The 72089-nt window shown below is 33.4% G+C and overlaps 2 protein-coding genes, 1 long non-coding RNA gene and 1 pseudogene across 4 annotated transcripts; 2 read left to right on the forward strand and 2 right to left on the reverse strand.

The window, feature by feature from the left end:
* Nucleotides 1–18997: 18997 nt before the first annotated feature.
* Nucleotides 18998–22558, forward strand: LOC115966410 (annotated as a pseudogene).
* A 10330-nt stretch (nt 22559–32888) lies between these two features.
* On the reverse strand, nt 32889–42249 carry LOC115966411 (copper-transporting ATPase RAN1-like). The gene is made up of 5 exons (XM_031085649.1): nt 42127–42249; nt 40000–40263; nt 39375–39572; nt 39014–39271; nt 32889–33350 (listed from the first exon to the last, which is right to left on the reverse strand). Exons 1-5 carry the CDS (start codon nt 42247–42249, stop codon nt 32889–32891), a joined length of 1305 nt encoding a protein of 434 aa, XP_030941509.1.
* A 733-nt stretch (nt 42250–42982) lies between these two features.
* Nucleotides 42983–47053, reverse strand: LOC115967462. 2 transcript variants are annotated; one of them, XR_004086460.1, is made up of 3 exons: nt 46766–47053; nt 46570–46646; nt 42983–43406 (listed from the first exon to the last, which is right to left on the reverse strand). It is a non-coding gene; the product is annotated as an uncharacterized LOC115967462 (long non-coding RNA). The 2 variants fall into 2 exon arrangements; XR_004086461.1 differs by having other exon boundaries at nt 46884–47052.
* Nucleotides 47054–56533: 9480 nt separating this feature from the next.
* LOC115966412 (zinc finger MYM-type protein 1-like) lies at nt 56534–58925 on the forward strand. Its single transcript, XM_031085650.1, has 2 exons — nt 56534–57621; nt 57670–58925. Exons 1-2 carry the CDS (start codon nt 56607–56609, stop codon nt 58923–58925), a joined length of 2271 nt encoding a protein of 756 aa, XP_030941510.1. The 5' UTR covers nt 56534–56606.
* The last annotated feature ends 13164 nt before the right edge of the window (nt 58926–72089 follow it).

Here is a 72089-nt window from a genome sequence, read left to right on the forward strand (position 1 = left end):
GTAGTAAGCCCATGGGAATAATAAGAGATAAAGAGGAAGTAAATGGGCCGGGGAAGCTCGGGAAATGAATTAGTAAACTCAATGAGTTAGCTTAAAGGCCAATAAGCTTGAAAAGTAAAAAGAGGTAAGGATGTGGCCGAGGAAGCCTAAAGGATCTAGTAAAAAGCCCATGGGAGTAAAAGAGGTAAAGAGGAAGTAAACAAGGTGAGGAAGTCTGAGGGATGAAATAATGAAATGGGCTGGCACAGCAGGATTGTTGGCCAACAAAGTCCAAAAGAGGTAAAGATGTGAAAAGTGGGCCTAGGAAGCCCTAAGCAAAGGATTGACAAAGAAATGGGTTGGCACGGTAAGAACATCAATCCACTAGTTCACGGTGTAACACGAAGTAAAAGGAAGGGTAAAGCTATAGCAGGCACGATAAAGTGATATGGCAGAACCAATAGCCAAAAGGCCCATTGACATAGATGGACTCGGTTGGAAGATGAGGGCCTTTGCCCAAGTAAGGCCCAGTCAAAAGAAGGGATAAAAGGCAGGGAATATGAGCCTAAAAGCCCAAGCATCCTTCATGCCACAAGAGATAAACATCAACTAGAATGTACAGCAGAATCAAACAAACATGGAGATAGCAGAAATGGCGTGAAGACTAAAAAGAAACAAATTCAGACGAAATGGAGCATGCACAAAGGGCTAAGGCACCACCTACTTGTACCCAGCTAATACATGGGAGGTGGGCCACAAGTCAAGGTATTCAGAGGGTGTGGTCTAGCAATGGGGAGAAAGAAGGAGTCTATTTTGGGGTTTCCGCTCAAACTTCTTTGGGGAGGAAATGTCTTGCTGGGATGGCATCTCACCCAAAATAAGTAATTATGGGCTGAGACCACTTGATGCATAACATGGAGGTAGGTGATGGAGAGGTTTAATCCTTATCCAAATGAGAGTAACGAAACATAGAGAGATGTAAGAAACAAGACAAGCAATTTTTTTTCTAGGAATGGGGAGTGGTGCAACCAACACATTTAGAGTTATGGTAGTGGCTGAGCAACCGGAAGGCTAGTGAGCAGTCTTGGAAGGCCACCCATAAGGAGCCAAAAGCAGCCAGGGATCAAATCATCAACATGTGGCCTTACCATAAACATAACCCTTGATGGACATGAACCTGTCTGACCTGGAGTCGCCAAGATAACACTAATTGTTCCTAGGGGTGGTCTTGAGGAAGCATCTTTTAGTAGGCTGATCTGTCTTGATTTCCCTGCCTAGTGGAATGCTACAAGAACTAATTCAGTTTTCCAACTTTGACTAATTGCCCAAGGTGATCACGCAGGGTCCAACAATCTTTTGTAGTATGTCCTCGCTCCTGGTGGTATTAGCAATAAAGATTTTGGTTTCGCTTCATGGGATCTCCTCCCATATTATTAGGCCATTTAAAGTATGGTTCATTCTTTATTTTCCTTACGATTTGATGTACAAGCTCCCTGAATACAGTGTTTACCACCTGGGTAGCAGCGTGCCCAACATGCCCAACAAAATCCCTTCTAGGCCTATTATTATTGTATCTTTCTGACCTGAAATCTCTTCGGTCCAGGGGAACTACCTTTACTTTCCCCTTTCCTTGCTGCTGATCTTCCTCTACTCTTTTATATTCATTACTTCGGTCCACCAATTGCTGCATACTTAAGGCGGGCTTCCTAGTCAAAGACTTCTCTCATAGTCATAGACAATAAAGAGTCCAGAGGGCAAGGAACCCTACTACAAGTGACAAATCTAGCTCCAAATGCCCTATAAGCTCTTGAAAGGAGTTGATTGACCCTTCCCCCAAACCGTCAAACCACCTTATCGCGACTGGCCCCAAGCTAGATGGGAATACCTTACACAACAAGGCCTCATTCCTCGAATGTACGGCCATTCTATGGTTAAAATGACTGACATGTTCCACAGGGCCTGTTCTACCATTATATATGTTAAACGTAGGTTGTGTGAAACGTCGAGGAAGATTTGCTCTATCAATCCTCCTGGTAAATGGAGACTTTGAGATTTGGCGCAAAGCCCTGTTCATAGTGTCATTCTCCAAGCCTTTATAGGTCGGGCTTTTGCTTCTTTGCTTATGACGGCACTCTTCCTTGTAGGAGTAAGACTCACTGGGTGGAGATCTTGACCGAGGTCTGTAACTTTCATCATTGTCAGACAAAGCCTCTATGCTTGATGATGACCTTATTCTTTGTTTTCGACGCAACTTCCTACATAAATGATCTATTTCTTTCTACATGTTCTTGGTTTCCTCCCCATGAGACACATGACTCCCACGTCTAGAGTGACTCCTACTGGTATGGGTTGTATGAACACTAATCTCATGATCTCTCCTACGCTCAAGATTCACAAAATGATCTTGACATTGCGACCCCAATGACTCATCTAAATTCACCATAATTAAATGAACTCAAGTATGTTCAATATTCCCATAGACGGTGCCAATTGTAAGGACAAAAAGGAACCTACAGCCCTAGAACGACCAGACAGTGGCCCAATGAGCCCACCACAATGAACTTGTTAGAGAATGGGTAGGATATTGACTACATAATGAGCTAAAGTTAATCACAATGAGAAGAAATGCCAAGTAAATGACTAGGAACACTCAATTATGAAGAAAAAAGGGATCCTCAGTCCAACCCGAGGAAGATCTTTTATATATATATGGTTTTGTTTTCTCTCTTTCACAAATCTCTCTCTCTTTTCTCTCTTTCTTTGGATCCCCCTTCATAAGGATCTTCATTTTCCTTTTATATTTACACATAGATTATCTTCATCCTACACTTAGAGGGTTGAGATTTCATTTTAGGACTTCCGTCCCATCTAGAACTTACAGGTTAGCTTCTGCCTTGCAATCTGAGCTGTGCCACCATTGTTCATGGTCATTTCCTCATTAATGCGGCCAGAGGAGCAGTTGTCTTGCATTTAATGCGAAGGGGATAGCTTCCACTCCCTTCTCCTTTCACCCTCCTTGTAACTCGTGCCAAGTCTACTTTATTCCCTCTATGATATTTTAACTTTATGTGCCTTTTATGGTTACTACTCGTTCCCCAGATCAACGAGTGCTCATCTTGTGGCTATCTAGTGCTCGTCCTCGAGGTCTGAAGGGCATTCTCGAAAATCATCTTAGCAATCCACTTAGATGAGATTAGGGATCCTCGTCCACATATGTATGAAGGCTAAAATTCATCTATAGAATAAGCTAATTGAAGGGATATTGATGACAAGGAGTGATGTAATTTAACAAAATCCAGTAAAGGCCTCTCCTTAATTCACAGAGGTTGATATTCATATAATACCCACAATACATAATGAGTCTTCAACTGACTAAATCAAAGAGAGAGACTGACAGAGATACATCAGATGTGCAATTAATAAAAATTGCATAATTTGAAAAACTAACAAAAATTTTGGGGAAACAAAACAAACATTGCTAATTTAGAGATTTCACAATTTGCATGATTTAGAGTTTTGTTATTTTGTTCCTTACCTTCCACCATATCAAAAGAGATGCTGATCTTTTTGAGAAGCCCTCTACCACTAAGTAAAGCCATGCCATGGGATGCCAAAAGAGATTAACCCATCACAAAACTCGCAAGATATAAGTAGATAGAGAGGCGAATAGAGAGAACATGAGATAAAAGAGTCTATTTTTTCCTTTTTTCTTAAACTTTTATATGAGCTTCACCAGTAACTAATACTTATTCCATTAAAATTAGATAAACGGTCAAGATTTACAAAATTCAAACCAACTATGTGAGATTTAGGTGGGTATCGTACTCGCTAAAAAAAAAAAAAGTGAGTACCGTAGAATGACCCATGTTGTTAATATGCATACCAAGTTTAGTGCCAACAGAAGGCTATTCACTATTCTATCTAAAAACCCATCTTCTATACATAATTTTAAGTATAAAAACTTGAAATTTAATATTTGACCAATAACATAGATATTGGTCTCGTATAATCTTGAATTTGGAAATCATTTAGAATATAAGATAAACATCTAATCTAACTGTGAATTTGTTAAAAATTCACATTCAATTAATAAATATTGAATGCGGATTTGAGTGAACCCATGAGAGAGATGTAAATGGGTTTGGATGCAGGAAATCTGTGTAGCATTCGAAAGCTGAGGTTATTCTCTTCTTTTTTGTTTTTGTTTTTGCTAACTTTACAGATGCCATCCAGATAATAAATAATAGCAAAGATGAAATTAATTAAAAAGAAGAGAGATCGTTTCGTACTGTTTTGGTCTGGGTCTTTTTTTTTTTTTTTTTAGTTGCCAAAAACTATTTCAATCAAAGAAAAGAAAAAGTAAATCTTAATTGTTTTAATTTTTTTGTTTTTTTTTTTTTGTTATATTTTCTAATATTTAAATGCTTATGTGGTATTATTTAATATTTATTAGAAAATTTTAATATTATTTTATTAGTCATGTTAGTTTTTTTTTTTTTTTTTAACGTGTGCCACGCCACATAATGGTGAGGACTAAATTGATTGCATGTTGAAAATAACAAGAATCAAATTAACCATTATTAAAATGTAAAAATCAAATTAACTATGATTCCAAAATTTAAAGACTGAAATGGTTTGTGGGAAGAGAAATAATAATGGATAGGGAATCAAGAAAATCCCAAGTTGTAGTTTGATAGATATGATTGGAATTGTTCTTTATTTTGTAGTTAGGGACCAATCACATCCTAAATAAAGAAATCTATTCGAAGATAGATATGAATTTATGATAAGAGATTTGAAATTTGCATCTGATTTTAAAGAGCAAAGGAGCATCAATACCCATGTAGCTGCCATTTGTGAGTTGAGTCTCTATCTAAAACCACCATCACGCTTAACTGAGGATCATGCCTTTGCTGCCACTGTTGAGATAGACCAAACCCACCCCTTTTGGAAAAACCCCAGCTTGAACTAAGCACTAAACCATCACCACAAACCCAACTGGTTTAGTACTTATAGTTCCTTAATCTCATCATAAACCCAACTTATTTTATGGTGATGAGGGAGCAGTTGTGGAAGAGCCAAAGAGGTGAGGTTAGAGAGAGAAAAAAGAGAATTTGGGAAAATAAATAATAAAGTAAAGACAAAGTTTAGCTACAAAATTGGTTATAGCCTAATGCTACAACCTTACTTCATAAAATAAACATTACTATATATTTTGAAAATCTAACCGTTGAATTGTATGTTATTTACGCTCTTAATACCCATGTCAAGTTTTGTGTCAGTCAGGCATTATTTCCTATATGATCTATAAGCTTATATTTTATGTATAATTTTAAACTACAAAAACTTGTAATTTAAATAATTTATTGATAACATAGCTATTGATCTTTAATTTTCTAGAAATTTTGCAAGCATAGAGGATATAAGAAGAAGATGTAATCCTATGGTAGATTTGTCAAAATTCACCTCCAATAAAAAGATATTGAGTAAGGTTGTAGCGTTAGGTTACAACCAATTTTGTAGCTTAACTTTGTCCATAAAGTAATATACATTGGGAAAAGTTAACGGATGTCTTAAAGGCATTGATTTGGGAACTATTAATAGAAAATAAATTTTGGGAAAATGATAAAGCAATTAATTTTTTTGACAGTTTTTTATATTTTCCATGCATGAAAGTGTTGTCAAAACTTTCTTAAAATAATTTGTCAACTGTTACTCTAAGGGCACCCATTAACATGACATTAAAAAAAAAAAAAAAATGAAATTTTATATTTTCCATGCATGAAAGTGTTATCAAAACTTTCCTAAAATAATTTGTCAACTGTTACTCTAAGGGCACCCGTTAATATGACATTAAAAAAAAAAAAAAATCAAAGCGATATACATTGACTATGAAGGTTGTTTTGTCATTACTTTCTAGAATATTAAAAGCATTAGTTTAGGAACTATTATTAAAATAAATTTTGGGAAAATGACAAAGTAATTAATTTTTGTAACAGTTTTTTATATTTTTCATGAAAGTAGTGTCAAAACTTTCTTAAAATAATTTGTTAACTGTTACTTTAAGGACACCCGTTAATATGACTTTTTATTTTTAGAATCAAAGTGATATACATTGACTGTGAAGGCAATTGTTTTATTAATTTCTAGAATATTAACAACATGATAAGTAATCTATTTCTTACTATGATCTTATAAAAATTAATGGCTAAAATGGATTAGTAAGCTAGAATATTAACAACATTATAAGTAAGCTCGATAGTTCAGGCTTTTTATCTTTTCTTAATTAAAGAATTGGATTAGTTCTCAATTAAATGATTGCTTATTTTTTTTAAAAATAAAATAATTGAACTCAACTGTTTTTTTTTTTTTTTTTTTTTGAAGGTTGCTCTAGAATGAGCATGGGTTAATTAATTAACCTCCAATGGATAGTGAAGATAAATGGCCATGTATCTCAATTAAACACACTAATGATATAGATATCTAAAGAACATGTGGTTCGCGGGAAAAACAGAAGGAAGTTTTTAAAATCCACATTGCACGTTGCCCATGTAAACATGCATCTTTTCAAATTCAAACTAAAAAAGCTAAACTGATGCCAAATGCCTTTTACTATCTTAATGTCTCAATTGAATTAGGGCTTGTTTATGATTTTCATTTAAGTTTGACTATTCTAGTTCATTTTTGTATTATTTTAATTTTTTTATTTGTGTCTCATTAAAAAAAGAAATTGACAAAAGAATCCATTATTGACAAATGAATCACATAAATGTTTAAAAACTTATTTATAGAATTTGCCAAAGGCCTTATAGTTGAATTGACACCTTCTCATATACAAAGTGCTTAGGAGTTTAGAGGGGAAATGATTCGAGTTACGGGGTTAGCAACATGTTGTAATTATTTCTAAAAAAAAAAAAAAACTTATTTATAGAATTTAAACCGAACTGGTTGTTATTAATTAGAAATTAAATTCTACCAAGAGTTATTATTAAACAACATACTTATACTATCCGATTATTTACTTAACATCAAGTTAAACATAATCCCAAATTGATCTAATAAGTATTAATTACGGTTATGTTTTTTTTTTTTTTTGAGAAAGAATTACAGTTATGTTAATTAGTCCTGTATTTAGTATAAATCTATCTACATTTTCTAATTTATAAAAAAATAAAAAAAGAAGTTGATACATTTGATAATTGCATGGTACAAACAAAAGACTTTACAAGAAGTTTTTATAAAATAAAAATCCTAATCTTTATATGATAATTAGTGAAAATTCTATGTATAATATCATATTAGAATGTTGAGAATTTTTTTAAAATACAAACTGATAATTTATTTAAGAAGTAATATGCGCTAAATCAAAGTACAAAGATTCCAAAGCTGGAGGAGGAGAGTCCTCAATCTAAATAACATCATCAGAGATATGCCTAGCAAACCTAGCTAAAGAGTGAGCTACAGAATTACACTCCCTATGAATAAAAGAGATAGAAAAACATAAAAGACCAGCCAAGGAGGAATGAATGTTCAAGGAAATATGGCTCAAGAGAAAGTTCCAAAATCAGTGATGTTATGCATAACAGTGGCGCTATCTCCTACGATAACTAACTCTCTAAAACCCAAGCCAAGGGCAAACTCAACCGCATGACAACACGCCAAAACCTCAGCTTCTTCAGAACCAGAAGCCGGGGCACTTCTAGCAGAGGAAGCAGCCATCACTTCGCCCTTATCATTCCTGATAATAACACCAAAACCTGTTGCAGAAGGGTTTGTGAACATCGCAACATTAAAATGCAACTTATTACTAGGATCAGGAGGAGGCTGCCACTAAGATGAAGCACGTGGACATGGAGAAACTCCCAACCGAAGCTAAGAGTTTTTGAAATCTACTAGAACCTCTTGGGCTCGCTTGTTCATAAAGGTTGGGTCTTGGATCCTCCCACCATACACAACAACATTCCATTGATGCCAAATAAACGAAACCTACACAAAGAAAAATTCCAGCTCCTCCAAACTTAGCTGAGTCATCAAATACACCAAAAATCCCAGCATATCAACATGGCCAGTCCCACATTTTTGGATAGCGAAGAGACTACTAGCCCATACATCTTCAGCTACCCCACAATTCCACAAAGCATGCAGAACGGAATCATGGTTTCGCTCGCAAAGCTCACACAAGGAAACATCAAGAATTTTCTGACGCTGCAAATTATCTTTAGGGGGCAAAATATTATGGCAAGCTCTCCAACCAAAGATCTTGACTTTATTCGGACTTGAGAATTTTCTTTTGAAATAATTTCTTATATATATTGCCGTGTATAGTAAACAATTGTTTTAAAAGACAAACTGTTAATGAAAAGTTGATATGAACTATATACTTAACCATTTATTAAGAAACTACTAATAAAAAAAATTAATAATATAAAGAATTTTTTTTTTTTTTTGAGAGAGAGTTTTAACTTATAATGTTCGCTTCTGATGGTATCCGTTTCTGATGATAGCTCTTTTATTATTAGACCAAAACATTAATTGGTTTTTTGTGTAGGCAAAAATTAAACTCTAGATCTTTTATTCAATAATTAGAGACTCTACTAGTTAAATTAACTAGAACCCACATATAATAAAGAATTATATTAGATGAATAATTCAAAAAGGTAATCAAGTTAGGCTTTTTAATGATTCTAAAAAAAAAAAAAAAGAAGGAGAATGAGCTAAAAACAAAAAAAAATCATATGTAACCATGTACACAAAAATGTATAGATAACATAGTTAATATATAAATGTGTGTATAAAATTTTGCTACACGTATAATCGCCACCATGACAACCAAAATAAAAATAAAAAATCATTCTCACGGATTACATACACAAAAAGAAGCCCATGTGAATTAAACAATGTGTTTTTATATTAGTGATTTCTTTTAATTCTTGATTAAAACCAGCATCAATAGTACCAGATAAAATAAAATGACAATGTACTTAGACATGCAAATCTAAATAATTAGACACCAAAACAAAGTGGTTTTTGTATGAAGATGTTTAGAGATAGAGTTCAAGGTTAATTCGCCTGAATGGTACGTACATCCAATACCAAAACGAAGAAGAAAATTATCAATAGTAATTAAACATCCGGTTTTGTTTTGAGCAAAGCCATTGATAAGTGCGTCAAGAATTCTACCACAAAGCATCGTAATATGCCACTTTTATATTTATATAGAAAAAATAATAATGATACAAGAAAAAATAGAAAAGGGTTGCAATACTTCTAGGATGCTACCTAAAGTTGAAGAACATAGCCAAAAGAGTTAATTGAATGTGAATAATGCCCACGAGGGACGTAAAACAGGCCTCACTAGTTGCTAGCTGCTTAGCCTTTCTCAAATTATATACTGCATATTAAAAGAAACAGCAAGCCCTAAATATGATACTATTTTAACTTCTGTAGATAAAGCAGTTCGGCTGGCGTAAAAGAGGCAATTGATTCAAATGGATAATGCTAGGGTTTTTTTTTTTTTTTTTTTTTGGGTGTGGATTATAACCGATAATGCTAGTTTATCAATTATCAACAACAAATACATCTTTATTCAATACCAAAGTATCACATAAACATATTAATAGATTACTATCCACTAATATTAAAAATGAGAGTTTAATCATGGAGAAAAAAAAAAAAAAAAAATCCCATAATAAAGCAGGAGAGAACAAGTTTTTTTTTTTTTTTTGGGTAGAATAGAGAGAAAGAGTTGATAAGAACAAATAAGTTGTTTTTATCTAAAATATTTTTGCAATTTGGTGCAACCCACTTGATGCACCCACAACTTTTAAGCCCAATTTTTATTATATAGTATATGATATTATATGAGGGGATGTGGCCAATTGATGCCCCTTTATGTGTTAAAAGCTCTATTAATTGTGTGAACTTTGTCCATGCCAAATCAGCATGGGTAACTTTTTAATAAATTACAACTTATTCATGTTTCTAGAAGCAATTATTTGCTTTTTTTTTTTTTTTTTTTTTTTTTTTTTTTTTTTTTTTTTTTTTTTTTATAGAAATAAAAGAGGTTATTGATGTTCATTTTTTTTACCTGTATCTCATCATGCTCCTGGCAATTTTGGTGGTTGGCGAACTCATAAATTGCTCAGAAAAATATACAAACCATAACAGGGATAAATGAACAATTTTGACAATAAAAAGGAAAAAAAAAAAAGAAGCCTTCGAGTAGATTCGGACTTTGAAGGAACAATATTATTTGTACAAAACTAACAAATGAAACAGAAGATAAGAAAACTGGTTGAGCTCAAATTGAAGTACGCCTTAAGAAGGGCGCGTATGCACTCTGCTATTGGTGTATGCACTTGAGACTCAAGGCAAGTTTCCAAAAAACAACCAAAACAAGAACCCTAACGGCATGAAAAGTGTATGCTAGGATGTCGACGCATACGTGTTTTATCCCGTGTGATATGCATGAAATATATACCATAAAGTACTCTCATATTTGCATTTTTAGCCTCAATTTTACTATTTCGTGACTGATTATAAGTTGTGTTTGTTTTATAGGTTATAAATGATTTACATGCTAATGACAATTAGTGGAAGAAAAAATGTGAAGCAAAGAGAATCAAAGAAAATTAAAGAAAGAAGAATAAAAGGAAGGGAAAGAGGTTCAGGCCTACTGATTCAAAAGCCAACATGAAAAGAAGAAGGCCCTGGAGACACGTGAAGCAGCAAAGAAAAGAAAAAGAGAAATAATTGATAGGAAGCTTATTCTCGTGGAAGAGATACGTGGGCTTAGGTTTTAAATGAACATTTGTTAATTGTTGGTGGGCCTCTCTATTACTTATTGAAACACAAACACTCTTGGGCTAGTCTTTGGTTTTGGCTGGACAGAACTTGAAGCGTAGTGTGTGGCTTACAATCCTAGTTTCACTTGTGTTAGGGAATTTCATAGAGCCAGGCGGCTTCTCTCTTTGAAGTGCGTGTGCCTTTGTGTGATATAAATATGAGCAAACAGAAAAGTAAGGTGGACAGCTAGGGCTAGAGCACATTACATAGAATAGGAGCAAGATGTGGCTTCCTCTGTGGCTTTTCTCTAGCATTGTGACTTCTCTCTTTCACTCTAGTTTTATTTTATTTGTCTAGTTTAATGTTTAGTATTTTACTTTTGTGTTTTATTTCAATTACTATGTGTAACTAAATTTTCAATTAAGGTTGAGGATTAAATTTTGTTAAGGATTATTAGTAATATTTATATGATTTGATTTTTTTTTCCATAGCAATTGTTCTTTAATGATTTAAATTGTTCTTAATTCATTACAATTAACTAAGATAGGAATCTTAATACGATTCCAATCATGTTTTTTTTTTTTTTTTTTTTTTTTTTCATGATTTTGGATTTATCTTACTTAATTGAATGCTTGATCTATTATTACTTAATTTTAAAAATTGATATCTCTTGTGATTTGTTTGACTAAGGATACAATTGATAATTTGATTTTATACCTTGGAAGCGAAGAAAAGCATGATTTAGATATTTAAATGAAGATTTTAATGATAATATTTTCCATGATGGCAAAATTGATTTCTAGATTATCATGTACTGGTTTGGAAAAATTAATGATCATAAATATATGCTAATATGAATTAGCAAGAAGATTTCCAAAACCTTAATACCTTTCTCTTGATTGTTTATATATTTTTATTGCTTGACATCACATATTTGCTTTGTTTAATTATTTGGTTAGCTTTATTTAATTTCAGAACAACCAAGTTTTACTAAACTAGATTAGGATTAATTTGGTTAAGGTTTAATTAATTTTCCTACATTCATTCAAATCCTTGTGGGTTCAACCTCGTTCTTGTCAAACTATACTTTAGTACGGTTTGTACACTTACGAGTACTTTAAAATTTCACAACATTGTGCATACACATCTCGAGGCAAATTAGGGTTCTTACATGTTCTTAACAAAAACAGTAGAAATGAACAAAATTAAAGACAAAGTAAAAATGTATACATGAAAAACAACATATTAAGGCTTAAAAACAACAAAAACATAATAGAAACAAGGATTGAGGAGGAAAATGTGGGTCATAGAAAAGATACACATCCCCTCCTCATAGCACTTATAATGATATAGTTTTAACTGGCTCCTCAAGTGAAATTTGATAAGCCAAGAATATACTGACCCCTTGTGATGAATTAATTGATTAATTAGCCAAGTTTATTAGTTAATTAAATTAAAATGCAAGATGCGTGGTAGCATAAACAAATCACCAGTTAAATTAAGTATGCAGAGAAAAATAAATTGACACGGTGATTTGTTTACGAATAGGGAAAACCTACACGGCAAAAACCCCATAGGTGATTTTAAGGTCACCACTCCCGAGAATCTACTATTATTAAAACAAACAATTACAAGTAAAGGAATCCCAGTACCTTATACCAACTTACAACTGAACCCTTATTCCAATACCCAATTGGACTTGTTCTATAGTGACAATCTTTCCTTTCAATGCACGGCTCCCAATACGTGACTAACCAATTGCGCGGATCTTAGTACACGACTTAATCACCACCCTGAGAAGAATATTGGCTGTAAAGTTCTTTAGTTCATCACATGATGAAGATCAAGAAGCTCCTTGGTCACAAAACCCTACAGGGTACAAACACAACAGTTCCTTCAAACACAACAGTTCCTTTAATAAATTGACACGGTGATTTGTTTACGAATAGGGAAAACCTACACGGCAAAAACCCCATAGGTGATTTTAAGGTCACCACTCCCGAGAATCTACTATTATTAAAACAAACAATTACAAGTAAAGGAATCCCAGTACCTTATACCAACTTACAACTGAACCCTTATTCCAATACCCAATTGGACTTGTTCTATAGTGACAATCTTTCCTTTCAATGCACGGCTCCCAATACGTGACTAACCAATTGCGTGGATCCTAGTACACGACTTAATCACCATCCTGAGAAGAATATTGGCTGTAAAGTTCTTTAGTTCATCACATGATGAAGATCAAGAAGCTCTTTGGTCACAAAACCCTACAGGGTACAAACACAACAGTTCCTTCAAGAGAAAGATGAACTAGGACATATGTTTTCGGTTCACAATATGCTTGTGAAAAACTTTTGCATTGAGTTGCATCATTTATGACGGCCTTTAAAATAATCCTTATATATGTTTAGGGTTGTGAGAAAAGAAAGCCTAAACACATATTCACGGATTGGATGAAAACAGCTCTTAAAAACTAAGTTTCATAAACCTCGAAAGATAGGGTATCTATCGATCTAGCTATCGAGCTTCGAGCTTCACGACTTTTTAAACCTCTATAAATGCCAGCTGTCGAGCTTTAAAGCCCTGCACTTTCTCACTTGATTCTTGGATAGACTTGCATGACTTTAACGCTTGAACTTGAAACTTTGTTTCTTGAAGCATTAAACACATCCTAGATCTACCCAATTACAAGTAAAGTGTGTTTTGTCAAAGGATTAGTTAATTACATAAAATGTTGACATATGTTCCTAACATTGAATCACATATGTCCTAACAAAATCGACTAACACAATTATGTGTGTGGGAGAATGAGTTGAGTAACTTGATTAGGGTTTGATAAAAGGCCCTAAGTAGTATGATTGCAAGCTTGAATCAAACTAGAATTCGAATTTGGGTGAGAAAGAGATTACCTTCAAATCAACAAGGATCTAAAGATCAATCTAATGCTCATTGCTCAACCCCTTTGCCCTTCTTGCCTTATTACTCTAGGTTTAGGTATTATTTGGGAGTTTTGGCAGAGTTTTGGTAGGTCTTAATTTTCTGACCCCTTGGATGTTGGAAATGTAGTATTTATAGGGGAAATGAGTAGTTAGGGTTTGATGACAAGTTTAGGTAGCCAATTGATCAGGCAGGTTGCCCTAGAATCTCATTAAAATGGAAATGAAGTGATTTTAGGCTTTCTATCCAAAGAGTGCATATGTCATAGATTGGGTGTGTACGCATTAAATACCCAAGATACGCACTCTTTGTAAGCGTGGGCCAAATTAGGTCAAAATTGCCTTTTGGGCTTTAGGCTTCCTACATATTTTTGTAATTGGTCTTGAACTTGGACTGTATTGGGCCATATTTAGGCCTATCATCTTCATTGGATTCCACACACGGAGCTGATCAATTTGGTAGCAATTTGATTTCTCATAATTACGACTAGGGGGTGTGGATCTATGTTGGAATGAAATGGAGTGTCTACTCTTCGTGACTAAGAAAGTTTAAGAAAATTTGAGAAAATTGTTATAAGTTTTTTTTTTTCTAAATCTTTAAAATGGAAAAAGTTTTTTGTTTTTTAATTTTTTCAATTTAAATTAAAATTGAGAATTTTTTTTTTGTTTTTTATTTTTTTATTAATTTATTTGCTGATGTGGTAATTTTTAAATTCCAAATAATTTTTAAAAATATTATTTTAATAATCACGTTAGCATTTACTATGCAAATAATGTACTCCGTCTGCCACATAGACAATTTTTGTTACTGAGATTACTGTAAGGACTAAAATGGTAACGATTTTCAATTTTCATGGACTAAGTTTGGTGTGTCTAAGGCTGCGTTTGGTAACATGTAAAATATTTTCCAAGTGTAAAACTTTTTCAGGTGAAAATATTTTTGGGAAAAGAAAATATTTTCAAGTTTTTGGCTGTTTTATGAAAATTGTTTTAGAAAATGTTTTCAGGTGTTTGGCTGCACTCTAAAAATGCTTTTTTTACTAGTTTCTCACATTTTCTCAGCTTCCAAACAAATTTTATAATAGAAAATTTTAGTATATACAGTTAACAAAACAAAAATCCATTAGCACCATTCATTCACAAGCTGAACTTGGTCAAATTGAGAGAGAGGGAGGAAGAAAGAGTGAGAGATTGAGGGAAAGAGAGATAGATCAGGAAAGAAATGGAGATTAGGTCAACAAGATTGGTCTTTAGTGGCGGTGACAATCTTCTGTGGTGGCAATGAGATCGGTCTTGGGTGGATCAAGTATTGTAGAGGGTGGGTTTGAGAGAAGTGTTTCACCGGCGTGAGGGATAGTTTTGCCTTGGTGGATCAGGTACATGCAAAGCTCAAAATGGGCGGAGGTGAGGTTGAGTGAGAGAAGAGAAGAAAAGGGAGAAAACTCACCGACGCGGAGGGAAAAATGACAGTACTGCTCGTCGGAGTGTGGGTGGACCTCGGACCAGCTTCGACATGTGGGGTGGAGCTTTGTCTCCCTCTTGTTGGTGCGTGGGGTGGAGCTGAAGAGCTTGGCGAGTTGGACCGTGTGGAGTGAAGAATTTCAGAAATGCTTTGAAGGTAAAATAACTCCTGCAATTGTTTTATGGGTCTGAGGGTTTTATTTTACGGTCAACGCAAATGTTTTCCATTTGACCAAATTTTCCATGCGCAACCAAACACATAGGAGGGTGTAAAATATTTTCCCAAATCCATTTTTAGCTAAAACAAACGTAGCCTAAAAAGTGGGGACCAAACCAGAAATTCACCCAAAATGTAAGGACCAAAAGTGCATATATTTTGGCCAAAACATTAAAAAAAAAAAAGAAAAGAAAAAAAAAACTAAGGAAAAAATTGATGGAGTTTTTAAAGGAACTTATAGTGAATATTTATTATAATGATGGAATTTATTGTTGACACATGGCAAAGAAATGGACATGTACAAATAATTGTCTACCTCATAACATTATCTTTACATTTTTTTTTAAAGAGTTTCAGCCTATAGCGTCCACTCCTGATAATAGCTCTTTATCATCAAATTAAGACACTAATTAGTTTCTGGTGTAGACGGGAATTGAACCCTAGACACAATCATTAGAGATTTTACCAGTTGAGCTAATTGGAACCCACTTATCTTTCCATATTATACCAAATAAATGAAGTTATAAATATTATATATGACATTGTTTTATGTATTGTTATAAGGACAGGTGTTACTATTGTGTACATCTTCTAGTTTGAGGATCCAAAAACTTAATTCAAGAAATGGAAAGATTAGAAGTTGTAAAGAGGCTCAATTAATCTCTAATAATCTGGTTCTTTTTATTATAAAAAAAATGATCTCTAATAATCTGGTTCTTTTTATGATAAAAAAAATGATAATTTAATTAACATTATTGATATTGTTTTTAAGGAAAGAACATAATTTATGTAAAGACTATTACCTATAAAATATAATACAAAAAATTAGAAAGATATATAGTTAGATAAAATTTGACATAATGATGACAACAAATGTGAATTAAAGTGACTTGAGGCAATTAACAATTTTTTTTTTTTTAGCTACAAAATTTTTAATATAGAAGACACATGACGGCCATTATGACACTATATATTTATATATATATTTATATATATATATATATATATTGTGTAATTAGTGGTTTAATAACCATTCTCTCATTTTAAAATTTTTTTATTTTTCATTTAATTACTAATAACCATTCCCTCATTTTATAGTTCATAGTTATGGTTATTAGTATCTCAATCTAGATCCTAACATCTTACATACCTAAAACATTATGGATCTCACTAAGATCTCTATTAAAGTGAAATCCGTGTGGAATCCTTATCCAGATCTTAGGATCTTATAGGATCCCAAATCCCATAATGATACTAAAGATCTGATGTTATAAAGGAAAAATCAAAAAAATATTTTCTTATTTTGGGCCTCTAAATGGGGCTCAAAGACCCTAAAATGATATAAAAAATTTAAAAAAAAATGTAATAAACCAATTAGCCTAGTGGCTTTAGCCCAAATTGATTAAAATAATAATAATAAAACCCTAAGGCTAACGTCAATCATCACTTTAACCTAATAAATAAAATCATAGAAGACAGAAGAGAAGAGAAGAGAAGAGAAGAGAGTGGCCTACTAGAGAGTAGAAGGTGAGGGTGAGAAGCTAAAAATCTGACGATGACGCCACTATAAGAGAAAACATTGACAACGAAAGAATTTCTTTATATTTTTAAATTCCGCTAACAATGACAAAAATGTTATTTATAATGATCAACCGTACTTTGAGAAATTCATCCAAGATAACCAAAACTTTGGTCTTAAAGAATGAGTGTGTTTGTGTGTTATTTGAAACATTGTTATTTGGTTTGTGTTGTTTATGTGATATATTAGGCATTGAGATTGTTATTTGCTTTAAATTGTTTATGTGAAACATTATGTATACTTTGATTTGTTTAACTTATAACTTGGTATTTGTGAGTTGTAACTTTTGAACTTTGAACTTTGCTTATGTGTTTGTAATTTAACACTTTGCCTTTTATTAGTAGTTTCACTAATTAAGTAATTTGTGTCAAAAATTACTTTTTTCAATTTTTTTTAAAAAAAAAAATATATATATATATATATAGAATTATAATTATGGATATTTTTTGTATATTTTTTAATTGAAAAGTAGGATCTTACAATTCTCGTGCTGATCCTACGATTCGATCCTTGAACCCTCTTATCAATTTATGTAAGATCTCGATCTTGATAACCTTGGTCTCGAGTGTGTGTATATGTATTTAGAGAATTATTTAAGCATCATATTTAATTGTCCTAATTCAAAATATGTTAATAATATTATAATTAAGGCCCGTAACCAAAAATAGTGGTTTAATTATGGCATTTTTTCCCCAGTTCCTTCACCTCGAACATTTCAATTATTTATTTATTTATTAAGTTTTATAATTGTTAGATGTTTTCACACATTCATTGTTATAGATTTTCACAAAATGCAAAACATGACTTTTAGGTTACTAAAAAAATAAAAAAAATAAAAACTAAGGGAAAATCCTAAACGGCAAGTTGTTACAGGTTTTTAATATGAATCCATCACTAAAATTACTTTCTTGCCCACTAGTAACTGCCTGTAACAATTTGTCATTTAAGATTTGTTGTGAAAATATTGTGGACGTAGCATTTACCAAAAATTAATTCAAGAAAATTGAAAGATTGAAAGTTGTAAAGAGGCTCAATTGACAATCTGGTTCTTTTTTCTTCTAAAAAAAATGATAATTTAATATGATTGATGTAATTCTCTTTAAAAAAAAAATGATTGATGTAATGACCATTACTTAAAAAAATATAATTAAAAAAAATAAAAAGATATATATTTAGAGAAAATTTGACGTAATCATGAATTAAAGTCACTTAAAAGCCATTAACTTAATTTTTTTTTTTTGAGAAAGTAAAAATATATTTTTTTAACTACAAAATATTTAATATAGAAGACACATGGCCGTATATTATAAAGATACTACATATTTTTATAAGTTTTATTTTTTATTTTTTGTTTGTTTGTTTAATTAGTGGTTTAGTAACCATTCTCTCCTTTTGGATGTTTTTTATTTTTCCTTTAATTATTGGGTAGCCAAGGGACATATATGACATTTATGGGTCATATGCATAGTAATCAATATCCAGATTTGGATCTTAAGATCCCACATACCTAAAACGTCTTGGATCTCACAAGGATCTCTACTAAAGTGAAATCCATGTGGGATCCCATTTAATACAACCCGATTAACTTATATAACAAATAAATATTCATTTTATTTTAGATTTGTCAAATACCTTTTATATCTAACCTAGATTTGTATGTGTGAGAGAGGAAAAGACTCAAAACATTGAACCAAATGAAATAAAAAGTTAATATTTAATTTGTTCTTATCTCCAATGTGGCACTTGAGAATATTTCAATTCTCTTTGTAAATAGATAGATAGATTATAAATAGATAGACTATAAATAGATGATTATAAATAGATAGATAGATAGAGAGAATGTGTAACAGCTTAAAGACAAACAATTGAACATTTTTAAGTATTGCAAAGGGGACAACCAAAGCTAGCAATATCATTGCACAGCGCAAACTAGCAACCTGCTTCAAGTATTAGTTAGTTATGGCGTCGCCTTGTGTCAGGGGGAGGAGGTGGTCAAAGGTTGTAAAGATGACCTTGTACTTGTGCTTTCTCATACCAATGGTAGCAAATGGAATTGGAAACACTAACACCATCTTCGGTCAGAAACAAAAATTGGATATTCAACGGCAGTTGAAGTGCCTCAACAAGCCTGCTCTTAAATCCATCAAGGTTATTAATTACTTCATATAACATTGTTTTTTATGCTCCATTTGTTTCAAAGTAAAATATTTTTTGGAAATTATTTTACACATTTTACCATGTTTGTTTGGATGTAAAATTCGGTCAACTGTAAAATATTTTATAGTCAAACTGTAAAAAAAAAAACCCCTCCCAAGCATAAAATGTTTTACTCCTAAATAAAGTATAAAACATTTTACGCTTCTCTTTCACACAGCTCCCCCCCCCCCCCCTCTCTACTTTCTATCTCTCTCTGATGAGTAAAACAACCCCTCATCCCTCTCACTCTCAAGTTCTCTCTTCCCACAAACCAAAGCCACCATGCCACTCATCACTCTCAGGTTCATCGACACCACTCATCTCCAACACCACTCATTGCTGACTCAACCTCAACCATCGTCAGCTCCAACCTCCGATTATCAGTTCAACCTTCTTCTATTTTTTTTTTTTTCCCTAATCCAATCATTCAATTCACTATCCTCAATCACCACCTCCACTTCTATTTTATCGATTTGGGTTTTTGGTTGGTTTGTGGGTTATGGTGGGTGGTAGGTAGCTAGGTTTTATGGTTGCAATGGGTGGCTGAGATTTGGGGTGGGTTCTGCATGGCTTTGCACCATGAGTTCTCTTAGATCTTAATTGCTCTTCCTCTTTTTTTTTTTTTTTTTTTAATTGCTGGTAATTTGTTGTGTGTGATTTACGGTTGATAAATTTGATTTTTATATTATTGAATTTGAGAATTGTGTTTAACTTGTTGAGAAGTTTGAGTTAGGGTATGAGAATTTATGGTTTGATTCATGTTGGGTTTTGATTAAAATTTGAGAATTGAGTTTGAGTTGTTCAGAATTTTGAGTTTGGGTATAAGAATTTCTAGTTTGATTCAGGGTTGATTTTTTATTGAAATTTGAGAATTTGAGTTTTTTTGTTGAGAATTTTTGAATTTGACATACGTGTTAAGGGTTAAAAAAAACATGCATCTAACAATTAGATTTTTAAAATATGTAGCAATATTAATTTTTTTAAAGGAAGTTGTTGCCTTAAGCTACAACCAATTTAATTTGTAGCCAAACTTTGTCCTTTTATATATTCCCACCTTCTTTTTCTCTTCTTTTTAGCTCTCTCTCTCTCTCTCTCTCTCTCTTTGTGTGATGAGAAAATGTATATGATACAGAGCCCAGATGGAGATATAATCGACTGCGTACATATCAAAAATCAACCAGTTTTTGATCATCCTTTTTTCAAGAATCATACAATTCAGGTGACTAGTTTAATTAAGCAATTGATCATTTGGAACCGCTAATAATTTGATCCCTATTTTATGTATGTATGGGGTTGGGTTTGCCCACATATGCCTTAGATGAGACCAAGTTTTCACCCAGAAGGGCTTTCATTCGATGATGTCTCTTCAAAGTCCGAGTCCCAAATTACTCAGCTATGGCACTTGAATGGAAGGTGTCCTGAAGAAACTATTCCCATCAGAAGAACTAAAGAAGAAGATTTATTAAGGGCAAGCTCTGTAGCAAATTATGGATGGAACAAATACCCTCAGTTTGATACCACGGACACCAATAAAACTGCTTTCAGTGAGGTACAACTTAATAGGTTTGAACTCAATGATATCTACTACTACTACTACTAAGGACACTCAAGAAGTCGACACTCACAACCTTCATGTTTTTTTGGTTGAGTTTCTAGAATGCAATAGTTTTTGTGACAGGAGATAAGTATTATGGAACTAAGGCAACCATAAACGCTTGGAAACCCCAGATCCAGGAACAAGATGAGTTCAGCACGTCTCAACTCTGGATCCTAGGTGGTAACGCAACTACAGATATGAATAGCATTGTTGCTGGCTGGATGGTATATTTATTATTTAAATTCATCATCACTTTTTTTCTTTTAGGCCCTTGCAAAACATTGAATTACTAATAATTTTCATTTTTACAAAAATTACTTGTGTGTAATAACAGGTCAGCTATAAATTATATGGAGATTACAACTCTTGACTCTTCTATTCTTCCTATACTAATGTACGTGTTTTAATTTTTTACTTCCCCACCATTATTGTTTCTTTTTACTGGTTTTCAAAAAATAGTCTTTTATTCATTCCTGCAGAAAGATATAAATCAAACTGGGGGCTGCAACAGTATATTGTGCTCACCTGGCTTTGTTCAAATCAACAAGGAAATTGCGCTGGGTGGAAGCCTCAACCCTATTTCCGTCTATGCTGGTTCCCAATATGAACTCCACTTCCTTATCTGGAAGGTAGTAAAAAATTTCAATTTAATTACTTTATCAAATACTTCTAATTTTTGGATACATATATATATATATATATATATGATCATATCATATGTACTTTTTCTATTAAAAAAAATCATAGCAACAAATGTTACAGATATGGCTCAAGGCCCAAGCCCTATTATATTCTTCTGGTTTTATTTGTAACAGTTTATGTTTGAAATTCTTATTTCTCGGTTTATTTATTATTACATACAACTTCTTAAATTTAAAGTTTCAAGTTTTTCTATACTCAATTAATTTTAATCTGACTTATTTTTTAAGACCGCAAATTTAAGGCTAGTTGTTCTGCACAAAAAAAGATTCTTTTTTTTTTTTTTCCTCTCTTTCAATAGAAATATATATCAAACCAAAAATATAATGCTTTACCGATAGGTTTTTATTCTCTCGCATATACTTGGTTTTTATTCTCTCACTTATACTTTTTTCACATTTTTTTCACATTTATTTTTATGCTTTAAATATAGATATCTTTTTTTTTTTTTTTTTTTTTTAAATATGTATATTGTCGCATCAATTACTAGGTTTTTATTCTCTCGCATATACTTGGTTTTTATTCTCTCACTTATACTTTTTTCATTCATTTTTTTCACATTTATTTTTATGTTTTAAATATAGATATCTTTTTTTTTTTTTTTTTAAATATGTATATTGTCGCATCAATTACTGGCATTTGTATGCACATAAATAAGTGAAAGAATATTTAACATTCATACCTTCATTTATCATTCAAAATATTACAAAGTGATTTGCATGGCATGTACAACGAGGTAGGACATCAAAGGAAGGGGAGACTGGTGGTTGCAAATTGGGAATAAGTATCTAATGGGATATTGGCCTGCCTCCCGATTTGTATCCCTATCTGAAAGCGCTTCACAGATCCAATGGGGAGGATTGGTACTAAACCAACAAAAAAATGGGCAGCACACCTCCACACAAATGGGCAGCGGTCATTTCCCTGAAGAAGGGTTCAGCAAGGCTAGTTACTTCACAAATCTACAAATTATTGATGGTTCAAACATTCTCAGGTTTCCCAAAAAAAGTTACATTGTCGCTGACAAACCAAATTGCTATAATGTCACAAATTTTATAAACAACTTTTATTATGGTGGTCCTGGTAGAAACCCTAATTGTCCATGATCATTTAGATTATTGCTTCAAATTTAAGGAGAAAAAATGATAAATAAGAAGAGGACACTTATTTTTCTTATTCCCTTCATGTCACACCCAATGTACCAATAAGTCATATGTAATATGAAACTCTTTGATTCAATAAATGAAAATAAAAATTTATTATGTGGAGTAGTAAAATTTTGAAATTTTGAAATTTAATATAGTGGAAGTTAATTGGTCTTAATTCTTATCAGAAGAGATTTAATTGTTTCAATTTTTTAATTCACCATCCGATTATGTTGCAATTATTTATTGCCCCTTTTTGGCTTTAAAAATCTTGATTTATTTATTTAATTTTTTTTTTTTTTTGGATTTTTATCATTGTTTTGACTCATTAATTGGGGCTAGACAAAATGTGGTATCGACTGTCATAGAAAATAGTACAACATAAATAAGCATTAAAAAAAAATATGTATAATAATCATTCAAGTAAAAATCATTTAAAAAAAAAAAAAACTCATAAATAGTAAATTCCTAAGCAAAGGTATTACTATTATTCTTAAATCAAAAGTTAATTTAGTAATGCAAACAAGTTTAGTAATATTCAATATATTGAGAGAGAGGTGATATAGAAGTTTAGAAACTATAAATCATGTAAATCTAATATAAATTTTATAATACTTCATATTAGCTCACAAGAAGCTTGCTTGGTTCGTCGATCATGGTATCAGCCTTAGTAACCTGATCAAACCAAAAGAATGCTAAAGTGCATAAGAAGTCAAGCCATTTTTAATTTAAAGAACATTTGTTTATTAGTTTTAGCCACCTCCCAATACAGGTAGGACCCGTTTGAAACCTTTTTAACGAATGCACAAGAGCAACAGCACTATAAAAACTAGATATCTAAAACACCCAAAATCATTGCTATAGACTCGTATGGAATATAATGTATAATGGCCATAAACAAATTTTTATTCCAATTTGTCCATGAATATATTATGTTTTCATTATATATATATATATATATATATATATAGAGAGAGAGAGAGAGAGAGAGAAGAGAGAGAGAGAGGAGAGGAGAGAGAGAGAGGATATTTTTCTTACAAAAAATTTGAAGGTGGGGGGGGGGGCAGTTAATATTATTATGTTATACTACCAAATAACGTTTTAAAACTGAATAACACATTTTATTCATTTTTAACATATAAGTCATTGCCACTTTCTCTAATCATTTTAACCATTTCAACAATTAAACTGATTGAACCATAAGCATGTTAAAGAGCATGAGAAGTCGAGCCATTTTTAAATTAAAGAATATTTGTTTTTTATTTTTAGCTACTTCCCAATATATGTAAGACCCGTTTGAAACCTCTATAATGAATGCACAAGAGAATTCGCACTACAAAAACCAAACCTATAGTGACGATATCTAGAACACCCAAAATCATTGCTATAGACCCATATGGACTATAATGGCCCTTAAAAAAGCCAAAAATAAATTTTTATTCCAATTTGTCCATGAATATAAATATAAATATATATATATATATATATATATATAAATATATATATATATATATATATATTATGTTTTCATTCTAAAAAAAATAGATATATGTGTGTGGGGTTAGTGGTTTAGGATTTTATCTTACAAAAAATGGGGGGAAAGGTTATTAATATTATTACATTATACCACTAAATAATGTTTACACATTTTATTCATTTTTAACATATAAGCCAAATTTTATATCATATACTATACTAGTCTCATCATACAAGCTTTGCGCGAGTGATGAAGCTTTTTTTTTTTTGGTCTAGTGTCATTATTTTTCTTTTTTTCAATTTTGAATTTTTTTTGAAGATATGGGTCTAGTATCCTATTTATTTTTTTTCTTTTTCTTTTTCTTTTTTTGGTCTATTGTCATAATTTTCCATTGATCTCAATTTTAGAAATTTTTAAATTTTGGATAAGTTTTTTTTTTTTGGTTTTTGAAAGCATGGATTAGTCAGAGAGTGTCTTATTTTATAGGTTTTTTAAGTAGAGTTGGAGATATATTTTTACCTGGTTGTCCCCAAGTTTTTTCCTTGTTAAATGTAGAGTCTAGGAGTATTTTTGAACCATATAAAAGTCTAGTCCAAAGAGAGGAATCCTCCTAGAGATAGTATAGATAATAAAAGTTGGGTTTAGAAGTTGTAGCTGCAACAAGTGGTTGCACCAAATTGCAGAAATATTTTTAGTCTCTTTATAGTAATATATATATATATATATATATATATATTTGTTCTTATCTTCTTCTCCTATAATTTCTAAGTTGATAAAAATCTTAATTTGTTTACAATCCAAATTCCTCATCTAATTCTTTTATTATTAATTTATTTTTACTTAATTTATATTACTACACAGTCATAAGTAAAAAAAAAAAAAAAAAAAAAAAAAAAAAAAAAAACAAACAGCAACGTTATTGGTTCGTATTCCATAAAAAAATGAAAGATAGCAAGTTATTTGTTCAAAAATGTTTTTGGATAAAGTAAAAAATTGTTTTTAGATAAAGTAAAAAAAAAAAATTGTAAATAATGTAATAAACATTTGAGTTTAAAGTAAACACCTTCTCTTCCTTCTCATAAAGATAAAAAGTATCAACTTCTATATCAATGTTTCCTTTTTTTCCATAAAAAAATGTTTTCTTTTTTCTTTTTATTCATACGACTTTTTTTTGTTCCACTTTTTTATGGAATTTATGAGATAGCAACAAGCACAATGATTAGAAATCTTAATTCCAATAGGATTTAAATTCTATATCAAATAAAACTCGACCTCTATATATATATATATATATATATATCCTTTTTGGAGTGAAGTTTACTCTAATATATGAATGCCTAAATCTCATGACAACACAAGTATGCATTCTTTCTTCATTATTATTTTTTCATTTTGTTTAAGCTATTTTTCTTTAACTTCAAAAAAAATTAATAAAAACTTCTCACATACATTCTTAAATTCAAAGTAATTTGCTAATTTTTAACTACTATGTGCTAACTTCTAACTACCAAAACCCACAATTGAAACACCACCGCGCACCCTTGGTGCGTTGGTCATTCAACAAGTATAAGTGTTTATGAGGTGTGGTGGGCAAGGTTCGAGATTCAAGTTCCAGTAGGGAGTTTTACACATGTGATAGTTATTCAACAAGTATAAGTGTTTGTGAGATGTGGCGGACAAGGGTCGAGATTCAAGTTTCCAAGAGGAAGTTTCACATATATATACACTTAGATTAGGCTAGAGTAGAATTTCTATCTTGTATTAAAAAATAAAAATAAAAAAACCACAATTGAAATACTAATTCGTATGAGATACCACTTCCAAAGACTAATACATTTGCTATTAGAGGTAAGACTTAGCCTAATAGGGGTAAGACAACACTCCCTTTTTTTCTGTAATAAATTTTGAATTCAAATTTTTTGTCATGCATATAAACACACTTGTAGCATGATTTTTACTTTCAATTATATATTAATAATTCATTTAGCTTTTTTTTTAAAACAAAATTATTAGTTCTATGAGTTTATACTCAAAACCCATGCAATGCATGGGACTTAAACTTGAAGTGTGTGTGTGTATCCTCTTTTGTTTTTAATTTTTTTGGTTGGGTGAAACTCACTCAAGTTTCAATGTCTCTCCCATGCTTTCAAGAACAAAAATTAAATTCTCATGTGTGTCTCTTTACTTTAAATTTTAAAATGTTTAGTAATTTAGATTATTCATAATTATTGAATTGAGGTTTCCACCTAATCATGATTTCAATTATTATTTTGGGTAGTTTTTTATTATTAAATTCAAGATTTTTACATTTAAATATACATGATTAATTGAGTCTTAAAGTTGAACGTATTATTCAAAATCCTTTTATCATTAAAGTTTGTTTGTTTTTTTCTTTTAGAATCCTTTTATCTTTAAAGTTCAATGTATTATTCAAAATCATTTTATATACGCATTTTGTGATATCTTAGTCTAACACAATATGCATTCATTATATAACTTAAAAGTAAAATATTTTTATTATTTAATTTTAAGCAAATTAATAAAAAAATTATTTGCATATGAATTTTGACTAAGCCATGCATCGCATGGGCATAATGCTAGTCTATTTAATATATTTAGTTTCAACAACAAACTCGTGTTTTTCATATAATTTTAAAACATAAACTTGAAATTTAAATATTTTATACAACACATATGAGATAATTATAGATATCTAATTATCCTAGAGTTTTTATTTATTTGTTTATTTTTCATTTCATTTTATTTCCTCACTTTTCTTTTCCCAAACTTTTCTTAAGCAAGTAGTGTGAAAGAACAAATATGCAGATTGAAAGTTCAAAAACGTGTACAAAGACACCTTTGAACGTTTAGACCCCCAAATTACAACTTAATCAATTCAAGCAATATGTCAAACAACTAGTGTGCGGAAACTTAACATATGCTATCATACGAAATTGATTAAATACTATCTAAGCCATAACAGATTAAAATCCACAGCAGATAAATAAAAGGCAAAGATAGAGAGGAAGGAAGATGCAAACACAAAGACAACACGCGATGTGTTATCGAAGAGGAAACCGAAGCCCTCGGCGAAAAACCTCTCCGCCGCCCTCCAAGCGGTAATCAATCCACTAGAAAATATAGTTGGGATACAAGGACAGCAATAGACTCTCCAAGCCTAATCTACCCAGTGCACCTAAGCCCTCCAAGCTTCTTGCTCCAACGAGGTTGCGCCAAACCTTTTTCTTTTCTAGCTTTCCGGATTCCGCTACTAGACCGTAGTATCAACCAATGTAGATTGGCTCCTTCTTAACTGCTTCCCAGAAATCCAAACAGCAGTCTCACAATGATGATGATGGTGAGAACCTGGTTTGTTATAATGCCTCTCAAGGATTTAACAATGGAGAGGAAGAGAGTTGAGGAATTTGAAGAGTCTCTAAGGTATATATTGTGTGTGAATCAATCTAGTTTTTCTTTAGGGTTTCTCTCTCAAAATTCTCTCTGGAAGCTCTCTTTCAATCGTGGGTAATAGGGGTATTTATACTGGAGTGGAGAGGAATGTGAAACGTCAGGTTTTTACAAAACAGGGGTGGCTCGCGGCTTGACCTCGCGGCTTGACTAAGTCGCGAGATCCAGTCGCGAGATAACCGTATGGCCAGTTGTCCTGTAGTGCTCCAGCTAGCATGACTGTTCATCTTCCAGCATGCTTGGCACGTGTGTGCTTCTGGCGGCTTGCAGCCGCGAGACACCCGCGAGTCCCAGCCGCGACTCTCTGTTTTCTTGCACACTCTTGAGCAAACTTCACTCTATCTCACTCTCTACCCTTACATCAATCCTACCTAAATACAGGGTTACTAAATGCTGAATTACAAGCAAATTTGGCACGGAATAAAGCCAATTAGATGGTTGAATAAATTCAACCTTACACGGAATAAAGCCAATTATAGATATCTAATTATCCTAGAGTTTTTATTTATTTGTTTATTTTTCATTTCATTTTATTTCCTCACTTTTCTTTTCCCAAACTTTTCTTGAGCAAGTAGCGTGAAAGAACAAATATGCAGATAATGCCCAATAGGTACTAGGCTACTAGCTGCTGGTATTGAGTCAATGATGGACAACTGTAAACAAGGATAAATGATTAAAATAAAGAAAATTTAGATAATCTTTCAAAGTGATTCGGATTAAGGAAATTATGACCAACTACTCATTTGTTTTTGAGATATTTGACCAAGTGTTTGCTTCGAGCTGAAAATTCTTTGATTATTTAGCGGAGAAGCTGCGTTGATTTGAACATTTTTGCCACAATCTTCATGCTACCTCACGTTTGAGAAAGTAAAACAATTGTTTCTTTCTTTCTCTAGAAGTACATCTTTTTTTGAGGAAAACAATTGTTTGTTTCTCTAGAAGTACATGAAAATTGAAATTCTAACTAAAAACGCCAAGGGTAAAATATTTGTATACCACAGGAAACTTGGGGAACAATATGATATTGAATCTCCAAAAACAAAAAACAATATGATATTTTTCACATAAAGAACAATATGAAATTGGATGCAGGATCTAGAAATTAACCATAGAACAATAAAGTGAAAATAAACAATTTTTAAATAAAAAAAAATGTTGTCTTTACTATTTATAATAGCTCGGGTTCGATTAAGGAAAAAGTTTTTTTTTTTTTTTTGGTATTTTTATTTAACAAATAAGTCAATAGGTTTACTTAATACATTTTGGAGCATAAGGCAATAAATTTTTATGAATTATTTAATATTTAAATATTATTATAAAATAATCTATTCAACTTATTATTTAAAAACCATTCTTCTTGGTTTTTAAGAGAAAATTGCTAATATATTTTTGTATTTAGGTTTATTAATATCTCTTTTACAAGTTGTTAGGAAATTTGATTGCCAATAATTATTTTTATTTGACACAATCATAACCATTTTTTTCTTTTGTGAAATAATTTAGAGTTTTAATTTTGTTGAATATCTATTAGCTCAATATTTTTGAACCTTCTTAAAGATGAGAAAAGAATGCAAAACCCACATATATTTTATTCTTTTGAAAAAAAAAATTATCATTCTACAATTTTTGCATTTTTTAAAAACAATTTTGAGATATTTTGTTTCTTTAATGGGGCCTTAAAACCTTCTTTAACAAATTGGGACAAGTGGGGGCCTAAGTTACCTAGGCCTTGAAGCGGTAGTGTGAGTTAAGTCCAAGCCTAAGTTTTGACTCAACTATTAATTGAGTCAAATTCAAATATATTAATGTGAAAACTCAACTTTTTAAGAGAACTTTATTTAATGTATTGTATTTTACATAAATAGGTTCAATTTTCCAAAACCACCCTCTCTAATTTAAATTTGGGAAATGCTAATAGATGCCCTTAGAGTAATGGTTAACAATCCATTTAAAGAAAGTTTTTATGGGAAAAGAAAAAAAAAGTAATTAATGTTTTGACAACTTTTTCTATTTCCCATAAAAGTTTTGTCAAAACTTTTCTAAAATAGAAATACTAACGAGTGCCCTAAGGGCACTTGTTAATAATCCATTTAAAAAAAGTTTTTATGAGAAATGAAAAAAAAATAATTAATATTTTGACAGTTTTTTTTATTTCCTAAAAAAGTTGTATCAAAACTTTCTTAAAATAGATTATTAACAAGTGCCCTATGGGCACTCGTTAGCATGACCCTTTCTAAAATGGATTGTTAACCATTGCCTTAAAGGCAGCCATTAGCATGACCCTTTAAATTTTATTGAAAGATGGATGTTGAATTTTTAATAAAGTAAATGGTATGTTAAGAAAGTTATATTGACTTTTCAAAGAGGGCTTTATTTTGGGACATCTCAAAATAAAATAGAGGCCTAACATTCTATAATAATAATAATAAAAAAGAATAAATAAAAGTCTAACAATTTAGGTGGGAGAGAATATGTATATATGTATAAAAGTATACTTATATTACATGGACTTTATACTGGGTTTTATAAGTTTGTAAATAAATTAATAAAATGTCAAATTAGTGTTTATAATTTATTGAGAATATAAATAGTCAATTTTATAGTAAAAATTATATATAATTTGTAACAACACAAGAATTTTTTATTATTTTTTATTTTTTGAAGCTATAACAAATACAAGGTTGGTTAATCTAATTTTTACATATTCATAAGTGAAAATCGTATTATCTAATTCATTTAAATAATATGATTTCAACTATAATTTTGTTATTGATTATTAGCATAGATTTGTAAATGGCTAAAAATTTTAGTCATGATATTTGTTATATATAAGAGAAAAAAAATAAGTTAATTAAGTAGTTCATTAACATGCTCGAGCTTCTGTAGTTTAAACTAAGTAAGGAAGCCACACTGGTCTCCTCCTATTTATCATTTTTAATTTATCAAAAAGACATGCATTTGTTCACCAAAAAATGAATAAAGCTTAACATATAATCTTTTAGTGATGGGCTTGAACTCTACTTATATTTCAAGTAAAATAAATAAAATTATGAGCTTTTAATACTAGGTTTGGCTTGGCTTTAGCTTGTTTACATGCAAACAGTAGTTTGTAAAACTTCCCACTTAAAATAAAATAAAATTATAAAAATTTAAATAAAAAAAAAGTGAGAGAATTTATTAATTAAGAAGGTCGAATCAACTGTGGTTTTTCCGTACATGCCTTAAATTTTTTTTTTTTTTAATTCATAAAAGAGATTAAAATGTTAAGCTTGCATACTAGTGAAACGAGAATGAAAACTTGGCTTTGGCTAGGAGAGCCAATTAACTTTTAAAGTTGATTCATTCAACAATATAGACTTTAAATTGGTCAAGCCAACCTTGCTATTAATAGCTCCATTGGGTTCTGGATTATCTTAAGGTCAGTCTCTTCTTGGTTTGACTCCGTTACACGAGAAAAGAGAAACTTTCAGTTTGACCTATTTAAAGAGAGATTATTTAAAGAGAGATTTGCTGCAAGTGGAAGGACAGTGGTTTCAAAAAGCTTTTTGTTGATTTCCTGATTATAAAATATTTTTAGGTAAAAATATTATGATTGCAAAGAAAATATTTTCAAGTGTTTAGTTATATTCTTAAAAATGCATTGAAAAACATTTTCAAGTGTTTGGCTAGTATGGAAAGAAATTCATCTTAACACAAAATTTAAACTTTCAAGAGGTTGCCGAGGGTGGTTTGTGATTGCCGAGGTGATGGTTGCAATAGTTTAGGAGAGAGAGAGAGAGAGAGAGAGGTTTCTGGTGCCAATGGTCGCAGTAGAGGCGTCAATAATTGTAGTGGTGGCACTGGTGGTCATGACTAATTTATGGTAGTGATGGGTGGGATAGGTAGGAGGTGAAAAAGAGAGGAATTGGGATATTTTTCAAACTTGTTTTTACAGAGAAAAATTAATAATAATAATAATAATAAAAAATTAAAAAAAATAAGTAAAATTTCTTATTAATTTACGTCTTAAAGGGAGTTATATGACGGTCAACTTGAAAAAAATTTCAAATTGACCATTATTTTCAGTCAAACCAAACACCCAAAAATAGAGAAAATATTTTCAGCCAAAACACAAAGCCTTAACACAAACAAAGAATTAAAAGGGGTCTTCACCATTTCTGTAAGGTTGACTGTTATTTTTAGTCGGACCAAACACCCGAAAATGGAGAAAAAATTTTCAGTCAAAACAAACAGAGCCTTAAAGAATAAACACAAACAGAAAATTAAAAGTATCCCATGAAAAGGTTTAGAAGTTTCCTTATTTTGCCTCAAATGAAAATACAACTCTTTTTATTTTTCAAATGAAAAAAAACAACTCTTTAATTGTGCATATAGCTGCTGTGCGCGCAAAAAATAAGACTATTGGGCTGGGCCTCACTTGGGCTCACAAATTATTTATAAAGTGGGTTTGGATTTCCTACGATGGGTTGTTCTCGGCACAGAGACTCACTGAAACAATCTCTCTGTCTCTGGGTTACTCACCTCACTCTATTCTCTCTTCCTTTTTCCACTTTTTCCATCCCAAAAAACCCCCCTTCCTCCTTTAGCTTCTCATATGTATAGCCAAGTGTTAGTGGAGTTATTATAATTGCTTTCAAAGTTAGTGCATTAGGAGGTCTAATATCATTAATCGTAAGTGGGTGTTTAGGTGGGAGTAGGGTGTGGTGAGAGTGGCCTTGGAACTGGTTCCCACTCCAGTAGATACATTCGGCAATGATACTCCCTAAGGCATTGCCGGGCATACAAGGGATGGTGGATACCATAGTAACGTACAGTTGCATATATTGAGACCCACAATTTAGAGAACTTTCCCACAATTTATATATGGTACACAAACAAACAAACATTCTCTTAAATAATTATTTCACACATTAGATATATACATTCAACCTCTCACAACATATGGACTCCACATTGTGTGGGACACATGCTGTAAGAGGGAGAGTCCATATATCCCATACATAAAATACCTTCTCTTTCCTCATGTAAATTCACATGAAATGCAAGTGTGCCTAGTGCACACAAACACTGAAACATGTATGCACAACCCCACAATGAGAGAGAGAGAGAGCATAATCATTTTCATTGAATAAAAATATAATAACAAAGTGGGAAAAAAGTAGAAATTAAAAAAGAAAAGGCATTAAGGACATTATTATACTAGGGGATTTATATTGAATGGGGTGCCAAACTTACACCCTCGGTGTAAGAAAAACAGAAATATACAAAATTGGGATATCAAACTCTAATGGAACCCCCATCTTATCTCAATTCAAAGCCGTAGCCTAAAATTTTTCAGTTCTCTTTCTACTCTACAGTTATTTCTGGTATGGTTGTAAGTCTACGATTTTTGTATCTCCTAAGAAGCAAAGAAGAGCATACTACACTTACAGATGAGAGAGCCATACATGCACCAGCTGCCCATGGTGGTAACATGATCATCCCTAGAGAAGGATATAAAACCCCAGCAGCTATGGGGATTGCAACCACATTGTAGGCCATGGCAAACACATAATTCAATCGTATACGTGTAAAGGTCTTCCTTGAGAGATCAATGGCTGTGATTACATCTTCCAAGTTATTTCTCATCAATACACAATCAGCAGCTTCTATTGCAATATCTGTCCCAGCGCCAATTGCCATACCATCATCAGAAGCAGCTAGCGCGGGGGAGTCGTTGATTCCATCACCCACCATTGCAACTACGCTTAGGACAACATCAGCTTTTCCCGCCGGCATTATCTCTGCCATTACATCTTGGATGCCAACCTGCCCAGCATCATCATTTATTTTTCAGAACTCACAGAATATAGAGTTTTAGATGAAAACCTCAAAGTTTGGTTACGACATTATTGATATTATAGGGGTAAGATATCAAGATTGCAGCTCACATCAGAAAGACAGAAAAGAGATAAAGCAGAAGAAGAAAGCAACGAAGAAATAAGTTTTCTGTCTAAACGACATTAGTGTAGTGTTGATGTTGTAGTTTTGTATTTCCTATATGTAAAACTACCTGTAGCTTTCATTGTATTTAAGTTGGAGGAACCTCACACGTGGAATAACAGACTCCTACACGTGCAGTAACTGATTTTTGGTTGTAACAGATTTGGGATATTTCTCCAGGTCTCTGTTTTAGTATTTAGACGCAGAGCTTGTACAGATTCATTATTCAATTGAGATCATAATTTTCATTCTCTCTCTCTCTCGCATATTATCTTCTCCTTCATAGTTTCTGTATTTTCTTATATGGTATCAGAGCTTGAGCCTTTATCAATGGCGTCAAACACAGAAACTACCTCATCTACTTCTTCACATCGCGAGCTTTCTCCAATGGAAGATCCTCACAGTCCATTCTTTTTGCATCATGGTGAATCTCCTGGTGCGATCCTCGTTGCTCCACACCTGACTGAGGATAATTACCCAACCTGGTCTAGAGCAATGATAATGGCTTTGGATGCTAAGAGCAAACTTGGCTTTGTTGATGGTTCCATCACTGTTGCAATGGCGATTACACCGCTTGAGAAGCAAGCTTGGTCGAAATGCAACTCAATGATCTCATCTTGGATCTTAAATTCTGTTTCACCTCACATCAAAGCTAGTGTTATTTACAGAGACATAGCTCGTGCAGTGTGGAATGCACTCAAGATCCGTTTTCAACAAGCAAATGGACCAAGAATCTCTCAGCTCCAGAAGCAGATTTCCAGTATAATGCAAGGAGATTCTATAGTGACAACATTTTTCACTGATCTTCAAGCTACTTGGGATCAACTGTTGAATCTCAGGCCCCTGCCAAGCTGTTCATGTGGCAAATGCACTTGTGGAGTAAATGATAAGATTACACAGCTTTATCATCAAGACTCAATAATGCAATTTCTCAATGGATTGAGTGATTATTATTCACAAGTCAAGACTCAAATCCTTATGATGGAGCCTGTTCCATCAATAGATAAGGCCTTTTCATTGGTAATCCAGGAAGAAAGGCAAAGGTTTTCAACCTTTAATGGTACTCCTTCTATTGAATCAACTGCACTTGCTGTTAAGAACCAAGTCTTCAATCAAGGTTCTTCTTCAAACAACAGCAATGGTAGAAATTTCAAGGGCAATGCTAGCAAAGGAAGACCTGTATGCAGCCACTGTGGAAAGCTTGGACACATTATGGAAAAGTGTTACAAACTTGTTGGATTTCCTCCAGGTTACAAGCAGAATGGACGGATGGCCAAGGCTAATCAGGTTATGGTAGATGATATCCAAGGTCAATCTGAATTTGTGCAGCAGAACAATCCCTTCCCTTTCACTTCAGAGCAATATCAACAGTTGCTATCTCTACTGAATTCTCATGCATCCACTTCTAGTAATTCCAATGATGCTATAGCCACAGCCAATTCTGCCATTTCAGGTAATCCTTGTGACTCTTTTCATGATTTTGTCTGCCTGAGTATGCAACATTCCATTTTTGCCAATAATCTAGCTAGTAAAACAATCTTTGATAGGCAAACTTGGGTCCTTTACACTGGAGCAACATATCATATTGTCCATTCTGTCAATTTGTTCACTAAAATCACCAGTTCTATCTCATCTTTTGTCCAATTACCTAATGGTGAAAGAGTTCTTGTCACACACATTGGCACCATTCAAGTGACAGCCAGTCTTATACTTGAGAATGTGTTATGTGTTCCTGCCTTCACTTTCAATCTGATCTCTGTGAGTCAATTGACAAAAAGTTTGTCTTGCTGTTTCATTTTCTTGTCCAATTTGTGTTTTATACAGGACCTTTCTTGTTGGAAAACAATTGGAGTGGGTAAACTACATAACAACCTCTACTTGCTATCTACAACTCCTTGCAAATCTGATTCTGCAGCTTCTTCCATTTTAGATTCTGTTTTTGGTACTTTTGTCAATAATATTTCTAATGTTCCTGTCATAACCAAGCCATTTCTTTGGCATCTTAGACTAGGACATGCTTCAGATTCTAAGCTTCTTGCTTTACATGATTGCATACCTGATGTAAGCAATGTTCATAGCAATAAAACTTGTACTCTTTGCCCCATTGCCAAACAGAAACGTTTTCCATTCCCTTTCTTTAATCATTTGTCTGCAACTCCTTTTGATCTTATTCACTGTGATGTATGGGGTCCCTTTGCTAAGTTTACTCATGATGGTTTTAGATATTTCCTTACCATTGTTGATGATGCCACAAGATCCACATGGGTGTACCTCATGAAAAACAAATCTGAAACCAGACCCTTGTTAATTTCTTTCTTCAATATGATATCCACACAGTTTAGCACTAAAATCAAGGCCATTAGGACTGATAATGCTCAGGAATTTACTCTACCAGAATTTTATGCTAAGCATGGAATTCTGCATCAGCACTCTTGTGTAGCCACTCCACAACAAAATTCAGTTGTGGAGAGGAAACACCAACACATATTGAGCATTGCAAGGGCCTTAAAGTTTCAGTCCAATGTGCCTCTTACCTTTTGGGGTGAGTGTGTCTTAACTGCTGTGTATATTATCAATAGGCTGCCCTCTTCTACCCTTGGCAACAAAACTCCTTTTGAGAAACTTTACAACAAAATCCCTTCCTATAATCATCTAAAGGTGTTTGGATGCCTTTGTTTTGCATCTACCTTATCTCACAATAGGTCAAAGTTTGATCCTAGATCCTTACCATGTGTTTTTCTAGGCTATCCTTATGGGGTTAAAGGTTTCAAGGTGCTTGATCTTGCCACCAAGAGGATTTTTGTCTCTAGGGATGTCCTTTTTCATGAGACTGTCTTTCCATTCATTTCTTCCACATATTCTTCTTCCCCTCATTCCACAATTACCTTACCTCATCTTTTTCCTTCCCCAAATCCTTATCTTGACCCCTTACCTTTTGTTGCCCCTCCCATTGTTGATTCCCATACCAAATTCACTCTTATTACAGATTCTACATTTGTTTTGACCACTCCTACTTCACCTTCATCCATTCCAGATATTACATCTACTCATTCTCTTGATTCTAACCTTCCTCATTCTACAGATCCCATACCTGATCCTATTTCCAATTCCATTCCTCCTTCCATACCTACTTCCCTTCCTGCTTCTATTCCTGCATCTATACCTGATTCCATTCCTGCATCTATACCTGATTCCATTCCTGCTTCCATTCCTTCTTTAAGGAAGTCTACAAGAATCAGTAAAGCTCCTACTTATTTGCAAAATTATAAATGCAGTAATGTTGTTCATGATCAGTTTGCTCATTCCAATTCACCCATCAAGTCTGGTTCCAGGTCCTCTATGTCAAGTTCCAAGTATCCTCTCTCTGATTATCTTGATTCTTCTGGTCTTTCCCCTTCTTATGCCCATTTTTGTTCCTTAATCACTGCTATTTCTGAGCCTAAGTCCTATTCTGAGGCTATCAAGGACCCTAAGTGGCAGAATGCTATGGCTGATGAGATTGCAGCCTTGGAATCCAACCAGACTTGGTCTCTTACTTCTCTTCCTTCTCACAAAAAGGCCATTGGGTGCAAATGGGTTTATAGAATCAAATATAAGGCTGATGGAACAGTAGAGAGGTACAAGGCCAGACTTGTGGCAAAAGGATTCACTCAACAGGAGGGTTTAGACTTCACAGATACTTTCTCTCCTGTGGCAAAGATGACTTCAGTGAAGACTGTTCTTGCTATTGCTGCTGTGAAGGGCTGGCACCTTGTTCAACTTGATGTGAACAATGCTTTCCTCCATGGTGATCTCCATGAGGAGGTTTATATGCATTTGCCTCCGGGTTTTCACAGCAAGGGGGAGCATTTGGTATGCAAACTGAATAAGTCATTGTATGGTCTTAAGCAGACCTCAAGACAATGGTATTCTAAGTTCTCATCTACCATTTTGAAATGTGGTTTCAAACAATCTAAGTCAGATTACTCCTTATTCACCAAGAAATTTAATCAGTCTTTTATAGCTCTCTTGGTGTATGTTGATGACATCCTCATTGCCAGCAATGATACTCATGCTGTTGAAGAACTTAAAGTGTTTTTGGATCAAGAATTCAAGTTGAAAGACCTTGGCAACTTGAAATTTTTCCTTGGACTTGAGGTGGCTAGATCAGACCAAGGTATTTCTTTATGCCAAAGGAAATACACCTTAGAGATACTTAAAGATGCTGGGATGACAGGTTGCAAACCAAGTAAGGTTCCTATAGAACAAAATTTGAAGTTAAGCAAGTTTTGTGGAGAATTACTACCTGATCCTAGTGTTTACAGGAGGCTAGTAGGAAGATTGCTGTATCTCACCATAACTAGACCAGACATTGCTTACTCAGTACAAAAATTGAGTCAATTTATGTCCAAGCCACGCAAACCTCATCTGGATGCAGCTTATAAAGTGTTGCAATATCTTAAGGGAACTCCTGGTCAGGGCATCCTTTTCTCATCCAAGTCTGATTTGCATCTAAAGGCATACACAAATGCAGATTGGGCTTCTTGCATTGACACTAGAAGATCCACTACCGGATTTTGCATCTTCTTAGGTGATTCACTCATTTCATGGAAGACCAAAAAGCAATCCATTGTCTCTAGATCCTCTGCTGAGGCAGAATATAGGGCCATGGCTGTTACTACATGTGAAATAACTTGGCTTCTGGCTTTGTTAAAGGACTTAGAGGTTTTTCATCCCAAACCTGCTATGCTTTTCTGTGACAATCAAGCAATCATTTACATAGGTGAAAATCCTGTGTTTTATGAAAGAACCAAGCACATAGAAATAGATTGCCACTTGGTCAGGGATAAAGTTGAAGATAAGGTCATTCGATTGTTTTTTACTCCTACTCATTCCCAGCTAGCTAATCTCCTCACAAAGGCTCTTAGTGGTCAACAATTGCAAGCATTACTATCCAAGATGTGTATTGTGAATATCCACAATCCCAATTCTCATCTTGAGGGGGAGTATCAAGATTGCAGCTCAAGACAGAAAAGAGATAAAGCAGAAGAAGAAAGCAACGAAGAAATAAGTTTTCTGTCTAAACGACATTAGTGTAGTGTTGATGTTGTAGTTTTGTATTTCCTATATGTAAAACTACCTGTAGCTTTCATTGTATTTAAGTTGGAGGAACCTCACACGTGGAATAACAGAATCCTACACGTGCAGTAACTGATTTTTGGTTGTAACAGATTTGGGATATTTCTCCAGGTCTCTGTTTTAGTATTTAGACGCAGAGCTTGTACAGATTCATTATTCAATTGAGATCATAATTTTCATTCTCTCTCTCTCTCTCTCACATATTATCTTCTCCTTCATAGTTTCTGTATTTTCTTATATAAGAACCGAACTCTCAGATCCTAGAAAAGTAATATAATAGTTGCCTAAATATCAGAACTCAAAGAATTTTGAGTTTCATAATGCTAAAATCCGGGCTTCAACCGAAGAACACATAAAAGTTATATACAAACTTCCCTAGCAACAGCCCTAGCTGTTTTCCAATTGTCCCCTGTAACCATGATCGGCATGACATTCATTTTCTTAAGGCCCTCTACAACCACAGCAGCTTCTCTCTTTCGTGGATCTGCAACTCCCAAAACACCAATTAGGCTGTAGTCATATGCAACAAGTATGCCAGTCTTGGCACTTTCTTCAAGCTCTACTTTAAAATCTTCAACATGGATTGGAATAGTGATTCCACTTTCAGTCATCAGTTTCCGATTACCAACCTGTTCAGGATACATTAATTCCAGTAAGCAATCCCAGAAAGTAATGAAGCACATCTTAAAGAATGAATTGACATTTACATATCTCAATGTAAAGGACACTCACCAAAAGAAGTTTTTCATCTATAAAGCACTGGACACCTTTTCCTGGCAGAGCAGAGAATTCCAAGACATCAAAAAGCCATCTGGAATTGGTCTTTTTGTTATGTTTTGGAGAATCCTTGGTTGCAGAAGGTTCATCAAAGAAATGAAAATGGCGTGCATATTCCATTATTGCTTTTGCCAACGGGTGTTCACTGCTAGCCTAAGCCAGGGAATAAAAATAAAGAATAAAAGTTATGCTACTATTCTGTTGCTTACTATATATATATATATATATATATATATATAGAAGTTTCATCACCCCCACGCCACCCCAAAGAAGGGAATAAATCGTGTTAGGTGAAGAAGGAGAAAATGAAAACTCAATCGTTTGTATGTCCTCTGCTACCATATATGTTGCATGTGTAATGTGTAGAATGTCAGAATAACATACGTAAAAAGCAAGTTTTCCATTTTAGGAGTCAAAATATTATGGCAAGAATTTTTTATTTTATTGTTGTCATATTATGAGGTCTTCTTGGGAACTCTCTCTGGCACCATAATTCAGAGCCAAGAATTGGGAAAATCTAAAAACACAAAGCTGAGGTTTTGAATAAAAACTGGAAAACTAGTAGGGAATTGGAAGTCACTTCTGCAGAGGCCACCAATCTAAGAAATTCTCCACGATCCATTCCTGTAAAAACTTTTGCTGTTGTAACTGTGGCCTTTCCCTGGGTTAGGGTTCCTGTTTTATCAAATATCATATACTTAATATTTTGAGCCCTTTCCAAAGCATCTCCTCCTTTTATCAGCACACCATTATTAGCCCCAACCCCTGTTGCAACCATGACAGCAGTTGGCGTCGCCAATCCAAGAGCACAAGGACATGCAATTACCACCACTAATATTCCAATCTGTTTAATATTAAGCGGGTTGAAATAAGTCGGGTCACATTCGTATCAACCATCGCGACCTATTTATTAAGCATGTCAAGTGGGTCGTGTTGTGTCGTGTTAACCTACTTCAACAACAGGTAGTCTTAGGGATGAAGAGTCATGACACAATTATTAAATGAGTCTAGTTCAAGGTTGAAATATTTAGCTGAATACTCCTATATCGACACGACACTGCCACGACATGCTAACTAGGGGCGGAGCGACTTGGCTCCCCCAAAATTTTTAAAATTTCCTCTCGAGTATATAAAAAAATAGACATTCCCCCCGCACCCCCCCAAAAAAAAAAAATTTGAACAATTTTTCTAGTCCAATACAAACAAAAAAAAATTGGCCCACGTCCAGCCAAGCCAGCCAACCCAAGATCCTTAATCAAACAAAATGAATTCCCCTCTAAACCAAAGCCACTTCCAACCCAACCCCAAATCTGAAATCCCTAACACTAATCAAACAAAACAAACTCATCTTCACGCCTCTGCCTCACTGCTCGAATTCCCAGTCTTCACGTCACACCTCTACACTAATCAAACAAAAAAAACTCATCTTCACGCCTCTGCCTTAATCACCTCACGCCTCTGCCTCATTGCTCGAATTCCCAGTCTTCACGTCACACCTCTACACTCTGCCTGACTACCTCAGTCCACGCTGCCTGCTAACCCTAATTGACACTCTTACATGAAGGGTTATCCATAGGAATATATATAAAGGAGTAGAGGTGCAAGAGGTGAAAATGATGAAATGAAATGCAAAGAGTTTTGTTTGTATGTGTGAGAGAGAAAAAAAAACTCAAAACATTAAACCAAATGAAACAAAAAGTCAATATTTAATTTGTTCTTATATTCAATGTGGCACTTGAGAATATTTCAATTCTCTTTGTAAAGAATGTGCCGCTTGGTTGAATCCACAAAAATAAAGAATTCCTATCTTTTAAATTGTAATTAAGTCTTGTATTTATTGTGGCACTTTAGGAATGTCCAGAAATAGTGAACCCAAACTTTGGTGGTATTTACAAAGGATCCTGACAAATTACATTGAAATAAAACAGACATGCCTTTTCACTATGCATGGGTATAATTAAAAACAATTACAATTATACATTGTTTTTGGAAGAGATTCAAATTATACGTTGTATTATCTTATATTTTTTCTAAATCATACAATTCTAAAATATATAATGGTTTCTCATATTATATATATATATATATATAGAATTTAATAGGATTTAGACTTTTCGATTTTTTTCATCCAATAATTCAGTTGCCACAAAAATTTAAAAAAAAAAAATCAATACGTGGTGAAAAATTGAAATCCAATCTAGAATCTAGTTGGATTTGGATTCTTCAATTTTTACACTCTATAATTCACTTGGCTAAAAATTAAAAATTAAATATTTCTCTTATATGTATTACCTTTGCATTTTTTTTTTTTTTTTTTGAAAAAAGGCAGTAATATATTTGTATCTAAAAAATCTTGGGATTTTATGAGAATGTATGTAAGCAAATAAGTTAAAAAGTTTAAAGTTGAAAGTTAAAAACTATTCCAAATGGTTATCATGGTAGATAAAAATTTGGCTTGCCAAGTAATATAACTCTTGATTAAAACTTTAATTTTTTTTTATATTATGACAGCATAATACCCTCCTTATCAAGGGTTAATAAATTAATAAGCCTTGAACTATCTAAATCTTGCAAATGCCCACAAAGCAATTGATTTTACGGCGGACATGCTCAATCTGTTTGTTTGGAAAGGTACTTAAAAGATATTCCTTCAATAATTTAAAAATATAAATATATTAAAAAAAAAAGAAAAAAAAAAGGATAATACTTGTATGACATATATTCCCATTTGAGAAAAATTATACTTCAGTGCTTCACAGAAATCTGGTTGCCTTCTATACAACTGTGCCCCTCTCTGTCCTCCAATACGCACACATAAAGACATGCACATGTTTATACTTGCTTCATAAACCCACTCAATAACATTAGTGGAAGTAGCATATCCCTTACAATGTATTGTTTACATTGCATAAATTGGACCATTCATGCATTATGCAAGTATGAGATCCCATACTGGAATAATGGATGATTCAAATCGGAAGTGTAGGGGCAAACATTTATGGGGACATGAATCTGATCTCTGAAGCTAACTTTTCATGATGTTATGTAGCGATTCTATGTTCTTTTAACATGGCTAATTACCTAAACATTCTAATTTAGTTAAAAGGCATCTCTCCTTTGTTCTTTTATAATGAGTCGTACTGTACTTTTTTCTTGGGATAAGTAATGAGTTGTAGTGTACTTAGCCAGCCTTGATTAATAAGAAAACAACCTCAACAGTTCCAGACAATAATTGGAAACGAAATGTTGCAGAATACCATTTGCTTAGTTTTAGATAAATATGATTGTCAACCATTGTATATCCATACATGCTGTTAGTGTATACTTGACAAACAGATTCTAAAATGGTCTAAAATGGTCTTTAACCATGATTAGATGTCCATATTATATTGGTGCAGTAGAATTTTTAGCAAATTTTTAAGCATTATTGAGAAGTATCTGTAAATCAATCAAATCTTTGATACCCCTTTGCAGCTTCAGCTTTGTGGTCATGCCACATTAGCTGTTGCACACTATCTTTGAATGTATTCTAGAGTGTGAAACTCAAAGTATAAGAGGTGTCCTCCAACCAAACGTGATCTACTAAATGAATTACATGCAATTTCTGTCAATTTAATAGCAATCACATTCATTGTTTTATAAATGAAAATTCACCCACCAGCAACTATAAAGTTACAACAACAAAATACATTACACTTTCAGATTTCAAAGTTTTACAATTTCAATCACTCTTCAAAAGCAGCAGATCAGGTAGGATGGAAAACAGTTTCAAATAGTGATAATGCTTTCTCTTTGTTAGCGCTCCGCCTCCCCTTGAATAGTAAGCAGTAAGTCATTGGTTCAAATCCAATAATAGTTAAAACCGCTGAAACCCCTGTTTTTGCTAGCATGACAATAAGTACAGACTGGTAGTAAGGAGTCAACTGAATGACCAAAGCATTGGTAAGTCCTTTGTTGTACTGGGGATCACTAAGCAAAGAATACCCACTGCACCACAACCATACACAGCCCACAAAATTTAGTTCAGAATTCAGAAAGTTACATGTGAGAAATTACAGTGTAGTTTTGAAAAGAGATAAAAACAGAGTCCCCTATTTCAGAAGAGGATTCTTTTGCACACAAAAATAACCATGGATTAAAATGCACCAGAGAAATTTATTTTTTGCCATCAACCAAGTGAGGCCTCAGTTTTTGAACTGCACCCAGATCAGAATGCACCATAATCTTTAAGAAAATGACAAAAAACTCACAAACAATTTTTTTACTTTTTCTTTGAAGGTTAATATCAATTCCTATAGCATAAGATCAATAGGATGCAAAAGAAAAAAAAAGAAGTGTAATAATCATGTGATCACAAAAACGAACCCTCATTTTAAGCATTCAATAACTTTAGCATGTAGCCATCGACAAAACATAATCCGTTCAAGAAAACTAAACAAAACAGAACTCAAGAAATTGTTGAAGAAAAAGGAAATAAGGGGAAAAGGTAGCCAAACCTCAACCCTTAATGGACACATATAATAAATATAACCTCTGTTAGTAGAGAAAGTAAAACCTAATATGTGACCCCTTCTTTTGATTCAAAATGTTGTATTGCTAAAGCACATCCCTAAAATTCCATTACTCATCAATAGAAAATCAGCCCACTACTTTCTTTTTATCTCTTCATTGGGTTGCGAAGCAAAATTTTCAATAAAAACTCAAGAACGAATACCAAAGGGTGGATGCATGCACATATGAAAAATTATGTGAACATGAAACGCTTTATGAATCATATACTTATTCAAAACAGCCCAAAACACCAAAACCTACAAATATTGAAAAAAATAAAATGCTACAAAATCAACGATTATTGAATGACGAACATGTTTTTTTCTACACATATTGAAGGGCTAAACCTCATGATGCCACCCAAAAAAAAAAAAAAAAAGAATTACGATAAATCAAGAAGAAGGCATCAAAATAAAGAGTATAACACATCAAGTAACAAAATGCAGACCTTGGGTATAGGTGTTGCAGAAAAGAAGCGAAATAGAATGGGTGTCAAATTAACAATTGGAAGGAGGGAGAGGTTTTATTTGGCCATTTTTCTTTTACCAACTGCCTATTCCTATGAATGCAGACCATCTAACTTAGATTGTCCCTGACGACATTGTGCACCTTTGTTTAGTATTATCTCTAATTTTCTATTTCAAAGAAGGCAGTAAATAATCAAAGAATATAATAATTCCAAATTGGAAAAGATTATAATGTTAGTAAAGTAGGAAAAACAAAGATTATAATCTGAGGCCAAACATTGAAAGAGAGAGAATAAACATCCAGATTTTAATTCAAATTCGAATAACAAAAAGTAGTGGTAAGGATGTGAAATAAGTAAAAGGGAGAATTGGCTGAAGAAATCAATTAGTAAAGACAGAAGCTGGCTAAAACATGCAAATCAAAGCCAATTGAAATAGAAATAGAGTAAATGAACAAAATGTAAGACAAAGTATGAGATAAGTAAAAAGAAAATCAGCATTCAAGCAAACTATAATAATAAAGATCCATGGACAAATCAAAAACATTAATCGAAGACAATTAGAGGATCAATAGAAGTACATAGATTTTTTTTTTCATCTTTATATCCTTCAGATTTTGCTAGATCCCATTTAATTTTTCTAATTATTTAAGCACTTGACTTAATTTAGGTTAGTTTGGAATCTGGGACAAATGCAAAAACAAATGCTATATTGCCTAAAAAAATTGGGCCTGCCCCACTGCATTTTATATATATTTACTATAACGAATCATTAAACAGATAAATACAAAAATAAATTAATTAAAAACTCTCATTCAGATGATGGCAGGTTCATGCATTTTTAAGGGTTTTTTAGCCTTTCACAATAATTTTGTATGTTATAGTAGCTTCTAATTGCCACAAAATCTGAAGCATTTAGATGGTACTTGCAGCTTTTACTGGACAGCTATGGTATATAAACTGCAAACTAATTTGGAAGGGAAAATATGCTAATTTGGATTACTGAGAAAAAAGTGACATATTCTTGTGCAGGTGCATGAAACTATATTAGGAAGAAATTCCCCAAGTTTAAATCATGAAGATCATCATCTGGTTTCCCAAAGTAATTACAAAGCATGTGTTTATAGGCTGGTTAAGGCTAACAGTTCACAACAGAATGTACATAACAGATTTAATGTGTAGTGATGGTGTGCTAATCTTGATACTCAGTGTGTTCTTTGTAAAAAGATAATTGAAAGTAGGCATCACTTGTTTTGTGATTGTTCATTCTCGATGAATATATGGTGAACCATAATGAGTTGGTGCCTTTAAAAAATCCCAAAGTTCTTTTGGCATGAGATTCTTCTCAAGGATGATAATTGTGTCTAGATTGGCATTCTGCTCTACTATGTATCATATTTGGTTTAAGAGGAATGCTAGTATTAATGAAGGAAGACTACCTTTTGAAGAGGCTATGGTCAAAATGATCAAGTGGGAAGTGAAGAACAGAGTTAAATGTAACAGTTACTGAAATTCTGTTCAAAACAGAAGAATAGTAACAGTTAATCCCTAAATATTCAACAACATAATTTTAAGCAATATGTTGGCTATTTAATCAAGTTCAATAAGGGAAAAAAAACATAATTTACTAAAAAAAAAAAAAAAAATTCATTGATTCTTTAAAACAAATATACATTCCTTTAAACAAATATACAATCAAACAGGGAACATGATTTTTTACCACAAACATTAAAAAGGTTTTACACATTTTAGTTTCAGGTAATAGATGCGCAGAGCAGCAACATTGAGCAATCAACCATTATTAATCGGCAAACATGTTTTTTCCTACACATTTTCAAGGGCTAAAAAAAATTAAGTGGTGTGAAACGGTTTAAGTTGTTAAAAAAAATTATTAATTTGTAATTGTATTTGAAATTTTAAATATCAAAGAACAAATGGGTTTTTCATTTTTTGTTGGCGGAGAGAAAACAGTAAAGAGAGAGGAGAGGCAGCAATTCAAAACATTGTGCACTTCTAGGGTTCTGCCGTTCTTGTCCATGCCGTAAGAATTAATATTCACAACAAAGCATCTAAAGAAAGAGAATGAACATTCGAATTTCAATTCAAATTCGAACTCAGAGAATTTATACGTACCTTTCATCGGTCTGTGTTTAGTTCCAATTACATTGGCTACAGAGTTGCGCCGACCTCTATCTCCGTATCTCAAATCCCTAAATTGACAGCAACCCAGGTAAGAGATTAAACCAAAGCTAACCCGTCTATTTACATAAATTAAACAAAACTACTCCTAACCAAAAAACCTAAATCATAACCAATCAAACCAAAATACCTGAATCATAAATAATACCCAAATGAATCTCCCGACAAAAACCCTACTTTCTAAAACTAAAAACAGAACATATGGGCGGCGACCCTAACGACCGATCCCTATTTCCATATCTCAATACCTTTGAGACAAACGTTTAATCGCACAATTCTCCACTGGATTGCAAGCCTCTTTTTTTTTTATCCTTCCCTTTCTCTGTATCGCAGCATCGCTTGTTTTTTTTTTTTTTGGTTTAGAGAGAGAAAATGTTAAGCAGTCTGATGAAAAGAAATTGGTAGGGTTTTTTTAATTGCAACCTTTTTTTTTTTTTTTTTTAAACCGGTTATTTAAATTATCCTCCTCTTCTTTTTTTTTTCTTTTTTTTTTTGAGAAACTTATCCATTTTTTAATTGCAAGCGTGGTAGAGTTTTGAAACGCCAAACAATGTTTGAGCATCAGCATCCTGAAATTCTAATTCCTACTCTATTTTATCATTTTAAAAAATCACTTTATCATTATACTATGCTATTTTACAATACCTCCAGTATCCTAAACTTTTATTTTCCTATTCTAGTCATTAAAATAATATATCTATACAATAAAATATTTTTTCTTTTTTCTTTTTTCCAATTTTCTCCTCCACCTTCCTTTAACCTCTATCACCACACCTCCACTGCCCAGTCACCACCACCACACCTCCACCATGCCCACCACGCCACCACTACCCAATGCCCACCAAAATCCCACCGAAACCAAAACCCATATTAAAAAAAAAAAAAAAAAACCCACTCCGTGACCCACACCGACCAAAATGCAAAACCCAGACCTCGCCGACCAAGACCTTGCCGACCAAGCACAAACCACAAGGCATCGTCTGAAGTCCCCTCCAGCTTCGTCGTCCCTTCCATTTTTTCTTGCTCAAACTCAACCCGATTTGGTTGCATCCCACCACACCCATCCCTGAAACCTAGAAAACCCATTCCTCAAACCCATTCCGACGAACCCACCACTCCAACGAACCCATACGTCAAACCCACCACTCCGACAACCCATTCCGCAAACCCATTTCTCAAACCCACCACTTCGCAAACCCATTCCTCAAACACACTCCAACGAACCCATCAACCGATCCCAACACACCACCATGCCCAGATCAAACCACGAACCCAACCCAGCTCCGGTGCAAGTCTTGAACAAGAAAGAGATATGTGAGATGAGAGAAAGAGGGACTTTGCACAGAGTGGGAGACGAAGAGACAGAGTGGGAGTGAGAGGGAGAGAGGACTAAAGGAAAGAGAACTGATGGAATAAAAAAATAATATTTAGTTTAGAATTGTGCTACAGTGCAATTCTAAAGGTAGAATTGCACTGTAGCAGTATTGCAAAAAAAATTGCAATACTTAGGTTTAGCATTCCCTGATGCAAAGCATTTTGAGGCTTAAAATGCCAAATTTCCCTTACATTTGGCATTAGCATTCCCCAATGTTAATGCTCACTGCGGCTGTTTTACTTAAAAGTTGTATATGTGTCTAAATTTTAAATAGGCAGTTATCCTATTTGTCAGCACCTCCTTAATTGTAGGAATCAACTTCTCTTAGCTTCTGTTATTATATATAGTATATGATATATATATATATATATATATAGATAGAGAGAGAGAGAGAGAGAGAGAGAGAGAGAGAGAGAGAGAGAGAGAGAATAAATAGATGATTATAAATAGAATTGATGATTATAAATAGAATGGATAATTATAAATAGATAGATAGATAGACAAAAAGTGTAACAGTTCAAAGGTAAACAATTGAACATTTTTAAGTATTGCAAAGATTACGACCAAAGTTAGCAATTACATCATTGTACACTGCAAACCAGTGACCTACTTCAAGTATTAGTTAGTTATGACTTCACCTTGTGTTAGGGGGAGGAGGTGGTTGAAGGCAGTAAAGATGACCTTTTGCTTCTGCTTTCTCATACCAATGGCAGCAATTGGAATTGGAAACACTAACACCATCTTTGGTCAGAAACAAAAACTGGATATTCAACGGCAATTGAAGCGCCTCAACAAGCTTGCTATTAAATCCATCAAGGTTATTAATTACTTCATATAGCATTCATTTTACGCTCCATTTGTTTTGAAGTAAACTATTTTCCGGAAATCATTTTACACACTTTACCATGTTTGTTTAGGTGTAAAATTTGGTCAACTGTAAAATATTTTATAGCCAAACTGTAAAACTAACCCCTCCCAAGCGTAAAATGTTTTACTTCTAAATTAATGAAGTATAAAACATTTTGGAACCTTCTTAAAGATGGGAAAAGAATGTAAAACCCACACATGTTTTTTTCTTTTAAAAAAAATGTTGTTATCATTCTACAATTTTTTCAAAAATTTGACACCTTTTGTTTCTTTAATGGAGGCCTTAAAACCTTTTTAAAAGATTAGGACAAGGGGAGGCCTAAGTTGCCTAGGCCTTGAACTAGCTGAGTTAAGTCCAAACTTAAGTTTTGACTCAACTTTTAACTAAGGCTGTGTTTGATTCAGCTATAAAGAAATTTGGGAAAGTGTTTAACATCCTTGATGGTGTTTGGGTAAACATGAAAATTTGGTCAAACTGAAAATAAATTCAATTGACTGAAAAATATGGTCACATGGAGTGTAATATGTTTTACACTTCCAAATTATCTTCAAATCATTTTCCACTCTCTTCACATCACATATCTGCTAGCCAAAGGAGAGAGAGAGAGAGAGAGAGAGAGAGAGAGAGAGAGAGAGAGAGAGAGAGAGAGAGCTTACCCATGGCTCCATTGAAACTTCATACCTCCTCTCACCAGACCGTCGTCGCTCACCATTGCTCCACCATGACCCACCCATGAATTGATCAGACCACCCTAACCCACCCACAAATGAAATGATCGAACTGCTATGCCCATCCACCCACTAACAACAACCACCGTGACTAGATCGGACCACCTCTACTTCGACGAGGCCTTTAGATCTCGCCGCTAGTCTCATCGTCATTGCTTCTCTCTCTCAATCTCGCCCCTGCCACCTCAACCCTGTATTTTTTCTCTCAAATCTCTTTCTCTCTACAACTATCTAGTGTTGGGTATGTGGAATTGAGATTTTCGTTTGTTTTTTTTTTTTTTTTTTTGTTTCTTTAGGTTTATATATTGGGATTTTTATTATAATATTTGTTTGGAAGTTGAGAAAAATGTGAGAAATGGGTAGAAAATGCATTCTCTAGAGCATTTTCAAGAACACAAACAAACACATGAAAATATTTTCCAAAATTTTTTTTGGACTGCAACCAAACACCTAAAAATATTTTCCTTTCCCAAAAACATTTTCAGCTGAAATTATTTTACACTCTGAAAACATTTTACATTGAGCCAAACACAGCCTAGGTCAAACTTAAATATATTAATCTGAAAATTTTCATTTTTTAATGGAATATCATATAATACATTGTCTTTTAAATAAATATGTTTAATTTTCCAAAACCACTCACTTTAATTTAAAATTTATTGAAAGATGGATATTAACTTTTTGAATAAAGTAAATCTTATGTTTTGAAATTCATTTATTGACTTTTCAAAGAGGGAAATTTATTGAATACTCTAAGAGTACAATAAATGCATACTCTCCCTTCTCACATGAATTGTGGGTTCCATCATGAATTTAATTAGTGGGACCCACAATTATGTGAGAGTGGAGAGTATATATTTATGGTACTCCTTCAAAAAAGACTTCATTTTGGGATATCTCAAAATAAAATAGAGGCCTAGTAATTTAGATCAAAGAGAATATGTATATATGTATAAAAGTACACTTATATGGACTTTATATGGGCTTTATAAGTTTGTAAATAAATTAATAAAATGTCAAATTAGTGTTTATAATTTATTGAGAATATTTTGTCAAAAAATATTTATTGAGAATATAAATAGTCAATTTTGTAGTAAGAATTAAGATAAATTCCATTAACATATGGCTGAGGTTTGGACTAATGCCAACCAAGTCCAAAATTTTTCAAAACTAACAAATTTGGTCTCCAATGCCAACATAGTCTCTAAATATTGTTAGGCCTGTTAGACCACTGTTGATGCCCACTTTTGACAAAAGACCCAACAGCAAAAGAAGCTCAACAATATAAAGAAAGTGAGAAGGGGAAAATAGTAAGGGAATAGGGAAACAAACCTAGCATGCTAAATGGCAGGATTGATGGCCAGCAGGCTCACAAGAATAAAAAGAGGTAAAGAAGGAGTGAATGGGCCAAGGAAGCCCAAGGAAATGAAGTAGTAAGCCCATGAGAATAATAAGAGATAAAGAGGAAGTAAATGGGTCGGGAAAGCCTGAGAAATGAATTAGTAAACTCATTGAGTTAGCTTAAAGGCTAATAAGCCTGAAAAGTAATAAGAGGTAAGGATGTGGCCGAGGAAGCCCAAAGGATCTAGTAAAAAGCTCATGGGAGTAAAAGAGGTAAAGAGGAAGTAAACGGGTGGAGGAAGTCCGAGGGATGAAATAATGAAATGGGCTGGCACAGGAGGAATGTTGGCCACCAAAGTCCAAAAGAGGTAAAGATATGAAAAGTGGGCCTAAGAAGCCCTAAGCAAAGGATTGACAAAGAAATGGGTTGGCACGGCAAGAACATCAACCCACAAGTTCACGGTGTAACACGAAGTAAAAGAGAGGGTAAAGCTATAGTAGGCATGATGAAGTGATATGGCAGGACTAATAACCAAAAGGCCCACTGACACAGATGAGCTTGGCTAAAAGATGAGGGCCTTTGCCCAAGCAACGCCCAATCCAAAGAAGGGATAAAAGGCAAGGAACATAAGCCCAAAAGCCCACACATCCTTCATGCCACAAGAGATAAACACCAACTAGAACATACAGTAGAATGAAAAAACACGAAGACAACAAAAATGGAGTGAAGGCTAGAAAGAAAAAAATTCAGACAAAATGGAGCATGCACAAAGGGCCAAGGCACCACCTACTTGTACCCAGCCAATACATGGGAGGTAGGCCACGAGTCAAGGTATTTAAAAGGTGTGGTCTGGCAGTGAGGAGAAAGAAGGGGTCTATTTTGGAGTTCCCACTTGTGAGAGTGCACTTTTTTGTGACACTCAGACCCAAGGATCCCGGGCCTAAATAAAAAAGGTTTTGGTGAACCAGGCCTTAACTCACCGCAGCTAACGAGCTGTTTAAGAATCAAGTGGAATACAGGGGATGCTCCTGACAATATAAAAAATGACATGCAAGGATATTCGTATCGAAGAATGCCAAAAAAATTAACAAGGTAAGTTCAGAAGGAAAGAAACAGGATTAGCAAAGCGATAAAAAATTAATGCTGAGAGGATCCTGGGAAATATGAAGCATGTTTCATTAATACATTGTCTATTTGATTACAGAAAGCTCACTAGGACGTGATACAAGGTTCAATCAAACTCAAAAATTACAGTCTTGAATGGCTATTTCAGCCTTCAAAACTTGCAAAGTTTGATTCTCGTTGAATCCGAGTATGTGCAATAGTGGCTTTTACAGGATACCAGGAAGCAATGTTTGTTTTTCCCTTAGTATTTTCTCTTCATCACAGATTTTTCTGATAGTTTTTCTAGAAAATCTCTTATTTCTTGTGTTTCTCTCTTTTTTCGCTGCCCTCTCTTCACAACCCATCCCTTCCTTTTATAATGGAGTTTTTGGTCTTCCCGGGGAACTGTTGGTTCTCCTATTTTACCCTTTTGCAAACAGAGCACGTCCTGTTCCCATCATCTCGGTAAGTCCCATTTCTGTTTTTTCTCATTCTTTCTTTCTTTCAGCTCTGATTCTTTTGAAAGTTCCTGGTTGGCCATCTTCTTTGGGATGCGCTGAGGTATGCCCTTCTCGGCATCCCCGTTTCTGGCGTTTTCCACTTTTCCCTTTTCTTTCCCATTTGGGCGGAATCCTGTTCTGCCAACTTGAAAGCCGCTTGTTATCATTCTTTTTTTTGTGCTTCCCTGTTCTGGTTCCCCGAGACTTTTTTTGTTTGTGCCATGAGAGGTCGCTGGGTTCTACTGGCGCTCGCGTTCTTTTTACTTTTGTTTCTTGTTTTTTTCTTCTGTCGTTTTCTTTCGAGCTGTCCTAGTCTTCCTTTGTCTTTGTGCCTGAAGGGATCCGCGCCTCTTGATGGTTCCTGAGGATCCTTGCTTCTTATCCCTTGCCGTGGTTCTCTGTTTTTTTTGGATGCTTATTTGTCTGGGCTTCAAGATCCCCTGGGCCTTTTTATTCCTTCATGAGTCTCCTGCATCTGCTACTTTGGGCTTAGCTTGATTTTTCCTTTTTGGGCTTAACTTATTCTTTTGGGCTTCCTTCACTATGATCCTTTTTAGACCTCAACACCACTCAAACTTGTTTGGGAAGAAAATATCTTGTAAGGATGGCATCTCACCCAAAAGAAGTAATTATGGGTTGGGACTACTTGATACATACCATAGAGGTAGGTGATGGAGAGATTTAATCCTTATCCAGATGAGAGTAATGAAACATAGAGAGATGTAAGAAACAAGACAAGCAATTTTGTCTAGGAATTGGGAGTGGTGCAACCAACACATTTAGAGCTATGGTAGTGGCTAATCAGCCGAAAGGCCAGTAGGTAGTCTTAGAAGGACACCCATAAGGAGCCAAAAGCAGTTGAAGGGAAAAAGTGGCAAATCGCACCATGGTAGACAATATAAAAAGTGGTTGCTATGAACAGTAAAGGAGGACAGAAGGAACAAAAAAGGAGAAGAGGTAGAACCAAAAAAAAAAAAAAAGGAGAGAAAAGAAAAGGATATACAAAAATTAAAGAGACATGAGCGGTAGGAATAGATACATACATCAATAGACTACATTTTTTCTCTCCGTCTTGACAGACCCACTCTTTGAGAGATTAAGGATTGAAACTTAAACCATTTAGGTCATTTTTCCAAAGTGCATAACTTATATGGCAGAAGCCTTCTTTGAGGTTACTCACATTGGGGATCGGTTCCATTCTTGGACTTGCATCTACTAAGAAGCTAAGCCTACTTTTTTGGCAGACAAGTTTTTCTTTTATGCTTGTTGGGTGATTAGATTACTGTTTAGTTATTAAACTGTTTGCTATAGCGTTATTTTTACTGTTGTATTATTCTGCCACGACTTTATTAGGCCACTTTCCTTTAGTTCGGTGTTAACGTTATTTGCTTAGTATTTTAATCGTTCTGCCATACTGTATTCCTGCTATAACATTTGTAACAATTGTTCCTACTATGGGCACACCATACACTCAACGATTCTGTTAGAATGCATCTATATTGGGATGACTTGACTTGTGCACAAATTGGCCTAAAGTGTATTTCATTTAGGCCAACCCCAACTCTCTTACCTCAGACGCACGAGCCGTAATATGGTAGGAGAAATCAAAGCCCAATAACCCAAAAAGGCCCACCACAACCACTTAATAACTTTTTGTTGGATTGATTTTTCAAAAATCTCACTGTTAAATTACATGATTTTTATATGTTCTTAATATACATACAGTGCCAAACGAAGGCTATTCACTATTCAATCTAGAAATCCATCTTTTATGAAAACAAAAACAGCAAACCCCTATAACCCCCTCAAGCTACCTAAAAATCAACAAGCACCATAAAGATATCAACTCCCTTGTTACTAAATATTTGACCATACAAATAGAGAGAGAGAGAGTAGCGATGTGGAATCAACACTAATCATTAGAACAAAAAGTAGTAATTGCATGATAACAGATTAACATTGTTCTACATGATCCAATGCATGAGACCTACTTCTAATTACTATATATATATATATATATATATATAATTTAGACCTTATATTAAAGAGCAAAAACATTACAAACAAAGCAAAAGCTCACAGCCAATCCTTCAAAGGCCACCTAATTAAGATTGCTAGTTGTGGTTTCCAATTAGCTCAACTGGTATAAAGTCTTTGATAGTTGTATAAGCGATTTGGGGTTCAATCCCCGCCTACACAAAAAATTGATCGGTATCTTGATCTAATGAAAAAAGCTATCATCAGGAACGAACACTATAGGCTTTATATATATATATATATAATAAAAAAAAAAACACTATGATTGCTACCTTAATTAATATCAATAAGACTAACAACACAACTCCGAAATATTCAGGGGCGGAGCCACGTAGTGGCTTGGGGGGGCCATGGCCCCTGCAAAAAAAAAAAAATTTCCCATTAGACTATGAAGAAAAAATAATTAGGCCCCCCCAACCTTAGACAGCCGGCCCCCCCTACCAATTTCTCACCCATTCTCCTAGGCCTCAATCAAAAATTAGAAACATCCTCAAATTAAAAAAAAAAAAAAAAAAAAAAAAAAAAAAATTGAACTAAAATCTGAAAAAAAAAAAAAAAAATTTACAGAGAAGCCCACAGCAAGCTAAGCCCACGGTGAGCCCAGTAGCTCGCTCAGGCAAGCCCACGCATTCTCAACCGAAAAAAAAAAAAAAAAATTACAGAGAATCAGAAAATGAAAATCCACCCATCACGTCCCTGCCAGAGAAATCAAATCGGTGGCAGAGAATGCATACCCCAATGCCCGATATTGCCTATACAGAGCAAATCAAACTCAACAGCAAATCAAACTCAACAGCAAACCAAACACTCAGAGAACACAGAAAGAAACATAGAGAACACATAGAGACAGAGGTTTTTATCTTAAAAAAAAAAAAAAAAATCTCCAATACACAAATAAAAACCAAACCCCAGCAAACCCACGGTCACGTCGCCGCGACGCCGAAGCTCGCTCGTCGTCGCCGTCGTCGCTCGCCCCTCATCGCAGATCGGAGATCGGCCTCTGCTCCGGTGCTCCCTCCGGCCCTCCTTCAAGGTATTTCTCTCTTTTTCTCTCTCTGTTTATCTCACTGTCACTAAAATGAAAAATGAAACGAAATTTTTGTAGATCGTCGGCGCCAGACGGTAGATCGGTCATCACTCATCGGAGATCTGCCGTTGACTCGTTGCTTAACTTGCTTCCTCCGCTCCGGCTCCGGCTCCGGCCCTCCCTCAAGGTTTTTCTCTCTGACTCTCTCTCTCTCTCTCTCTATCTCACTGAATGACCGAATGGCTTAGTGGAAATGATACTGCCTGAGCCCTGAGTCCTTTTATTCTTTTAACTTTAATAGCAAACGTTAAGTCATTCATTGGTTGATCTTTACCTTTTTTTTATTTTTCTGTTTGTCTTTATCTTATGCATTGGTTGATCTTTACCTTTTTTGTTTTTTTTTTCTCTTTGTCTTTATCTTATCCGGTTACCCCTTTTCATTGGTCAATGGTTAGTGTGTAACTTTCTTTTTTTGAGAAATGGTCAGTGTGTAACTGTGTGTTGGTTTTTAGTGTAAACCAACATTATTAAATAAGAATTAATATTTATTCAAAAGCTAATAATTAAATTATTGCTATCATTTATTGCAATTTTTTAAGAATTATTTAATTGTTTAAAAGTTAATTGTTTAATTGTTTAATAATTAAAGCTATATAATTAAATTAACCAATACATTATAAAAGATAAATTAATTAAATTATTTGAGGGGTTATTATTAATTAAAGTTGTATTAAAAATGGGTTAATTGTTTAAATTACAGTGAAAATTTTGTTTTTTCTTTGAGTATGAATAACATTCATATAACTAGGCAAAAATTTCTAATTAAAATTTTATTTTTTAAAATTCTTTTCAGGTTAATTGAGTCATATTCTTGAAGCTAAAAGAATTATGAGCAAACGAAAAACAATTGATGCATTCTTTAAGAAAAAAGATGTTAGCAATTCAGAAATTAGGACACCTGTGGCTATAGAAACAAATGTTAATATTTCGATGCCTGATGAACACCCCTCCAAATGTCCAAACCTTCAATCTGAAGAGATAGATCGTGATCCAGGAACACGTAAACAAATATGTGAATTTCCTATCAATAAACAAGATGAAATCCGACGAGCTTATCTCATAAAGGGTCCATACCAACCTGAAAATATAGTCTATCCATACAATGATGATACTCATCGTCGTCGATTTAAACCTTCATGGTTTGTTTCACATAAGACTTGGTTGGAATACTCACCTACAACGGATGCATTATATTGTCTACCTTGCTACCTTTTTAGTAAGAAACCAATAGGTCGTCCCGGATCAGATGTATTCATTTCAACAGGTTTTAATAATTGGAAAAAGGTGAAAGATGGAATGAATTGTCCTTTAATTCGTCATGAAGGGAAAGAACCAAACTCTCCACATAAAATTGCTGTGAAATGTTGCAAGGATTTACAGAATTATTCACGACATATTGACAAGCTAATTGAGAAACAAACGTCAAAAGAATTAGAGAATAATCGGTTGCGGCTCAAAACCTCAATAGAGTGTGCTCGATGGCTAGCATTCCAAGCTTGTGCTTTTAGAGGTCATGATGAAAGTCTTGATTCAAAAAATAGAGGCAATTTCATTGAATTGATAAAATTCACATCAACTTTTAATGACAAAGTAGCTAGTGTTGTCTTGGAAAATGCTCCTGGAAATGCCAAATATACATCACCTACAATTCAAAAGGAGATTTTGCATATTCTTGCTAATAATGTGCGAAATGCTATTCGTGAAGAAATTGGAGATGCAAAATTCTGCATTCTTGTTGATGAAGCTCGGGATGAGTCGAAGAGAGAGCAAATGACCATCATTTTGAGATTTGTTGATAAAGAAGGTTTTATTAAAGAGCGTTTTTTTCATGTTGTGCATGTTAGAGACACTACTGCATTGACTTTAAAGAATGAGATATGTGCTGTCCTTTCTCGTTATAACCTCCACATTGAAAATATTCGAGGTCAAGGATATGATGGGGCTAGTAACATGCGTGGTGAATGGAATGGATTACAAGCTCTTTTTCTTAAAGATTGCCCATATGCTTATTATGTACATTGTATGGCTCATAGGTTGCAATTAGCTCTAGTTACAGCATCTAGAGAAGTAAAAGATGTTCATCAATTCTTTGATCATTTGGTCAATATTATCAATATTGTTGTTGGTTCTAGTAAGCGTAATGATGAATTGCAACATGCTCAAGCAGAACAAGTTGAGAATATGATTGCTTCTAATGAAATTGAGACTGGAAGAGGTGCAAACCAGATTGGTACTTTGCAACGAGCTGGAGATACTAGGTGGGGATCTCATTTTCAATCTATTTGTAGTTTGATTAAAATGTTTGACGCTACTTGCAAAGTTATCAACACTATTTCTGAGGAAGGGGCTAATTATAAACAACGCGGTGATGCCGATGGAGCTTATCATGTATTAACATCATTTGAATTTATTTTAATCTTGCATTTGATGAAAGAGATAATGGGAATTACTAATGTTCTTTGTCAAGCTTTGCAACAACAATCTCAAGACCTTTTAAATGCCATGCATTTAGTTTCAACTACAAAATCACTTATTCAAAAGTTGAGAGATGATGGATGGGAGCCTTTACTTGCTAGTGTTATATCATTTTGTGAGCAACATGAAATTGATATTCCTGATATGAATGCTCGTTACACTAAAGGTCGAGGTAGATATCGTCGTCAAGATGACAATTTAACAATGGAACATCATTTTAGAATTAGCATATTTACAGTTACAATAGACTTTCAATTGCAAAAATTGAAAAGTAGATTTTGTGAGCTAACAACGGAACTTGTCATTCTTAGTTCAGCTTTAAATCCCAATGATGCTTTTAGATTATTCAAGATTGTTGATATATGCAATTTGGTTAAGAAATATTATCCTCAAGATTTCACTGAACATGAACAAGAACTTTTGGAGTCTCAATTGCGACATTATGAGCTTGATGTGATAAAACATCCAGATTTTCAGAATATGAGCACAATTTCCGAGCTATGTAGGGGATTAAAAATTTCAGGAAAGTCTAAAATATATTTTTTGATTGATAGACTTATTCGTCTTGTGTTGACCCTTCCAGTTTCTACAGCAACTACAGAACGAGCTTTCTCAGCTATGAAGTTGTTAAAAACAAGACTTCGCAATAGAATGGAGGATGAGTTTTTGGCAGATAATATGATAATTTATATAGAGAAGGAAATTGCAGGGAATTTCACTATTGAGATGATAATGGATGAATTTTATTCCATGAAAAATCGTCATCAGGCATGATTTGATTCGGTTGATGACCCGACCTGACCCAAATAATGGGAGATTTACTGAGGCTTAGTCCATGGAGTGGAGGCTTGGACCGACAAAAAATTTTTGGCCCATTTTGTAACCCATTTTGAATCCTGTGTGCAGGATATAAAAGCTGTATTTTTTGGTGATTAGGGTTTTGTCTTATTGTTGTTTTTGAGAAAGAAAAACACTGTAGCCGCACATTGTAATTTTCTTTGATAATAGTGAAATCCCTGCAACTCCGTGGACGTAGGCAAATTGCCGAACCACGTAAATACTGTCTTGTGTATGTGATTGTTTTACTTTTGGCGTTTTGTTTTCTCTATTTTTTTGTTTCTCACAGGTTTGAAATTTCGGTTGAATTCCCAACATGTTCAAGTATATAATAATATATGAAAGTTGATAATTTTGTATCCAATAGACTTAAAAATTATATTTGGTATATTTCTGTTACAACCCGGCCCCCCCAAGTCTGTATTCCTGGCTACGCCCCTGGAAATATTAAAACCAAACTATAAACAAGGATGATAGCGTAGTTGCTAGGAGCTACTTCCAATTCTATTATTCCAAAATTAATACTCTTTAATCTCAACATCTCTCCCTATTTACCTCGTCAAGCTTGCCATATCTAATGCAAAACAACATCTGAGTACATCTTTCAAAAGCTCCTTACAATTGCATATCATCCTTTCTTCAAACTCTATTCCACCAAAATCAAGGAATAAATCATTGCTTAAAGGCTAAAATTCATCTACAGAATAAGCTAATTGAAGGGATATTAATGACAAGGAGTGATATAATTTAACAAAATCCAGTAAAGGCCCCTCCTTAATTCACAGAGGTTGAAATTCATATAATACCCACAATATATAATGAGTCTTCAACTGACTAAATCAAATAGAGAGACAGACAGAGATACATCAGATGTGCAATAAATAAAAATTGCATAATTTGAAAAACTAACAAAAATTTTGGGGAAACAAAACAAACATTGCTAATTTAGAGATTTCACAATTTGCATGATTTAGAGTTTTGTTATTTTGTTCCTTACCTTCCACCATATCAAAGAGATGCTGATCTTTTTGAGAAGCCCTCTAGATGCCAAAAGAGATTAACCCATCACAAAACTCGCAAGATATAAGTAGATAGAGAGGCAAACAAAGAGAACATGAGATAAAAGAGTGTTTTTTCCTTTTTTTTCTTAAACTTTTATATGAGCTTCACCAGTAACTAATACTTATTCCATTAAAATTAGATAAACGGTCAAGATTAATAAAATTAAAATCAACTATGTGAGATTTAGGTGGGTATCATACTCACTAAACAAAAAGTGGGTAGTGTAGAATGACCTATGTTGTTAATATGCATACCAAGTTTAGTGCCAAGGGAAGGCTATTCACTATTCTATCTAAAAACCCATCTTTTATACATAATTTAAGTATAAAATCTTGAAATTTAAATATTTGACCAATGACAGATATTTGTCTCATATAATCTTGAATTTGGAAAGCATTTAGAATATAAGAAGAACATCTAATCTAACTGTAAATTTGTTAAAAATTCACATTCAATTAATAAATATTGAATGCAGATTTGAGTGAACCCTTGAGAGAGATGTAAATGGGTTTGGATGCAGGAAATCTATGTAGCGTTCGAAAGCTGAGGTTATTCTCTTCTTTTTTGTTTTGTTAAGTGTGAGTTTGGATACTACTTATTTTGCTGAAAACTAAAAATAATAAAAAAATAATTTTCGAATTACTGTTTACACCAAAAGCACTATTCATTTGCCTATTTGCACTGTTCAGCACTGGTTTAAAAAAAAAAAAAAAAAAAGAAAAAAAAAGGAAGGCAAACATGCGTCTGCGTGAAAATGTAGACGCAATCCAGACACTCTCTAACTTTACAGATACCATCCAGATAGTAAATAATAGCAAATACAAAATTAATTAAAAGGAAAAGAGATCATTTTGTATTGTTTTGGTCTGGTTTTTTTTTTTTTTTTAATCTCTATGTTTTCACATGTTTAGTTGCCAAAAAGTATTTCGATCAAAGAATAGAAAAAGTAAATCTTAATTGTTTTAATTTTTGTGTTTATTTTTTATTTTTGTTATATTTTCTAATATTTAAATGCTTACATGGTATTATTTAATATTTATTATAAAATTTTAATATTATTTTATTAGTCATGTCAGTTTTTTTAAGTGTGCCACACCACATAATGGTAAAGACTAAATTGATTGCAAGTTGAAAATAATAATAATCAAATTAGCCATTATTAAAATGTAAAAATCAAATTAACTATGATCCCAAAATTTAAAGACCGAAATGGTTTGTGGGAAGAGAAATAATAATGGATAGGGAATCAAGAAAATCCTAAGTTGCAGTTTGATAGATATGATTGGTATTGTTCTTTATTTTGTAGTTACGGACCAATCACATCCTAAATAAAGAAATCTATTCGAAGATAGATATGAATTTATGATAAGATATTTGAAATTTGCATATGCTTTTAAAGAGCAAAGGAGCATCAATACACATGTAGCTGCCATTTGTGAGGTTGGGTCTCTATCTAAAACCATCAATACACATGTAGCATCAATACACTTAACTGAGGATCATGCCCTTGCTGCCACCGTTGAGATAGACAAGACCCACCCCTTTTGGAAAAACCCCAGCTCGAACTAAGCACCAAACTATCACCACAAACCCAACTGGTTTAGTACTTATAGTTCCTTAATCTCATCATAAACCCAACTTATTTTATGGTGAAGAGGGGAGCTGTGGAAGAGCTGAAGAGGTGAGGTTAGAAAGAGAAAAAAGAGAATTTGGGAAAATCTATATATATAATGAGAGATGGATTCAAGTTACATTTGATGTAACTCTTATTAAGTTACACATTTTTTACATCGTAGACTCATAAGAGATCTAATGGCTAAAAAGATATCATTAAATGCTATTGGTTTCCACCTCATTCATAATTAATACTAGCTTTTCTCTCTCTCTCCTTATTTAATGTTTTTCACTTGATTAAAGAGCATATTGCCATTTTTAACAACTTGCAGAGATTTTACCTTAAAATCTTCCAAAGCCATGAGGTATTTCTCAACAGTTTATAAGGTATTCAAGCACCAGTCACAGACTCACAGTTTCCACTCATATTACTCTTCTCCAGTAAATATAGTTGGGTGAATCACGTATTGGAATTGCATCAAGGCGATACTATAGATGAACTTAGAGTTTTGTTTGACATGGATGGGACATTCACATCAGAAATTGACAATTTAGCTACTCTTTTCACTAAAAAAAAGGGTTAAAAAGCTCTCATTGTATTTCAAGTCCATTTGGCATCATTACTCTAATTCCTATACTTACTAGTCAGTTTCTTCATGGTTACAGTCTTGATTCTTTAACAGACCTTTCTCTTTTTTTCTTTTTTCTTTTTATGTGAAACTGAGTGGGGAAGTTCTCGACTATGTTTTATCTAATTGCCCATCCATTGAAAGATTATATGTGGGGTGCTCAAACTCTCTATTGAATTTAAAGACTTCTAGCCCTTTGCCCAAGTTAAAGCATTTAGAGATATTAAACTGCAACTCTCTGAATCATATCCAGATTTCTGCTATAAATCTTGTTTCTTTCAATTATTCTAGGTTTCAAAAGACAAAAATCCTTTTAGGGGATATACCTAACTTTGTTAATCTGTCTATAAATTATGGCTATATTCAATATTTGGTGAAAAATGATTGCATGATTTTGCGTTATCTCTCTCAGCACGAGACACTTGGGTTAACCTTCTTATATCAGGTTAGTCATAAATTTCATGACTACTAATTCCATTGTGCTTTTTTACTTTTTTTTTTTTTCTTTTTTTCATAAAAAAAGGTTTATGAATGATATTTGATATGATGGTTCAATTGTTTATGAAAGATCTTTACCGGTTCCCCAAATTACTAGAGCTAAGAAATCTTGACTGGTGCTCAATTACCTTATAAATTGTTGAGAAATACCTCATGGCTTTGGAAGATTTTAAGGAAAAATCTCTGCAAGTTGTTAAAAATGGCAATATATTCTTTAATCAAGTGAAAAACAATAAAGAAGGAGAGAGAGAAAATGCTAGTATTAATTAAGAATGAGGTGGAAACCAATAGCATTTAATGATATTTTTTTAGCCGTTAGATTTCTTATGAATATATGGTGTAAAAAACGTGTAACTTTACAAGAGTTACACCAAGTGTAACTTGAACCCATCTCATATAATAATAGGTGAAGCTGAGAGAAACTCAAATTAGAATTCCAAATTAGAATTCTAATTTTGCACCATATGTCCTAAATTATTTATTATTAAAGAGTTTTATTTTTTAATTTTAGAATCAAATGTGGGATCACATCATAAATATTTATTTAAGTGGGTCATTAAGTACAAAAACCAAAGAGTTTAGAATAAATGAATCGCAAAAAAAAAAAAAAAAATGGACAATTTACATTTTATATCTAATAATATCCATACAAAATTTTTTAAAGAGTTAATAAAATATAAAAATAACTAACAATAGTATTTAAATTATATATATAGAAATTATATTATGCATCTTATTATATATCTTTAAATGTATCCATGCATAACATACATTGGGAAAAGTTAACGGATGTGGCCTAAGGGCAATGATTTAGGAACTATTATTAGAAAATAAATTTTGGAAAAATGATAAAGCAATTAATTTTTTTGACAGTTTTTTATATTTTCCATGCATGAAAGTGGTGTCAAAACTTTATTAAAATAATTTGTTAATTGTTACTCTAAGGGCACCTGTTAACATTTTTTTTTTTTTTTTTTTTTTTTTTTTTTTTTTTTTTTTTTTTTAAGAATCAAAGTGATATACATTGACTGTGGAAGCAGTTGTGTCATTAATTTCTAGAATATTAAAGGCAATGGTTTAGAAACTATATTATTAAAATCAATTTTGGGAAAATGATAAAGTAATTAATTTTTGTGACAATTTTTTATATTTCTCATAAAAATGGTGTCAAAACTTTCTTAAAATAATTTGTTAACTATTACTCTAAAGACACTTGTTAACATAACTTTTATTTATTTATTTTAAGAATCAAAGTGATATACGTTGACTATGAAAGCAATTGTGTCATTAATTTCTAGAATATTAATGACATGGTAAGTACTCTATTTCTTATCGTGATCTTATAAGAATCAATGGCTAAAATGGGGTGTAACTTGGTTAAGCCTATATTGGATGTTGCTTGATAGTTCGGGCTTTTTATCTTTTCTTAATTAAAGAATTGGATTAGTTCTCAATTAAATGATTGTTTAGTTTTTTTTTAAATAAAAAAATTGAACTCAACTATTTTTTTGAAAGTTGCTCTAGAATGAGCATGGGTTAATTAAGTAACCTCCAATGGATGGTGAAGATAAATGGCCATGTATCTCAATTAAACACACTAATGTGACAGATATCTAATGAACATGTGGTTCGGGGGAAAAACAGAAGGAAGTTTTTAAAATCCACATTGCACATTGCCCATGTAAACATGCATGTTTTCAAATTCAAACTAAAAAAGCTAAACTGATGCCAAATGCCTTTTACCATCTTAATGTCTCAATTGAATTAGGGCTTGTTTATGATTTTCATTTAAGTTTGACCATTCTAGTTCATTTTTGTATTATTTTAATTTTTTTTTATTTGTGTCACATTAAAAAAAGAAATTGACAAAAGAATCCATTATTGACAAATGAATCACATAAACGTTTAAAATCTTATTTATAGAATTTAAACCGAACTGGTTGTTATTAATTAGAAATTAAATTCTACCAAGAGTTATTATTAAACAACATACTTATACTATCTGATTATTTACTTCACATCAAGTTAAACATAATCCCAAATTGATCATATAAGTATTAATTACGGTTGTGTTAAGTCCTGTATTTAGTATAAATCTATCTACATTTTCTAATTTATAAAAAAAAATAAAAAAAAGAAGTTGATACATTTGATAATTGCATGGTACAAACAAAAGACTTTACAAGAAGTTTTTATAAAATAAAAATCTTAATCTTTATATGATAATTAGTGAAAATTATATGTATAATATCATATTAGAATGTTGAGAATTTTTTTTTTTAAAAACAAACTGATAATTTATTTAAGAAGTAATATGCACTAAATCAAAGTACAAAGATTTCAAATCTGGAGGAGTAGAGTCCTCAATCTAAATAACATCATCAGAGATATGCCTAGCAAACCTAGCTAAAGAGTGAACTACAGAATTACACTCCTTATGAATAAAAGAGATAGAAAAACATAAAAGACCAGCCAAGGAGGAATGAATGTCCAAGAAAATATGGCTCAAACGAGAAGAGAAAGTCCCAAAATCAGTGATGTTATGCATAACAGTGGCGCTATCTCCTACAATAACTAACTCTCTAAAACCCAAGCCAAGGGCAAACTCAACCGCATGACAACACGCCAAAACCTCAGCTTCTTCAGAACCAGAAGCCGGGGCACCTCTAGCAGAAGAAGCAGCCATCACTTCGCCCTTATCATTCCTGATAATAACACCAAAACCTGTTGCAGAAGGGTTTGTGAACATCGCAACGTTAAAATTCAACTTATTACTAGGATCAGGAGGAGGCTGCCACTAAGATGAAGCACGTGGACATGGAGAAACTCCCAACCGAAGCTAAGAGTTTTTGAAATCTACTAGAACCTCTTGGGCTCGCTTGTTCAAAAAGGTTGGGTCTTGGATCCTCCCACCATGCACAACAACATTCCATTGATGCCAAATAAACCAAGCCTACACAAAGAAAAATTCCAGCTCCTCCAAACTTAGCTGAGTCATCAAATACTCCAACAATCCCAGCATATCAACTTGGCCAGTCCCACATTTTTGGATAGCGAAGAGACTACTAGCCCATACATCTTGAGCTACCCCGCAATTCCCCAAAGCATGCAGATCGGAATCATGGTTCTGCTCGCAAAGCTCACACAAGGAAACATCAAGAATTTTCTGACGCTGCAAATTATCTTTAGGGGGCAAAATATATTATGGCAAGCTCTCCAACCAAAGATCTTGACTTTATTCGGACTTGAGAATTTTCTTTTGAAATAATTTCTTATATATATTGCCGTGTATATTAAACAATTTTTTTAAAAGACAAACTATTAATGAAAAGTTGATATGAACTATATATTTAACCATTTATTAAGAAACTACTAATAAAAAAAAATTAATAATATAAAGAATTTTTTTTGAGAGAGAGTTTTAACTTATAGTATTCGCTTTTGATGATGTCCACTTCTGATGATAGCTCTTTTATTATCAGATCAAGACACTAATCGATTTTTTGTGTAGGCAAAAATTGAACTTTAGATCTCTTATTCAACAATCAGAGACTTTACCAGTTAAATTAACTAGAACTCACATATAATAAAGAATTATATTAGATGAATAATTCAAAAAGGTAATCAAGTTAGGCTTTTTAATGATTCTCAAAAAAAAAAAAAAAAAAAGTTAGGCTTTTTAATCAATTTAGAAGATATAGGAGAATGAGCTAAGAACAAAAAATCATATGTAACCATGTACACAAAAATGTATAGATAACATAGTTAATATATAAATGTGTGTATAAAATATTGCTACACGTAATCGCCACCATGACAACCAAAATAAAAAATCATTCTTACGGATTACATACAAAAAAAAGAAATGTGAATTAAACAATGTGTTTTTATATTAGTGATTTCTTTTAATTCTTGATTAAAACCAGCATCAATCGTACCAGATAAAATAAAATGACAATGTACTTAGACATGCAAATCTAAATAATTAGACACCAAAACAAAGTGGTTTTTGTATGAAGATGTTTAGAGATAGAGTTCAAGGTTAATTCGCCTGAATGGTACGTACATCCAATACCAAAACGAAGAAGCAAATTATCAATAGTAATTAGGGGCCGTTTGGATTGAGTTTTTTGATAACTCAATTCTCTGTTTCCATAACTCATAACTCAAAAATGGTGGGATCCATAGTAAAAAGGTTGTTTGGCCAAACGATAACTCTGTTTCCATAACTCTGTTTCCATCACTCAATTCTCTGATTTTTGAGTTATGAGTTATGGAAACTGAAAACAGCCTTTTGTTGTTTTCAGTTTCCATAACTCATAACTCAATGGCATTTCCGTAAATAAACACACATGAGAGACCCACAGCCGCAACTTTTGACCACCTTTTGACTTTTTTTTTTTTTTTTTTCTCTGGGTTGGCGTTGGCTGTTTGTTTTTTTTTTTTTTTTTTTCTTTTCCTGGGTTGGCCATTCAGTTTTTTTTTTTTTTTTCCTGGGTTGGCGTTCTTCTTTTTTTTTTTTTTTTTTTTTCCTGAGTTGGCTGTTCGGTTGGTTTTTTTTTTTTTTTTTTTTTTTTATATATTAGTTTCGGTGAGTTGGGTGCTAAAAAAAAAAAAAAAAAAAACTACTGTACTGGCTGACAGGTGTGGGACCCATGAATAGTGTGAAAAAATTGAGTGATGAAAATAAAAGTGATGTTGCCAAATGAGTGTGAAAAAATGAGTGATGAGTGATGAGTGATGAGTTATGAGTGATGAGTGATGAGTGATGGAAATTGAGTGACGGAAATTGAGTGATGAAAAATCCTTACCCAAACAGGCCCTAAACATCCGGTTTTGTTTTGAGCAAAGCCATTGATAAGTGCATCAAGAATTCTAACACAAAGCATCGTAATATGCCACTTTTATATTTATATAGAAAAAATAATAATGATACAAGAAAAAATAGAAAAGGGTTGCAATACTTCTAGGATGTTACCTAAAGTTCAAGAACATAGCCAAAAGAGTTTATTGAATGTAAATCATGCCCACAAGGGACGTAAAACAGGCCTCACTAGTTGCTAGCTGCTTAGCCTTTCTCAAATTATATACTGCATATCAAAAGAAACAGCAAGCCCAAAATATGATTCTATTTTAACTTCTGTAGATAAAGCAGTTCCGCTGGCGTAAAAGAGGCAAGAGATTCAAATGGATAATGCTAGGGTTTTTTTTTTTTTTTTTTTGGTGTGGATTATAACCGATAATGCTAGTTTATCAATTATCAACAACAAATACATCTTTATTCAATACCAAAGTATCACACAAACATATTAATAGATAACTATCCACTAATATTAAAAATGAGAGTTTAATCATGGAGAAAAAAAAAATTCAAATAATAAAGCAGGAGAGAACTAGTTTTTTTTTTTTTTTTTTTTGGGTAGAAAAGAGAGAAAGAGTTGATAAGAACAAATAAGTTGTTTTTATCTAAAATATTTTTGCAATTTGGTGCAACCCACTTGATGCACCCACAACTTTTAAGCCCAACTTTTATTATATAGTAAATGATATTATATGAGAGGATGTGGCCAATTGATGCCCCTTTATGTGTTAGAAGCTCTATTAATTGTGTAAACTTTATCCATGCCAAATCAGCATGGGTAAGTTTTTAATAAATTTCAATTTAATCATGTTTCTAGAAGAAATTATTTGCTTCATTAAAAAAAAAAAAAAAAAAAGTTGTTATAGAAATAAAAGAGGTTATTGATGTTCATTTTTTTTAGCTGTATCTCATCACGCTCCTGGCAATTTTGGTGGTTGGCAAACTCATAAATTGCTCAGAAAAATATAAAAAGAGAAAGGAAAAAAAAAAAAAAAAAGCCTCCTAGTAGATTCGGACTTTGAAGGAACAATATTATTTGTACAAAATTGACAAATGAAACAGAAAAGATAAGAAAACTAGTTGAGCTCAAATTTGAGTACGCTGTGAGAAGCGCGCGTATGCACTCTTCTATTGGTGTATGCACTTGAGACTTAAGGTAGATTTCCAGAAAACAACCAAAACAAGAACCCTAGCTGCATGAAAAGTGCGTATGCTAGGATGTCGACGCATACGTGTCTTATCCCATATCATGTGCATGAAATACACATGATAAAGTACTCTCATATTTACATTTTTAGCCTCAATTTTACTATTTCGTGACTGATTATAAGTTGTGTTTGTTTTATAGGTTATAAATGATTTACATGCTAATGACAATTGGTGGAAGAAAAAATGTGAAGCAAAGAGAATCAAAGAAAATTAAAGAAAGAAGAATAAAAGGATGGGAAAGAGGTTCAGGCCTACTGATTCAAAAGCCAACATGAAAAGAAGAAGGCCCTGGAGACACGTGAAGGAGCAAAGAAAAGAAAAAGAGAAATAATTGATAGGAAGCTTATTCACGTGGAAGAGATACGTGGGCTTAAGTTTTAAATGAACATTTGTTAATTGTTGGTGGGCCTCTCTATTACTTATTGAAACACAAACACTCTTGGGCTAGTCTTTGGTTTTGACTGGGCAGAACTTGAAGCGTAGTGTGTGGCTTACTATCCTAGTTTCACTTGTGTAGGGAATTTCATAGAGCCAGGCGGCTTCTCTCTTTGAAGTGGGTGTGCCTTTGTGTGATATAAATATGAGCAAACAGAAAAGTAAGGTGGACAGCTAGGGCTAGAGCACATAACATAGAATAGGAGCAAGATGTGGCTTCCTCTGTGGCTTTTCTCTAGCATTGTGACTTCTCTCTTTCACTCTAGTTTTATTTTATTTATCTAGTTTAATGTTTAATATTTTACTTTTTTGTTTTATTTCAATTACTATGAGTAACTAAATTTTCAATTAAGGTTGAGGATTAAATTTTGTTAAGGATTATTAGTAATATTTATGTGATTTGATTTTTTTTTTCCATAGCAATTGTTCTTTAATGATTTAAATTGTTCTTACTTCATTACAATTAACTAAGATAGGAATCTTAATATGATTCCAATCATTTTTTTTTTCATGATTTTGGATTTATCTTAATTAATTGAATGCTTGATCTATTATTACTTAATTTTAAAATTTGATATATCTTGTGATTTGTTTGACTATGGATACAATTGATAATTTGATTTTATACCTAGGAAGCGAAGAAAAGCATAATTTAGATATTTAAATGAAGATTTTAATGATAATATTTTCCATGATAGCAAAATTGATTTCTAGATTATCATGTACTGGTTTGGAAAAATTAATGATCATAAATATATGCTAATATGAATTAGCAAGAAGATTTCCAAAACCTTAATACCTTTCTCTTGATTGTTTACATCTTTTTATTGCTTGATATCACATATTTGCTTTATTTAATTTCAAAACAACCAAATTTTACTAAACTAGATTAGGATTAATTGGTTAAGGTTTAATTAATTTTCCTACATTCATTCAAATCCTTGTGGGTTCAACCTCGTTCTTGTCAAACTATACTTCGGTACAGTTCGTACACTTGCGAGTACTTTAAAATTTCACAACACTATGCGTACACATCTCGAGGCAAATTAGGGTTCTTACATGTTCTTAACAAAAACAGTAGAAATGAACAAAATTAAAGAAAAAGTATAAATATATACATGAAAAACAACATATTAAGGCTTAAAAACAACAAAAACATAATAGAAACAAGGATTGAGGAGGAAAATGTGGGTCATAGAAAAGATACACATCCCCTCCTCATAGCACTTACAATGATGTAGTTTTAACCGCCTCCTCAAGTGAAATTTGATAGGCCAAGAATATATTGACCCCTTGTGATGAAGTAATTGATTAATTAGCCAACTTTATTAATTAATTAATCAAATTAACATGCAAGATGCGTGGTAGTACTAGGGCTGTCCACGGGTCGGGCCGGGTCGGATTTGTGCCCAACCCGGACTCGACCCGCTCAGGTCGGGTGGGAGAGAATCAGACCCGCAACCGACCGCCGATCACCACGGGTCGAGTCGGATCGGATTCTGAAAAACGATCGGTCGGTTCGGTTGAAACCGACGAACGGCGCAACGAGCGGAGGAGAACGAAACGTCGTCGGATCTAGTTGGAGGAGAACGAAACGTCACCGATCTGAGCTTAAACATCGCCGGATCTAAGCCAAAGTTACCGATCTGAGCTTACACGTCACCGATTCGAGCTTAAACGTCTCCGATCTGAGCGATTTTTTGAAAAATATTGCCGGATCTGAGCCAAAATCATCGGATCTAAGTAGACCTGAGAAAAATCGTCGCCGGATCTAAGCAAAAGATGGCTAATCGTCGTCGGATCTGAACGGAGGATGGTTCATCTGAAGTGGTGGTCGGGCGGGTCGGGTGGCTGCGGTTTTAGAGGAGAAAACCCGCCACTCGACCCGCCGGGATCGGGTTTAGAGGGTTGAGACCCGCCGCCGACCGCCAGAGTCGTCGGATCGGGTGGCGAGCGGGTCGGTCCGAGCGGGTTTCTCGGTTTGGTCGGGTAAACGGGTCACCTGGACACCCCTAGGTAGTACAAACAAATCACCAATTAAACTAAGTATGTAGCGGAAAACAAATTGACACGGCGATTTGTTTACGAATAAGGAAAACCTACATGGCAAAAACCCCACGGGTGATTTTAAAGTCACAATTCCCGAGAATCTACTATTATCAAAACAAGCGATTACAAGTAAAGAAATCCCAGTACCTTATACCAACTTACAGCTGAACCCTTATCCCAATACCCAATTGGACTTGTTCTATAGTAAAAATCTCTCCTTTCAATGCACGGCTCCTAGTACGTGACTAACCAATTGCGCAGATCCCAGTATGCGACTTAATCACCAACCTGAGAAGAATGTTGGCTACAAAGTTCTTCAGTTCATCACACGATGAAGATCAAGAAACTCCTTGGTCACAAAATCCTACGATGTACAAACACAACAGTTCCTTCAAGAGAAAGATGAACTAGGACATATGTCTCCGATTCATAATATGCTTGTGAAAAACTTTTGCATTGAGTTGCATCAGCTATAACGAACCTTAAAATAATCCTTATATATGTTTAAAGTTATGAGAAAAAAAAAGCCTAAATGCATACTCATGGATTGGATGAAAAATAGCTCTAAAAAACTGAGTTTCATAAACCTCAAAAGATAGAATATCTATCGAGCTAGTTGTCGAGCTTCAGGCTTCACGGCTTTTTATACCTCGATAGATGCCAGCTGTCGAGCTTTAAAATCCTGCACTTTCTCACTTGATTCTTGGATAGACTTGCATAGCTTTAACACTTGAACTTGAAACC

The sequence above is a fragment of the Quercus lobata genome, chromosome 11 (genome assembly GCF_001633185.2).
Source record: "Quercus lobata isolate SW786 chromosome 11, ValleyOak3.0 Primary Assembly, whole genome shotgun sequence".
Taxonomy (NCBI): domain Eukaryota; kingdom Viridiplantae; phylum Streptophyta; class Magnoliopsida; order Fagales; family Fagaceae; genus Quercus; species Quercus lobata.

Excerpts from the sequence above, each read along its gene's own strand:
- LOC115966411 (XM_031085649.1), bottom strand. The coding sequence starts at position 42,249 with ATGTGCATGTCTTTATGTGTGCGTATTGGAGGACAGAGAGGGGCACAG. Across the intron at positions 40,264-42,126 it reads TGGGAATATATGTCATACAA|ATTGGAATATTAGTGGTGGT; the intron begins GTATTATCCTTT and ends AATATTAAACAG. Across the intron at positions 39,272-39,374 it reads TAGATGAAAAACTTCTTTTG|GTTGGTAATCGGAAACTGAT; the intron begins GTGAGTGTCCTT and ends TATCCTGAACAG.
- LOC115966412 (XM_031085650.1), top strand. The coding sequence starts at position 56,607 with ATGCCTGATGAACACCCCTCCAAATGTCCAAACCTTCAATCTGAAGAG. Across the intron at positions 57,622-57,669 it reads TCAAGGATATGATGGGGCTA|ATTGCCCATATGCTTATTAT; the intron begins GTAACATGCGTG and ends TTTTTCTTAAAG.